The sequence below is a fragment of the Heteronotia binoei genome, chromosome 7 (genome assembly GCF_032191835.1).
Source record: "Heteronotia binoei isolate CCM8104 ecotype False Entrance Well chromosome 7, APGP_CSIRO_Hbin_v1, whole genome shotgun sequence".
NCBI lineage: Eukaryota > Metazoa > Chordata > Lepidosauria > Squamata > Gekkonidae > Heteronotia > Heteronotia binoei.
Genome location: NC_083229.1, coordinates 41,528,024 through 41,600,112, shown reverse-complemented (window position 1 = coordinate 41,600,112; position 72,089 = coordinate 41,528,024). Strand labels below are relative to the sequence as shown.

Below are 72,089 nucleotides of genomic sequence, written 5' to 3'. Positions count from 1 at the left end.
GACAGACAGGGCTGCCCTGCCCTTTGAGTAATAATAATAATAATAAAATTTTATTTATATCCCGCCCTCCCCGCCTAGGCAGGCTCAGGGCGGCTAACAACATTTATAAACATACAGAACAATAAATATAGGGCTTTAAAATTAACATTATTAAAAACCAGTCAATATACAATTAAAATTTAACTTAATCTGGCAGTGGTGATGGTATTTCCGGTGCTAATTTCTGTCAGTTTACATAATAACATAGGTCCTTAAACAGAACCATATTGGCGGCTCCCTTTATAAACAACCATAATTCAGCAGTCCGTGTACGCTAGCTTGAAGAGGGTGGTCTTGCAGGCCTTGCGGAACTGATCGAGGCTCCGCAGGGCCCGCACCTCCTCCGGGAGCTGATTCCATAGGGAAGGGGCCGCGATTGAAAAGGCCCATGAACGAGTGTTCTGAAGTTTAGCTTCTTTCGGCCCAGGGGTAGTCAGTTTATTTTTCCCGGCTGACCTCAGTGCTCTCTGGGGCTCATATGGGGAAAGACGGTCCCTCAAGTAGGCCGGTCCTCGGCCATATAGGGCTTTAAAGGTAATGACTAGCACTTTGTACTGGACCCGGTATGTAATCGGCAGCCAGTGCAGTTCATGTAGCCTCGGCTGTATATGCTCCCACCTCGGGAGTCCTAGCAACAGCCTGGCCGCCGCGTTCTGCACTAGCTGCAGCCTCTGGGTCCGGCACAAAGGCAGCCCCAAGTAGAGGGCATTACAGTAGTCCAATCTTGAGGTGACCGTCGCATGGATCACTGTTGCAAGGTCCCGACGCTCTAGGAAAGGGGCTAACTGCCTCGCCCGCCTCAGATGGAAGAATGCTGACTTGGCAGTGGCTGCTCTCTGGGCCTCCATTGATAATGAAGGCTCCAGTAAAACACCCAAGCTCTTTACCTGGCGCGCTGCTTTCAATGGCGCGCCATCAAAGGCCGGGAGAGATATTTCCTTCCCCAGAGCGCCGCGACCTACACAAAGGACCTCTGTCTTCGTCGGGTTCAGCTTCAGACCACTCAGCCTAAGCCACGTTGCAACAGCCTGCAAAGCCTGATCCAGATTCCCTGGGGCGGAGTCGGGCCGTCCGTCCATTAGTAGATAGAGCTGGGTGTCATCTGCATATTGATGGCAACCCAGCCCAAACCTCTGGGCAAGGGGGCGCATATAGATGTTAAACAACATCGGGGAGAGAACTGCTCCCTGAGGCACCCCACAATCTAGTGTGCGCCTCTGGGACCGCTCGCCCCCAATCGCCACCCTTTGTCCCCGACCCAAGAGGAAGGAGGAAAGCCATTGTAAGGCCAACCCCCAAACCCCTATGTCGGCGAGGTGGCAGGTCAGTGGCTGATGGTCGACTGTATCAAATGCCGCCGACAGGTCTAACAGCATCAGTACCACGGCACCGCCTCGATCCAGTTGCCGCTGGAGGTCATCCACCAAGGCGACCAGCACCGTCTCCGTCCCATGGCCCGGCCGGAAACCAGACTGGCATGGGTCCAGGACGGAAGCGTCATCCAGAAACCTCTGTAGCTGCAACGCCACTGCCCTCTCAATAATTTTACCTAAAAACGGTAAATTAGACACCGGACGGTAATTTGCCAATTCGGCCGGGTCTGCTGTACATTTTTTCAAGAGGGGGCGGACCAAGGCCTCTTTCAGAGGTGTTGGAAAATGCCCCTCTATGAGGGATCTATTTATGATGTTCCGTAAAGGACATCTAAGCTCCCTCTGGCAGGATTTAATCAGCCAAGAGGGGCAAGGGTCCAAATCGCATGTTGTTGGGCGAGCAGCAGAGAGGATTCCGTCACTTCCTCCAGGCTGAGTGGGTCGAAGTGATCCAGCACTAAGCCCGAAGACAGGCACGGAGCCTCAATTTCACTTACTGTATCCAGTGTTGTAGGCAGGTCTTGGCGGAGCGACGAGATTTTATCTGCAAAATGTTTCGCAGATGCCTCACAGCCAATCTCTAATTCTCTAACATTTGGTTTGCCTTGTGGCAGTGTTATAAGGTCTCCAATTATTCTAAACAATTGTGCTGGGCGCGAATTTGCAGATGCAATCTTGGTTGCAAAGTAGTCTTTCTTTGCAGCCTTGACTGCCATCTCATAAGACTTCATAAACGTTCTATAGGATGTTCTCGTTGCTTCGTCCCGAGTATGCCTCCATTGCCTCTCTAGTCGTCTGAGCCCTTGTTTCAGCTGGCGCAGCTCCAAGGTATACCATGGGGCCAGCCTCACACGAGGGCGCCTGAATGGAGGCCGTGTCGTCAGCATGGACGTTGAAGTCACCCAGGACCATAAGCCCTGGGTACTCCAACGCCCAACCCGCCACTGCCTCCAATAGTGATGGTAAGGCGCTAGCTGGTGCATTAGGCGGATGGTACACCAGCCAGACTGCCAACCCCTCTCCAACATCCCACGCCAGACCGGCACATTCGATACCATCAGTCTTTGGGGCCGGGAGAGCCCGAAAGGAGTAACCCTCCCGTATGAACAACGCCACCACTCCCCCCCGCCCGCTAATCCATGATTGGTGAAAGACCGAGTACCCTTTGAGTACTGAGTACCCTTTGAGTAATGTACCAATGTGCTATCAGCAGGCTGTAATGGGCAAGGCTGGAATGTAGAGGAAGGCAGAGGAAACTGGATGCAAACTGTCAATTCCAGCAGGGAGAGAAAAGGTCTGATCACCAGGCCCATAGCGCTCCATAGGCCCAGAGGCCCCAGCCTCCTTGTGGATTTTATGGGCCCCCTCCCCAAGCCTTGGCTTCCCCTCCCCCTTTGTTTGCTGGAGGAAAAGGGAGTTTCAGAGGGCAGGTTCCATGGCATCATGTTCCTGTGGAGCTCCATCACATTCCCGGGCTCCACCCACCCTGGACACTACCCTCCCCCCCTTCAAGCTGAAGCCCTAGTCAAGGTCCAATGCAAGGTTCTGTTTTTGTCTTTTAATGCCTTTCAGGTTTGGGGAGCCATTTACTGAGAGTGAATCTTTTCTGCTATCAGCTCCTACACTGGGGCCGCAGTCACACTCACTATTAAATACATCCCTAACCCGTCGCTATTATACCCCGCAGCTTTTTTACAATGAATTTCCTGATCAGACATCCCTCCATCCTTCAGTTCTAAGCAGCGTTGGTCCCGCCGCTGGTTGATCAGAGGTCTCAACCAGACCTCGTTTTTTGAAATGGCATTCCACACTCGCACAAGCGCAGTACGTGGGATATTGTACTTGGCTTTTTTTTTTTAAAGGTGCCAGAAAAGGTGGGCGATCTGCCCTCCCCCCCCATTTAAACACCCAGAAAGGAAGGGGAAGCCTGGCAGGGAGACAGAAAAGGTGGGTGATCTGCCTCCCCCCCCCCATTTAGGAAAGGTCCCCTGTGCAAGCACCAGCCGTTTTTGACTCTGGGGTGATGCTGCTTTCACGGCAACTCTCTTTGCTGTCTCTCTGCCTGGCGGGGAGACGGCAAAGGTGGGTCATCTTCCTCCCCTGGCAGGGAGACAGCAAAGGTGGGCGATCTGCCTCCCCCCCCCCCCCCGCCAGTTAGGAAAGGTCCCCTGTGCAAGCACCAGTTGTTTTCAACTCTGGGGTGACGCTGCTTTCAAGTTTTCATGGCAGACCTTTTACGGGGTGGTTTGCCATTGCCTTCCCCAGTCATCTATACTTTCCCCCCCAGCAAGCTGGGTACATATTTTACTGACCTCGGAAGGTTGGAAGGCTGAGTCAACAATTGCTGGCGCAATGATATCATTTGGAGTGGGCTCTCGCAGGGAAGCGAATGTGCGCTTGTGGCGAGTCGGCTACAATGGAGCGTTCAAACATAGAAAGTATGCGCAGGAGTCGTCAGAAACATTCTTATTCTGGATTTAATGTACTATCAAAAAAGTCCGCGTTTCAGTCATGGCAGTTCGGGACACGAATGAGCCAACGACCACTGCCAGATGCTGATGTTTGGACAACCGCATAAAATCCGACATGCATCTGGCTTTCATCCATGCCCATCTCGTCAGTTTATGTGCATCTGACCTCGGCCTGGGTCTGTTCAGCAGATTAGACCCTACTTCATATACTCTCACTGTGTGAGATCAGAATATCTACTATGAGAAGCAAGGGTGTTACTGAATTTCCTAGAGCCTCTGGTTTGATTTGAAAGAAAAACATCAGGACAAAACTATGTTCATCCTTTTCTCTGCCCCTAGTAGCAAGATTTGATGGTGACATTGTCATTAAAATGCACACCTTTATGTCAGTTTTGTATACATAGTGTATAATGTGAAAAAATGGGGAGGGACGCTGGCTCAGTGGTAGAGCATCTGCTTGGTAAGCAGAAGGTCCCAGGTTCAATCCCTGGCATCTCCAACTAAAAGGGTCCAGGCAAATAGGTGTGCAAAAACTTAGCTTGAGACCCTGGAGAGCCGCTGCCAGTCTGAGTAGACAATATTGACTTCGATGGACCGAGGATCTGATTCAGTATAAAGCAGCTTCATATGTTCACCTATCATATGTTCATCAATGCCATAAAAAGTACAATTTGCAGAAGAAAATAGATAATAGAAGAATAATCTTCTAGGCCATGTATGAAAATTAAAATAGCAAACACTTCATATAGTCATACATACCTCTTGTGTAATTATTTCCCTCTCAATTTTCCCCATTGATGTTTAGGAAAAGTTGCAAAGACCATTTTATTTTTGTTAACATTTGAGTGATTTAGCTGATGGTGCCTTTTTTGTTCAGTTAAAGGTTGCACATATGTTACTTTTAAAATTAATTTTAATCTATTAGATTGGCTCCTTTGATTTGTCAGTGGAAGGTGCTGATACTGCTGGATTTCCCATATTCTCTTCCCCATCAGTAGTCTCATCCAGCTGTAGGGAAGCTGGCTCTCAGGGTCACAGGATCTGTTGGACTAAACCAGAGAGGTCAGCAAGAGAACCAAATTGCCTAGGAGGTGACATGTTGCCTGCTCACCCACCCCAAATCCCAGGCTCCTGATGTTCAAGGAGCAAAATGTTGTGGACCTGTTTGGGATTGATGCTTGTGATATCCGGATCCACTCGTACAGTGAAGGCGAAAGACCATCTTGCTTGCTCTAGTTAAACTTCATATAGTCTGTGTCGCACATTTGACCATTTGTTTTAAAGAGCAAAGTGTCATCTCTTTAGACTTTTCAAAAGGTATTTCTTTGGGATTTGTGTGTCTGTCTGTGTGTGTGTTAAGTGCTGTCAAATTGCTTCGGACTTACGACAACCTTATGAATGAATAATATCCTCCAAAACACCCTATTGTCAACAGCCTTGCTCAGGTGCTGCAAAACTGAGGCTTCCTTGAGTGGCTTCCCAGTCTCCTGTTTTAATGTTGCAAGATAATCATTAACTTAAACCCAACAGGCAGATCATCAACAATATATCAGTCAGTAATTATTTGCTGCCAGTAGAAATAAAATTAGTGCTGCTAGAAGGGTTTCCTTGCTTTCACCTATTCACTTAGAACTCACAGCGACTCCCAGGTATGGTGTGATTCTCAGGATGCAATCACATCACATCAATAAATTCTTGCAAACAATCGGCAAGAACTCCAATCTGATTTGGGAATGTATTACTTGAGAAGTTCCTATGTTAGTCTTGATTTCTGATGTGAAATTCTAAAGACCAATGAGGGTGAAATAAAAATATCTTAATAAACAGTATGTATTAGCTGGCAAGAAGTTCAAAGAAAAAGCAGGTCATTTTATTAAGCTCCATAGTGACCATGAAAGTACCTGTCACCTTTAGGATAGGTTTAGCAGCTAGCCAATGACATGACTGCTGAAGTCGATGCAAGCACTGCAAATAAATGAAGAACATGTTTTGGGATGATCTGGTATATAACACAGAGAAGAGCTGAAGTACAGTCCTCCACAGAAGACTGGGCAACTAGCTGTTGCAGCTGAAGAATCATATTGAAGTTGAAACTATTATGCACTTGCAGGGGGGTGTTGTAGAAAAAGCCCAGCATGAACTCATTTACATACTAGGCCACACCCGCTGACACCAAGCCAGCTGGAACTGCATTCTTGTGTATTCCTGCTCAAAAACAGCCTGGTGCGCTTGTATTGAATTGTCTCCCAGTGCTGGAAAGTATTATTTGTGTTACATGGCAGATTGCCTGTGAGAAGGTAATAATTTCCATCAGGGCTCGGGACCACCTCCAAGTGTAGAGGGCTGCTTGTCAAGATGTCTCAGCCCCCCTTCCTCCTTGCCTGGGGTGAGTGGGTGGGCAGTGCTATGATGACTTCTGCTACTCGGAGCAGCTGCACTGCTTCTTTGCTCGCTCTTCTCCCTCTGGGAAGTCACCATGGTGCTTTTTATGACCCAGAAGAGGAGAGGAGAAGATCCTGCTAACACAGCCAGCACCTAGCAGCATTGCAGGGTGGTGGCAGGTTAGGGTAGAGTTGCCAACTTCCAGGTAGAGCCTGGATAGATCCTAGAGTTACAGTTAATCTCCAGGCTACAGAATCTCCTGAAGGAAGCGGCCGTGTCACAAGGTGGACTCTGTGGCCTCACATCCCTGTCAAGTCCCCGTTCTCCTCAAACTCCACCCTCCCCAGGCACCACCCTCATATTTTAAGGAATCTCCCAAGCCAAAGTTGGCAACCCTAAGTCAAGGACAGTTGTTGGTTGTCCCAGGATCTCAGTGGCTGCAAAGAATGTGGGCCTTTGCTCACAGCACTGCCAGACTGAGGAAGCAAGCATTAGTCACTCTTATTCTTCTTCAGAGCATTTATATTGTTTTATTCCAGATGAAATATCCTAGGAGAAATGAACACTTTCTCCTTTGTGTTGATGTTTGATAAGAGTGCATTCCATTCTTTCTCAAAATATTTTAAAGTTACTTAGGACATAATGAATGTTTTTCTGTCTCATCATTTTTGCTTCTAAAATGTTTCCCATTCTTTCAAATGTAAGCCTTACAGTGCAGTCCTAAGCATGGTTATACTCTCCCAAGCCTTCTTCTGACAATTTTGAAGGACACAACTTTCCTTAGAGTTTTGCTGTGTGTGTTCCAGAATCTTATACTGCCCTGGGGGGGAAACAAATCAGTACTGGGTACAAAAATAATCATTTAGTTGTATTCCAGGGTTTGTTATCTCCTCTCATTTATGCCAGGAGGGCAATAGTAATGATGAGCATAGTAAGAGCATAGTGATGTTGCTTCCACACCAGATATTTAGTCTGGAATGGACATCATTTGCTCACTCAGGCTTTACAGGGAATTCAAACAAAGATATTGCCACCTGTTGGATTCTAGTGTTCTCAGTGCTCCCCCTCCCCATCCTTTTTTCACATGTAGTATTTTTTTAAAATGAAGGGCAGATGCAGTATTAGCCAAAGAAGTGTGAAAAGGCAAAGTGCTACTGAAGTTTCTTGGGACTACTATCCCTTTATTTTTTGCTCCTTTGTTTTTAGTTACTTCTACTTAACTGGTGGCTGCAGAATTCCTAAATTAATTTTGATTAAGAGAATTGCATCTCTCCTTGTTTTTTAAAAAAGTAAGGGTGATTCTGCACTCACGTTGGTCCGGGGCGGGCTTCCATTTTGGGGCGGAGCAAGCTGGTGATTTCACACCTGTTGCTCCGTGCTGGCATTTTGCGGGGGGCAAACCCACAATTTGCCCCACCGCAGTGTAAACCCAGGATTACCCTGTGGCGGGGCAAATTGCAGGTTTGCCCTGCGCAAAATGCCAGCACGGAGCAACTAGTGCGAAATCGCACTACTTGCTCTGCCCTAAAATGGAAGCCCACCCCAGACCAACCTGAGTGCGGAATCACCCTAAATTTCTAGTCCATTAATCTGTAAATGCTGTCTTGAAGTCCTGTGAGTAGCACATGATGAAATCTCAGATGAAAACGGTCCATCAAGGTCAATATTGTTCACTGGCAGCAGTTCTTCAAGGTCTTTGATGGAAGTCTTTCATTTTACCTACCATCTACCTACCTACCATGCAAAGGAGCCCGCACCGCTGGACCGTCGTTTGGAAAGAGGATCTTCCCCTGCGGCCGAAATAATCAAGGAGGACCTTCCGGAATGTCGGTCTGCAGTGGAGTCCCAGGAGGAGGAGACAGAGCGTACGTCTGATGAAACAACAATGGCTATTCCCTGCGAGACGAAGCAGCTTGCCAGCCTTCCCGCATCCAAAGCTTTGGACCCAACCAGAGAACCGCAGCACGATGTGCCTTATTTCAGAAAATAAATTAAGGGGAGGGACGGTGGCTCAGTGGTAGAGCATCTGCTTGGGAAGCAGAAGGTCCCAGGTTCAATCCCTGGTATCTCCAAAACAGGGTCCAGGCGAATAGGTGTGAAAAACCTCAGCTTGAGACCCTGGAGAGCCGCTGCCAGTCTGAGAAGACAATACTGACTTTGATGGACCCAAGGGTCTGATTCAGTATAAGGCAGCTTCATATGTTCATCTCCTTTCAGCTGGGTGCAGTGGGGACTGGAACGAAAATTTTCTGTGAGCTAAGGAGATGCTCTGTCACTGAGCCACAGCCCCATTCTGGGATTTCAAAGATTAGGAGAATCCATGCCCCCTGTGCATTCATTGTAGTTTTCAAGAACTTTACTTGTATTTGGTTCATTATTGCATGTGTTTGTTTTTATTGCCACACTTGCCTTCATTCCCACTAGATTCAGAGGGAATTTTTAAAAATCCTCTTCTGCCTTTTGAATAATAGAAGCAGAATAAATTATGCAACGTAATATATGCAAATTATATTTGTGCACCATATGCAGTGAACAAAACTTGTTTTGGTCCAGAGTTTGGTTGACTCTTTGTTTTGTTTTAGGGTAGAGTGCATGTAGTTCCATTCAACTTCCTCCATCTCTATGGGGTAAGATGATTATTAATAGGTCATTTTTACGACTAGCATTCCAAATTCTATGAATAGCAGAGATGTACTTTTACTGTCCCAAATATGCACGTTTACTCCATAGTTTGCAGCTATGCCATTTTTATTCTACAAAGCTATACAAAAGCTATTGTGGTCTATGTTTTGTAATTAGAAGTATATTGCGACAGCTTAATTTAGTTATATCAAGAATCTGATACTTGATGTTGGGTTAAACTCATGAGGAATTAACCTTGGCAATGGGGTTCAAGCCTTCAACAGCAACTTTGTTGCTAACAAAGGCATATCAAAAGGAGAAGCCATTTCTGAAAAAGAGCCATGGGACACATTCTTGGCTGATTCCATCAGCGACGTCTGTTATGTTACAATATTGTCTTTGGCAGAAGGTCTGTAGCCAGACTAAAATTAGAAAACAGAGTTTTTAAAAATAATAATAAGAGGCATAAAAAGGAGTTTCAGAGAATATCTAGTCAAGAAGGTTGCAAGCCCAAATCGGATTTTGTGCATAACCAGATAGATCACACAAAACACATGGTATGTTATGTGCATAGTTGTACATACGTGATCTTCTAGCACAGGAAAAGGATTGTTGGCTGAATGAACACACTACTCATATAAATGGCTGCACCAATTTCCACCAATTCCTCCTTCAGGATTTGGGGAGACCTCCAAAAAGGTGCTAGGAACCCTGTGGCGCAGAGTGATAAAGCTGCAGTACTGCAGTCCAAAGCTCTGCTCACGACCTGAGTTTGATCCTGGTGGAAGCTGGGTTCAGGTAGCTGGCTCAAGGTTGACTCAGTCTTCCATCCTTCCGAGGTGGGTAAAATGAGTACCCAGCTTGCTGGGGGGAAAGTGTAGATGACTGGGGAAAGCAATGGCAAACCACCCCATAAAAAGTCTGCCATGAAAATGTCGTGATGTGACATCACTCCAGAGTCAGAAACGACTGATGCTTGCACAGGGGACTACCTTTACCTTTTACCAAAAAGGTACTGGTACTCAGTTCTGGTAATTACCATCACACACACACACACACAAAAAGTCCCAGGCTTATAAATGTTGAAGACCAGTTCTGGTTAATGTTCCAACTTTAATATGTGTGGATGCATGCCCTCAAAAATCTGACCCTCACATATGCTGAAGTTGGAACCATGTGAATTGCCCCCTCTTCACATGCAATGGCAACTTGCATCCTCTTAGCCTTCCCTTATATGCAGTTGGATCACTAAAATAATAATGATTGAGCGGGGCTACTGGTGTGGCCATAACAAACACCACTGCATAATGGATGATGCAGGTTTAGAGAACTGGATAAGCAAATGCAGCAGCTGCTGGACCCTGGATTGCAATTATTCTTTTATTTGATGTACTGAAAAAATATAAATACACAGGGCCAACTTGACAGCTAGTTGGATGTCACATAAAATATTCACAATGCTGTCATTGAAATATTACTTTAATCGCATTCATAAATGACAGAGTGGCAAATCCAAGTGGAGATCCTCACACCGGATGATCTTCCAAGCATTCATTTCATCATTGCATGTTACATACAGACTGGGGAGCATTTTCCATGTGAGAAAGACATAATTTGAAGGGTCAGAAATTTATCAAGCCACTGCAAATTGTAGCCGAGGTTGTGTTGAAAACCCCCTAACCAACTGTGATACATGAAGAAGGGCCAAAAGCATAACCAGAAATGTAACAAGTGTGTGTTAAATTTAACAGCAATGTTGTCAATAAAATAAGTATCTATCCTCCCCACTTCATCACTGTACACAAACTTTAATTTGCTAATTTGCAAAAATTAGCAAATAACTAGGTAATGCAGCCCCCCCTCCCCAAGCACACAACTGCTGTATGGAACTTTTTAAAAGCCCTCCTTATCTAAAGAATTTTTACTTCAAAATCTGGCACAACGTTTGCTAAACAGAGAAAACTTCACTTGCAATCATATAACAACTCTAATTTTCCCCCTACAACTGAAAAAACAACAACCCAAACCATAGAGGAACAGCAGTGAACAGCTGTTTGATCCTTTCTGTTCTACTCCAGCTACTCTTCTGTTCCAAAATATTATTCCAAAATATTATTTATCTTGCTTTTCACCCTGTGAAGGTCCCCATATAATTTCTTCTGCAGCGTTGCAATTTATCTTAAGCAGCTGAAGGAACCAAACAATTGGCCTGCATGAGCTTCTTTGTTATCATGGGCTCTTTGAGCTAGCACCATACAATACACTTTGGTAATTTACAGTGCCATCCTAAACAGACTTACAACTTTCTAAGTACCTTGATTCAAGTGGGCTTAGAATGGTGTATCTTGTTTAGGATGGTACTAAAAGAATGCTGAACCAGACCTTAAGAACTTGGTAAAATTCTGTTTTGAGAACCTGAGTCAGATGGATGGAGCTAAAAGGAAAGGGAAAGAATGGCTATTGGGATGAGTTTGTTCCTTCAGCTTGTGAGGACCCAGCCCCTCTCACTTCTGTGCTTTCAATTGGCCCTTTCAGTGAATCTCAATTAGTCGTTCTCTGCAGGGCTTTTTTTGGTGGGAAAAGCCCAGCAGGAACTCATCTGCATATTAGGCCACACCCCCTGATGTCACCATTGTTTCACATAGGGCTTTTTTGTCGAAAAAGCTCAGCAGGAATCATTTGCATATTAGGCCACACCCACTGCCACCAAGCTAGTCGGAACTGCGTTCCTGTGCGTTCCTGCTAAAAACAAAAACCTTGGTTCTCTGTCATTCCTTTTACCATCATCCTGAGCCACTGAAAAGTAATCTAAATGTGCTCAATAACTTCTCACCTGCTTTTATTTTATAAAAATACCAGTAGGAAAAGGAAATTGATTTTTATCACTACGAACAGAAGAACTTAGTTTCAGCTCCCCAGCCTGCCTACCATAGCTAGTTGCTGGATGACTTTGGGCTAGTCACACATTCTCAGCCTAACCTACCTCACAAGGTTGTGTGAGGATAAAATGAGAAAAGAATCATGTATGCTGCTTTGGGTCCCCACTGGGGATAAAAGCAAGGTAAAAAATGAAGTACAATAAATAAAATCTGTTGTTTTCCTTGCTACCTTAGGCTGGACAATTGACTACTTTCCTATGGACCATATTTTGAGGGGTGGGGTGGGAAAGAATAGGATCCCATGAACACAAAATACACCTGTCCTTCTTCCCTCTGGCATCTCCTGTGTCTCCCAAAACTTGTTCCTGGGGATCACGAGGCCCTTGGGAACAGAGCAGCAGGAGTAAATAAAAGGATGTTGCAGCACTAAGAGGAGAATCAGCAGAAATTATCCATCACCATTTGCATTACTTCTGTTCACACAAGGTACAGATCATTGCTGCTGTTTCCCCCTCAAGCACAGTCCAATATGTTCCCAAGTTGTCCCTTTTGAGAGTGCAGCTGACTGGGAGGAGAAGGAGCCCTTTCATGAACTGCTTCTCTTCCTTCCCTCCTTTCCTAACCCTTATGCAAAGTCCTCCAGGTATGCTTATACTGGCAATTTCCAGTGCATGGGAATAGGGTTTTACAGGGTACTGTTTTACCTGTAAACCCTGTCACCCACATTCATCATTAAAGTGTAGAGTATCTTAATGCTAGACTATCACTATAGCTTTGGTGGGAGTTCTAGTTAAGTGTGTTAACTAATTTGGGTCCATTGTAGAGTTTGTGTTAAACTAAGAAGATCATTCCTAATGGGAATGAAAGGAACTTCAGGAATGCAGAATGCTGAACCCAGAGCTTTTTTTTTAGCAGAAGCACACAGGAACACAGTTCTGGCTGGCTTGGTGTCAGGGGGCATGGTCTAATATTCAAATGAATTCCTACTGGGCTTTTTCCTACAAAAAAAAGCCCTTTGTGAAACAATGGTGATGTCAGGGGGTGTGGCCTAATATGCAAATCAGTTCCTCCTGTGGTTTTTCTACAAAAAAAGTCCTGGTTGTATCTGCTGTAGACTGGTCCTATCATTGTATTGGGTGAGCAAGCCTGAGGGACTATCAAAAGTCAAGACAAGGGTGACTTATTTATCATTCTCTGTTTACAACCATGTGGAGTGTTGTTTAAATTTTATGCCTTTGGCACAGAAATGTTAAGTGCTGTCTGCCCTGTGTCGTCAATTTGGTTTTTGGGCCTAAAGGAGTAGGGGAAACAAAGAGGGGGAAAACATCCACATTAGTTGCCCATATTTCTGCAAGGACAATAATACCAACCAGCTAACAAAAACACATGTTGATTGTTCCTTTGATGAAACAATTACGTCATGGCTTGTAATTCTGATGGGTTCAGGGCAGTTACTGGGTCAGCTTTTTGCTCCTTCTGCTTCTTCCGTTTCAGGTGAATAAATACAACTCCTAAAATGACACCTGGAGGGGGGGAGGATGGAGAAGAAGCTGTTTAAAGCACATTGGAAACAAACACAGCAAATATTTCAGAGGCAAAGCAGTCCCAGACTTTAAGTCGCCCTAGTAATCTAGCTGTGGCACTTTGGGGGCTTAAATTGAGCCATGGCTCAGTATGGCTTAACTCCAGACCCTGGTTTCATTGTTGAAGCCCCAAACATGGAAAGTGTGCTGTTAGCAGCCAGAGCATTTCGTGCCCATGGACACTTGCATCTCACTGGTGATTTTACAAGAGTGAGCTTGTACTGAAAAATACCAGAGCTGCTATGTTTAGTTGATCTAAAGCATCTTGATCCAATAAAAGGTGTCTATCCCTATTTAATCTGGCAGTAGATTTGTAATGTTTTAAAGTATTTTAAATACATGCACTTATAAAAACTGCAGATGGCAAGCAGCTTCTTAGAAGCAGCATTCCCCTCCTGTGTGAGAAAAAAAGGAGATGCCTCTTCTGAAATTATACTTCTTGGAAACCCTGCATGGATCTTTGAAAAGTAAAGAAAAGTGCCCTTGAAGGGTTTTTTTTTTTGGGGGGGGGGGGAGGGATGTGTAGAACTGTAGGACTGGATCCAATGACACTCTGTCAGGTGACAGAAGACTCCCCCCATTGGGGGAAGCTTCCTCTCTTAGTGGATGGCTGTCCTTATATGCTACCAAAGGTTTTGAATTGCTTTGAATTTCTCTCCGTATGACAACTTTTTTGATTTTTTTAAATTTTTATTTATGTTATTTGTGGTCTCACAGGGATGCAAGGCAGATTACACATAGTGAGTCCAGTCAACAAGTGGGACATGCACTAACAGGAACTTTAGGATTTTTGATGCCTGGAATGTCAGAAAGAACTGAAGTGTAGCATAAGTATTAACCCAATGCCTTAAGTGGTATAGAAATTACATAATAGGATCCTACTTAACAATAAGCTATACACAGCATCATAAACTATACACCACATTCTCAATCATTTATCCAAGTTTGGGAACCCTTTTGTACAGTGCAATCCAATTACCTGCACAGAAAAGCTGTCTCAAATAGTTCAGCTTTGTGTCATTTGCAGAAAGCCAGGGGAATGAGAGCTTTCCTGACCTCCTTGGGCAGGCCATTCCAAAAGGCAGGAGGGAGTCACAACAGAGAAAGGATGTCATGTGCGGGCAGTTCTTGATTTTGCTCATTTGCAGGTTGGCACCTGCAGACGTCCCTACTGCTGTGAGTGACGTTGTGATGGCAGGAGCATATTGGATTCTTCTGTTTGGTACATTATCACTATGGAGTTAATGGTTTCTTTATTTCTTTTATTCTTGTTATACCCCTCTGTCAGGTAACCTCATTTCTCGTATTTTGTATTAATCTGCTCTTTTAAAGTATAGGATGTGAAGTTAAGCCCAGGGGAAAACAGTTCTTGTTTTCTCTCAAATGTAAAGTTAATCTAGAAGTTAACCACTATTGTTCATATCCAGTTAATGAGCTAAGACTCCTTTAGGTATGTGACAGTTTTCTAAATGTCATCTTATTTTAAAAGTAGGAAAACTATTATTAATTGAATCAGATCCAAAGTATGGTGCATTTGTTCACTCTCTAGCATAGTCCTCATCTGGCAAACATCTATTAATCAGATAGGTGGATGGCGAATGAGTTCATTAGCCACCTTTCCTGTTTCATGCATTAGTAGAATTAATTATTGATTATGTTCAAGAGGCTTTTCATGTTCAGTTAGTGTCCACCCACAGCTCTCATTTTCTAAGAGAATGATCAAGGAATCAATTCAGATGTGCCCTTTTGGGGAGCACTTGTGCTATTCTCTCCCCTCCACGAGTGAACAGAACTAAATCCTGCTAAACTGACAGGGATCAGGAGATGATACAGCCACGCAACCATTTAACAAAGTAAGACTAGTTACAGCAAGGGATCTGAGGCCCACTACATTTGGATACTACTGTCAACTTAAGCAGCAAATAAGGCTCACACCACAGAGAAGCAGGGGAAGAATCTCATCCTTAGCTGTGCTTGGAAGCAGGGAAAGCAAAACAGTTTCGCTTCCCACTGCTTCAATGCACAGGTAAAAAATGTTTTTGGCTAAACATTAGGAACATGACAGAGAAGTTCCTCAGTGGAACAGGCTTCCTAGGGAGGTGGTGGGCTCTCCTTCTTTGGAGGTTCTCAAACAGAGGCTAGATGGCCATCTGACAGCAATGCTGATTTTATGAAATTTGGTAGATCATGAGAAGGCGGGCAGGAAGGGTTGCATCAGCACTTAGTTCTTGTGGTCCTTTCTTACATGCCCAGGGAAATGTTGATCACCACTTTGAGGTCAGTCAGCAGTTTTCACCAGGCCAGTTTGGCCAGGGATCCTGGAGAGTTTTTGCCATCTTCTGGGCATAGAACAGGGTCACTGTGTGTGTGTGTGTGGGGGGGGGGTACTTGTGAATTTCCTGCATTGTGCAGGGGGTTGGACAAGATCAGGGGTCCCCAATCCTCGGTCCATGGACTGGTACTGGTCCATGGCCTGTTAGCAACTGGGCTGCAGAGTGAGGCAGAACAACCCTGCCAACCCTTTCCCCAAAAGAGGCAGAGCAGCCTCGCCACCCTTTCCACCTGCCTTGAACCTGGGCAGACTAAAGAGGCAGCGTGGCCTAGCTCCAAAGCACCACCTCTTTCATCTGCCTGGGTCCAGGGGGGGTGGAAGGGGTATTGCAGCAGTGGCCTTTACCTACCCCTCATTTAAAGACCCCCATGGGGACAGGGAGGTAGTGGGGGGGCAGCCTGGGGTGGCAAAAACCCCAGCATACCCCCCACTGGTCCGTGCAAAAATTGTCTTCCACAAAACCAGTCCCTGGTGCCAAAAAGGTTGGGAACCACTGGATTAGTTGACCCTGGAGGTCCCTTCCAACTCCATGATTCTATGATTCTATTATTTGGTTCATCTAGTTCAAGACAACCAGTGTGCTACACAACATTAGCTCCAATGTAGTATCCTATCTTGAGAGGTGGCACAGTGGAAAATGAAATGTGTTCCAGGAGCTTGTTGGCTCAAATATCATCTCGGACACAAATCCTGTAGATTGCCTTAGACAAGAGTATACTTTCTTTGGAATAGGGATTTGTACTCTGTAAAGTGCCATTCACACTGAGGCCCAGTTCATACTTTACAAAGTCTTTTACCAATTCCTCACTAGCAGTCGCTCCGCCCCCAGGCTTCTGCTTTCCTTGGCGCAAGTGACTGATTCCCCACTAGTTGCTGTGCAGCTGCATTTTGATTTGCAGCTTCCTCCAATTTCCCCCGTGATGATTTGGTCTTGGTTTTTGGGGATCCGGAAGCTGTGAGGGAAACTGGAGGGAGCCACGAGTCAAACTGTGGCTATGCAGCGACTAGTGGGGAATTGGTTGCTTGCTCCAAGGAAAGCAAGAGCCCAGGGCAGAGAAACTGTGTGTTCCTACACATGTCTGATCAATAGATGTAGCCTGGGAGTTCCAGGCATGGAATTTAATTCTGATGCTTTAAAGGGCCCACTCTGCACCATTTTTTCTGACCTGAAATGACCCCGGGAAGCTATTATTTGCTCATCCAGGAAACTTATGTATAGTTATTTGTACATGTAAGTTTTCTGAGCAGGGCAAATAACAGCTCCCCAGAGCCCTTTCAGGTTAGGAAAATGGCACAGTGGGGAAGCCTTAAGCCCCTCTCTACTCATGCTCCAGTTCCAATGTGAATTTGACCCACAAACCTGGGAATTAATTTCTGAGGACAGAATGCCCAATGTATATCTGATTAATATGACTTAAGGCAGACACAAAGACTTTGTAACGTGAGTTGGCTTTTGTTGCATTGTATACATTTAAAAACCCATTATGACTGTCTTACCATGGTGAGCAGGAGAAATGCAACTATTCCAAGTAGCAAGAGCTAAAGCTAGCAGGCAAGTAGCCAAGTCCTGCCTGAGGATACACAACATGGTTAGCAGCAAAAGTTTTTAACAGGGTAGAGATTTGGGGGAGTTTACAGAGGGCCAGTATGGAGAAGTTAGTCATGAGTTAGGCTTTGACTGAGAAGGTTTCACGGTTTTGGGGCCTGACACTAAGCGGAGGAGAAGGGAAGAATTCCAGAACTCCTTGGAAGAACAGAGGGATAAATAGACTTAATAATTGATTTGCAAGGCTGGGTTAAGACTGCAAAGCTAGAGTGAAGCACACCAAGTAATGGCAGGTATGGGGAACAACCAGCCATGTTCTTGCAGCATCTAAAGGCACACCTTGCTTAGCTATACAATCAATGGTCATATTATAGACTTATCTTATCCTGTGCAACATGGCTGCTTCCTTCTCCATCCAGCTGTTAACTGCTAATCCTCAGAAGGGCAACGAGGTGGCTAGCCCTTAGCTGCCAGTCTGCCCATTATCAACCATCCTGCTGCAACTCACCAATAACAACCAGTACACCAACCAGGATGCCGACGGCCATTACTACAGTTGGACGTTGGTTGTCCCATTGGATGTCTCGGAAGCATGACCCATCATCTACACATTGACACACATTTACTGAGGAAAAGAAGCAAATTTCCTGGAGTTAGAGAACACACAACTGTCACATGCCATGGTTTAAAAGATAATTCAGTGTGACTGCATTTTTACCATACCTTTCAGCATGACACGTCCAGCCATAGGTGGCTTTCCGTTGTCATTAATTTCTATTGGTATATCATAGATCTTTGATTCAAGATTTTTGTTCTTTGGGGCAATGTATGCATGTTTTCCTGTCAATACAAACAATGGGTGAGTAAAAGGGGAAATGGAGAGCTATCAAAATGTGTATTCATGGGATACGAGCCAAACAAATGATTACAAGTCAGTCAGTCCTTGAAAATGTTTAATTTTGTCTGAATTGAAGCCATCTACTGGATCTCAGTGCAGCTGCATTTGATGACAATCTCTACTTTGAAATCAGTTTTTATGTTTTATGCCTCCTAAGGTGTCCAGCTCCTGTCTGTTGCAAAGAATATCTCCTTCCATACAGACCTCTTGTGATTAAGGTCAGCTGGAGGAGCTGTTGGCAAGGTTTCAACTTCCTGGGAGCTCAAGCAGAGCACTCTTGGTGGTGGCCCAAAAGCTGTGGAATGGTGTCATCTGGGAAGTCTCTTTGCCTCCAGCTGTTCAGACATTCCAAAGAGAGGATGGAAAGAACTTTTTCTTGACTTTTTAACATTTTCTGTTTTCCTGTCCGCCCTCATTTTCTGTTGTTGCCTTGTCTAAATAATTTTAATTTTATGGTGGTATAATATTTTAATTTTTACTTGTCTTTTATTGTACCCTGCTTTTTAAAATGTTGGAAAAGCTGTTTGAATTCCATAATACAAACAAACAAATCTCCAGGGTGTATTTCCAAAAGCATTTAATTTAATTTAATTATTCGATTTATACCCCATCCTATCCCACAAGCAGGATACTTACTTTTATTTATCAGGGCCCATTTACTGCACTTTCATTTAGACAGTTAATGAGAAAGCTCTAGGGTTGTTTTTTTTTAATTTCCAGGGGTGAAATAATTATCCTTAGGCCGGTGATGGTGTGATTCTAGTTTAATATGTTAATTTTGTTTGTTTTTTAAAAAACAAAACTGACATGATTTTTTAGAATGCTCCCAAACATGAAATTTAAAAAATGCAAATAAAACTCAGCCATTTTGTTACACTTTAATCCTACCTTGTTGATGTTCAAATGAAGAATATAAAGTGGCTAAAAAAGTTAGGGTATGATCAAGTTCAATTTGTTTAAATGGGATAAATTTAAGCCTCTATTTTAATGCTCAATTTGAAACTATCTGTGAGGAGGGAAAGTGCTTATATATGGACAATTAGCTCCTGAGAGGTCAGCTAAAAGTAGCAGCAGCAACCATGTTTGATATTCACACATTGGCACTATTTGGTCGAGTTCAGACTGCTGACTCAGGGCAGCAGCGTGCCAATCTAGAAGTGAGCTGGCGGAAACTGGAGCACCCCAGAGCATCCACATGCCCACAGAACAGGGATGGGCCATGGGTGCCCCAGGGGCACCCTGTCTGCAGCTCCCTGGGTGCTTTCCAGCCATCCAGATGGCCGGGGAGGTGCCTCGGAGGTACCCCAATGATTAGGTACCACTTTGCAAAGGGTACCTTTTTGAGCCAGCTCCAGGTGAGTCGGGGATGGGGTGGGAGCAGGATGGCAGGCAGATGTGCACATTTGGATGCGCTTTTTTTGTGCACTCACTTGCCATCCCTGGGGTGGCTTAAACTGCCCGTCTGAACCCAGCCTTCATGTACAAAATGCAGGAAGAGCTGAGGTCTTGATTTTATCTTCCCCAGTATGCATGGGTGAAGGATACTGAACCCTCTCCTCTCCTTGCTCCCTTCCCTTTATCACCCCATCACTTCAGACAGACCGATTTCCCACTCATCCCTCACCACTCTGATGTTTCTCTTTTCAGAACGGCATCCTTCCAATTTCCCACTATCTGCCCTGCGGCTTCAGCAAAGATTGGCGTTTTTGCGTGGCAAAGAGAAACTGGTTTTTAGCGGGTTCTCTTTGCTGCGCAAAAACGCCGAAGCAAGCTGAAGCCCCGGGGCAGATAGTAGGAAATCGGAAGGATGCCGCGCTAAAAAGAAGAATGTCAGAGCAGCATAGGGTGAGTGCGAAATTGGTGACAGTTAATTTCCAGTGCTGGAAATGGCCTTGGGGATAAGTACCTGCTGCAATGGGGATGTAAACTGAAAGGTCAACCCTTATTTTTGTTATAACACTTTTCCCTTTATACATGAATGGGGCTGGAGCAAACATGCAAGCAATAAACAAACAGGGATGCCCCATCTACTTTGTCCTGAGGCTCAGGAACAGATTGAGGTATTTGTTTATTTTCTTTACTACATATATATCCCTTCTTTCTGCCCAACACAGACCCAAAGAAGCTTGCATCATTCTAGACCAAATATTCAACAAACATGTAAAAGTTACATTTTCTTCCGGATCTTCCCAGTTCTGTGCAATCCTTGTTCCCTTGCAAATTCCTCACTGAAAACTCAGTTCTCAGGTGTGTGGGGCCCAGTTTGGATCTGGGTTGCAGAGAAAAGAAGGGGGTTCAGCCTCCCCCTCCATGCTCCCAAAATGGCCCTGGGGTGCTGTTGACCTTGTCAGGACATCCATGTGTACTGATGGATATCCAGGGAGCCATTTCAAGTCACAAAGCAGGACTATCAGCTCTGGCATGGTAAACTCCTGGAGATTTGGGGACAGTGCCTGGGGTGAACAGAGTTTGGGGAAGGGAGTTCAGGGGAGATGTGATGCCATAGACTGCACCCTCCAAAGCTGCCATTTCCTCAAGAGGAACACATCGCTGTAGAGTGGACATCATTTATAATTACAGTAGAACTCCAGGCCTGGAGAGGAGACATAAGCACCCTTATGCTTATGTCCTGTCAAAACTGGGCCTGCACGCATCTGGGAACTGAGTTCCCAGCAAAGAACTCAATGCACATGTCTGGTTGTGTTAGGGCTGCCAAGCCCCTGGGCCAGGCAGGGGTTCTCCCACCCTGGAGGTTCTCATTGGGACGGTGGGGGGAACCTCCCCCAATGTTCCAGTGCGACAACATCACTCACTGGTCGCTCCATGGTTTTCCCAGATGCTGTAGTGGTTTGGGAGGGAAAACTCTATGGCAGCAGGGGACTTGGGAACCCTAGGTTATGTGGATCCAGAGAGAACTTGGGGAGAACATACGGTTTAGTTAGGCTCTGAATTGAAAGTGCATTATTTAGTGTTTGTGAAAGCCCCTTTAATTCAGGGTAACCGTAGAAGGATTTGGTGCTGCATGTGGATTACTTTTGGCATAGGCTTACCTTCCACTTTTGAAAGATTCCAGTCCATTGCACTTCTATCCAGGAGAACATAAGTGAACCTTTGATAATGTGAATGTTCATCAGGGTCAACAACTTGAATCATCTTTCCATCCTCATTTCCTTGGAGTGGGTGGCAGAAGAACAAAGAAAAGTCTTCCGGTAGCGCTGGTGGGTTATCATTCACATCTCTGAGGTGTATGATTACTTGCGCTGTGGAGCTCCGAGACTCTTTAGCTATGGATTTGAATAAAGCATAGAATTATATTCCATTTATGTGTGGGTCATAATAATAATGAGCATAATAGCAGGGCAATGAAGTTGCTTCCATACTAGCTATTCAGTCTGGAATGGACTTCATTTGTTTGCTTGGTTTTTACAGGGAATTCAGGCAATGATGTTGCCACCTGATGCTGTCCACTGTTTTTTGTGCTTCTTCCACATCTTTTTCATGTGATTTTTAGTAATATCTTCTCCCTCTTGGGAATTATCATCCTTCACCACCAAAATGTAAATGTAGGTAAAGGGGGGGAGTTACTTACTTTCCTCAGTTGCAACTATTTGTACCATGTAAGTACGTTCCATTTCTCGATCCATTGAAGCAGCTATATATACAGTGCCATCTGCAGGGTCGATCCTCAGCCATTTCCTATGGTCATTTTTCAGTGTGTACCTTCATAAGAAGAGCAGAAGACTAGCTAATTTGAGTGTGTTTTATGATACTATGGACCTGTTGGTATTTGTGTACCCACAATACTCTTTCTGTTGAATAACAGATCCAAGAGGGCAGCCGTGTTGGTCTGAAGCAGCTGAACAAAGCCGGAGTCAAGTTGCACCTTTAAGACCAACCAAGTTTTATTGAGAACATACGCTTTCATGTGCTCTCTAAGATGAAGTGTGCTTAGAGAGCACACAAAAGTTTACGTTCTCAATAAAACTTGGTTGGTCTTAAAGTGCACCTTGACTCCTGCTTTGTAGGATAACAGGGTAACGGACTCTAGCATGCTTGGGTTTTGTGCTGCTGTCAGAGTGGCTTTATGCTTTACCTAGCAAATGTTTCTGTCATGAATACCACTGAAAGGAAAATGAGTGAGTGCATATCTCCCCTTCAAACATTTGTGTTTCTTTCAAAGTATTCACTGAAAGCCCAAGAAACTAATCTGCCAAGCAGATCACCCCACCAAGTTCATAGTGTTGCAATGAACTACGAAAGGCCCAAAACTAGCATCCAAAACAAACCAAAGAGACATAACAACAAAAGGACCAGTAATTCAAATACAGTCACAGTTATCAGTAACACCAATAAACTACTGATGGTGAGTATAACGCTAATGTATGCTGAGACTCCAGATACCAATTTCAAAAATCATCATTAGAATTTAAAGTAAAAAAATTGGGATCTGGAGATAAAGTGAGGGGGGGACCTTCAATAGTCCCTCAAATCCATCTGATGTGGGTGGGGGGAGAAGATGGGTTGTTGGTAGCAACTGCATGGCACACAACCCAAAATGGATGACAAAGAAAAGAAGGGAGAACTATATAATAGAACCCTCTGACTGAACGAAGAGCTTATATGTGCCGACAGATGGTGAATTTGTGAAATTGCAGGTGGAGGGGTAAAGGGGATAAAAGGTTCCAAACTGAGTTAATGCTTCTACACTAATCTGCCCCAGGATCAAAACGGAATGTGCAAGAAAACCCTTGGACAAACAACATTGTGATAACACAGGACAACAGTGGGGTGATCTCAATTGAATGTAGAAACAAAAAATAACCTGAGATAAAACCAGGGGTGAGTTCAGTGTAGAATGTCCATTTGGGAACAGGGTTGAACCACAATTAAAGGTCTAGTGGGGAATCACCCAAAGACAAGGAGGTGATGCATCTAATTTGTGAACACACAGAGCAGCCTTATACTGAGCCAGACCACTGGTCCATCAAATCCAGTATTGTCTTTTCTGACTGGTGGCAGCACTCCAGGGTCTCAGGCAGAGGTCTTTCACATCATGTACAACATGATCCTTTTAACTCAAGATGCCTGGGACTGAACCTGGAGCCTTCTTCATGTCAGCTGAATGCTCTAACACCCCCCCATCCATTACCTCAGTCAAATTATTTAAAAAACACTGCATCCTCTGTACAGCTTATCTTTCCATATGGTTTCTTGCCCTTTTGTCTACTTTTACCAAAGCCCCTCTTCCTCACCATGATCCTGATGGACTTCTGTGTTACTAACAGAAGACTCCAGTGTCCCAGCAACTGGCCAAGTCTGAAATTATGAGAGGATATTTTCTTTACCTTATCCGGTCTCCTTCAGGATCAAAGGCTGATGGGATCACCACTTTGGCACCTACAGGAGCACTTTCAAGGATATCAACTATGTAGGGGGCACTGAGGAAAACTGGTGCTTCATTCACATCTAGTACATAAACTCTCCAGTAAGCAATGGAACTTGAATTATACTGTATCCCTGCCACCAAAGGTTCAGGGTTTGTGGCGCTGATTGTAAGGTTATACATGGGTGAAGTTTCAAAATCAAGAACCTATGAAAGTAGGAAGAGAAACAGATGATGTCATCAATAGAGTTCTTGATGGATCTCCAGCTTAAGTACAAGGAATGAATCATTTTAACTTCTCAATACAGGTATATGGAAACAGTCTTCCTTGAAAAGTATTTCTGATTGCCTCTCTTTGAATGAACAAACATAGTCTCGTATCCTTCCAGTGCTTAACTTCTTAACAAACTAGTGCAGGGAGTCACACCACTGCTTGAAAGTTTCCCTCCAGTCACTGATATGGAAAGTGTTTTGTCATCACTCAGTATGGCGGAAATTTTATCCTGTGCTGCTTCAGAGGCATTGGAATTACTTTATAAACTTCAAAGCGAGGTGCCAGAAACAGCAGTGGGGAACTGATACAGCCAGTATGTAGTAGTCATTCACATAGTGGATCAAAATGAGAGAGACCCAAATTCAAATGTCCACTCAGCCATGAAGTTTGCTCTCTCACCCTAATATGTTTCACAGGGTTGTTGTGAAGATTGGATATATACTGCTTTGAGCTTCTTAGGAGCGAGGATAGAATATAAATGCAATAACTGAATGCTGGCATGTCTTAAGTCCTATTTCATTGGTTTGGTACTCTCTTCTTTGTCAACGTGTGTCAGCTATTTCTCCCATCCTGAGCGTCAGAGCAGATACTTGGCCTGTCTTACAATGTGTAGGTTCTGCCCTTGGGGCACATTCCTTAGGAACTTGCCTTCTTTGCTATGGGGCAAATATTAATCATTTTTACTAATAACCTTCCTTTTTTACCCAAATCATTCACCTTCTTAATTTTAACATATCCTCTGTTTGTTTTTGGATCAGTCTCTATTGAAAAAGTATTGTTTGGATCTCCGTTTGTAAATGTGTACATGATTAGAGAGCTTCCAGTGAGCGGCTCATCAGCATCTGTAGCTTGAACTTCCAACAATACAGTTCCAACCGGTTTGTCTTCTCGCAAAACTAGAGAGCCATACTAAAGAGAGAAAGAAAAAATGAAACACAAAACATCAGGTGTGGTGTAGTTGAAATCACAGTGCCTTTGAGTAACAGGTCTATCCAGTGAACAGAGAACTTTGTACATATTGATTTGTTATCACTAATTGCTACTGCAGGTCAGAGAAGGAGTGCTTTTATTGCTTATAGTAGTAAATTCCTTCTGGACCTTGAACAGTATGCATTTCGGTTTGAAGACTCACTTCAAAAACCAGTTTTACATGATCATGAAAAAGGTTCTGATTTTACCATGATGATGCCACTTAATACATATTCCCTGACATGTCACAGATGGAAATAAGGACCCTCATACATATAACACCTCTTCCTTATATCACATCATATCCTGTTTCCAATAGTACACATTTTTGAAGGTTCTACTCGCTGTATTGAGGCCAATTCCCATGACAAAAAGTCATTGTGTCTGCCACAAGGGCTTGGTATCACAAGTGTGCCTCTCATGCTTCTGGTTGCCATTTTCCAATCAAGAGTGCAGTTCACGTATGAAAGGAGCTTCAGCCACCACCCCATGCATTTTTGCAAATTGAAATAGCCCCAGGGAGCTGCTGTTTGCTCTTTTGGAAATATACATGTAGTCTTCGTGACAAGCAAGCTTCCCAATGGAGCAAGCCACAGCTCCTCAAGGTTGTTTCAGTTTGTAAAAGTATGTGGGTTGATGCTTCTTATCCATGTACACCATAGTCACCCCTGGAATTTGCCCCTGCATACCTGGGAGACACAGAAAGTTTGACACCTCTGATCTAAGAGGATGCTGCTGCACAATCCTAGGAGTTTCGGCATGGAAGAGAAGACCTTTCCAAAGCAACTCCATTTCTGACAGCACCTGACACCCTATGTGTAATCCACCCTGTAGTTCTACATTATCAGGAGAACTGCACATGTGGCTCTTTTCTGCATTAACGATTCCTTATCAACTAGACCAGGAATTCCTGATCAACTAGCTCAGCATTAACAATTATTGATCAACTAGGGCAAAATTTGAGTCCAGTAGACACCTTCAAGGACAACAAAATTTTTCAGAGTATAAGCTTTCATGAGTCAAAGCTCACTTTGTCCAATACACAGCTACCCACCTAAAACTATGATCTAGCTGAGAATGTGTGTGCAGAAAGATGCTACATGCACACCACCTTGACAAGACTGGGAAAACTCCACAGAGATCAATATCTCTGGTCAAGTGTGTGATATTTCCAGGTACTGGAAAAGCAAAGAGAATAAACTGAATACTTACATCTGATTTTTCAAACAGGGGGATCTGATCATTGATATCAATGACATGTATTTCCACATTGCACAGTGTTTTGAATGCTGCAGAAAATACAACAGTGTCAGATACCAGCTGTTCTAGATAGGTCATAAACATCTAGATCCATCATTTGAAGTATATACAATCAAAACACAATAATAAGGATAGGAGTTTTGATGTAATGTGACCTAATGTCAAAGATCTTTTACACCACACCTCACTGAAGGAAAGAGATTTTAACAGATTTTCTACTCCCACCCCAAACTCCCAACCCTCCATGCTATTCCTGAGTGTCTTGTCCTCCAGATTGTGTGAAAGAAGTTCCATTCTACTAGCAAGAACACCTTACACTGGTGAAATGCAACTTTTGGGTCCAACCCAATGATTTCCGGTACTTTCTAGGCTCCTGTAATTTTTCTTGCTGCAGTAGGAACTGGATGGTGTTTAGGGACAAAGCTCTGTAGTGGTGAAGTACCATTGTGTTTGGAAGGCCTGTTGGATAGGGTTATCAATTGCCTGCTATTGCAATCCATACCTACTAGCAATGGTAAAGTCAGTGGTGGGCAAAAAGGGAGAAGAAAGTCAACACCACATGTACCATGACATCATTTCCAACCAAAACTTGGTAATGACATCACTGCATTGCAGGGCTTTTTTGGTAGAAAAAGCCCAACAGGAACTCATTTGCACATTAGGCCATACCCCCTGATGTCACAATTGTTTAGCAGAAACAATTTGCATATTAGGCCATACCCCCTGGTGCTAGGCCAGCCAGAACTGTGTTCCTGTGCATTCCTGCTCAAAAAAAGCCCTACTGCATTGCAATGGCATTCTAGGACTCCCCCCAGTTGATGTTGGGATTCCTAGAGCGTTGCACAAAATTTCCAGTTTCCTGCCTTCCCTCAAATCCCCTCCAACACTCCAGTAAGCATCTTGCCACTTATGTCACTGTATAACCAGGAGTAAGCACCACTGGAACCCCTACCACTGGATCCCTGCATAACTGGGAGTAAGCACAGCTGAGTAGACCTGGGTATGAGTGCTCCCAAATGGCATAACACTGCTAAAAACAATTAAAATCCAGACAATTAAATCACCTGTGGATTCCTTAATCAGCTGACTATTCTAAAAGTAGCCTGCTCTGCAACCTTGGTCATAGTGATTATGTAGGTGTACAAAAGATTCCTTTCCATGAGAGTTGATCCATGATGCTCTCTCTAAGAAACAGAGTGGGGCAGGGAGCAGAGGTTTGGCCTTGGAAAAGTGAGATACAGGCTGCAGTCCTTGCTCAGTTGTGAAGCTTAGACCAAAAGTAGATGTGATGTTGGAAGATTTCTGTACAGCTTTCTAGCGTTGGACATTTTTTTAGTTTACCCTGGAGAAGTCCCTGATGCTGGGAAAGGCAGAAGGCAAAAGAAGAAGGGGATGGCAAAAGATGAGATGGCTGGACAGCATTACTGATGCAACTAACGAATTTTGACCAGACTTCGGAGGATGGTAGAAGACAGGACCTGGTGTGACTTTGTCCATGGATTCACAAAGAGCTGGACTCGACTGTGTGACTGAACAATGACAAAAATGGGTATCTGTATCATTCCCCCAGCAGTGGAAGTGGCTGAGATCAGAAATATGGCATGAGGGATGGATTGTTCAACTTCCTCCCTGTTTTGGGGCTCCATTGTGAATTGTATAAAAGAGTTTCATGGGTCTTGTTTGGTCCTTGCCTTGTGCCAGCTGCTTGCTGCAAGGTCTAATGTACATTGTTCTTGAGAGGATGAAGCAGAAACTGCCATTTGCTTGATTGCAGGATGTGGAGGGAACAAATATAATAAAGTACCAATTGGAAATAATAGCTTATCCCCGTGAGTCTTTGAAACATATCAAAGATATGATAACACTAAGGAGATAAAAGAAACAGGCCAGCTGTACACAGACTAGTCTTCCACATCAGGAATTCATCAGGGTTTGTACAGTCTGTATACTAGCCCTCCCCTCCCCTCGCCCAATGATACGTTGGGGGAAGAATAAATTAACATGTTATATACTTACCTGTATTTCGATCTAGAGGAGTGTCTACCACTTCCACCTTCACAGAGTAATTAGAAGCTACCCATCTGTTTAATTCAGAACGAAATAACTGGAATTTCCCACTGTCCGATTCAATGCGGAACATGCTCCCTGAAGGGATTTGAGGGCTCTGCTCTACAATGCGGTACTGCACGCGAGAGTTAAGCGAGCCTTCCTCATCTTGGTCTGAAGCCGTCAGAATTCCTATGTCATTCCCTGGTGAGGGGCAAGGAAATTTGAAATATCAAGTTAGCCCCTACACAAAATTGAACATAGTTTTTCAAAGCTGCAAAACAAAAATAAAAAATCCCAGATGTAAATCTCAGGAAACAAATGGTAGAAAAAAAACTAAATTAAAATAAAGGATCTGGAAGAGCATTGTTTCTTAAAGCAGGGACCTCCAGGCTAACTCCAGGGGTCCACAAGTCCTTTGAGAGTATATAGGGCAGAACCCTGGTACAACCATGCAGCCAGTGTAAAAACTGAGATCATCATAGTGACTTTAGATATACAATTGAATCTATTTTCACTTTATTTTCTAATTAGGGAGACTTGGTCTCCTGCTTCAGCAGGAGACCTCTCAGCATCCCTCTTAATTGTCTGTTTCCATGAGGTGGGGGGGGGGGGGTGGAATGCCAGAAAACTGGGATGCCCAGAACCAGAATACTGATTTTACCATAGAGTATTGTCTAGATCCTAGAGCATCTCCATCTGTTGGATGCCACTGCTGGATATTTGTCAGAAATGACATCACATCAACAGCACTACATCCTTTCTCTCCTCCCAGCCCCCTTCCTCTCCCTCTGGTTGCCAGCTAGCAACCCTATTTCCAATACACACGATTTCACCAGGGAAGGATCGGTATACCTTGCCTCGGATGATAATATATCAGCCCTGATTTCAAACCTTAAATTTCAGAGGTTTACAATTTGTGTGAGGCTGGTCTTTTTCTATGAGCAGTTCTGAAACTTTTTCCAGTCCTTTCCCCACTTCTTTTTAGGTGATCTCTAACTAGAATATCGTAACCTATATGAAATTTTCTTGCTATCTCCAATGCAATCAAAGAGTAAGATAGATTAGAACTTGTACGTTTATTTAGAAAATTTGTATGTAATCTTTCCAGGGAACCTGGCCTGAGGTAACTTACAAAATATAAAATATTAAAAGTTGTTAAAATCCAATATTTAAAAAGCAGCCCAACTTAAGTCAGTGCCTCATAGAATCCTCTAGATTCTTAGACCTGGCCTTGTAAGCTACAGACAGTACAAACGTTTTACCTTAAGTTGCTTTTCAGGTGTAGCTGATGTGATTCTCACAGTCTTGTTTTAAGAATGGAAACCTTCATGGGGTATGTATGGCTTTCTGTGCACAGTGCATGGTGGGCACCAGTGAGGGAGGAGGGGAGGGCTTGAAGGAACTCCATGAAATTTTTTATTCAAAATGAGTTGATAAAGATAGAGAGCCACTCTGAGTTTGTAATCATAATGATCTCCCCTGGCCATATTTGAAGTAATGTGCAGAGCTTTGGAGGTAGCTGTCATCAACATGTAGATGACACTCATTTCTAGACTTCATTCAGTCAAACAAGTCAGGAGTTGTCTTGTTTATGAACCATTGTTTGGAGGTCTTCATGGCCAGTTCTACAATGAGGCAAAATGAGGCAGTGGCTAAGGTGGAAGATTATGAAGATAGCAGCATCCATCATGCCAACCCCCTCTCCTCAGAGCAGCTAACACTCATTCCCCATTGGGTCCTTGGATACAAATATTTGGGATACCTCATTAGGCGAGGACAACTTGCCCTGCTGTTTTTAAGAATGCCCAGGGAACCAGGAAGGAGTATTATCTACTCTGGGGAGCAATGAGAGGCTATGGGGTGGTTTCAGTGGTGAGGAACAGGAATGACAAAAACATTGATTTGCCGAGCTGCCACTGAGGCTATGGACAAATGGGTGAGCTGGAAGAGGCTGACACTGAAAGCATTTCTGACTTGTCTGATGTTAGTGGGGAGGCTGGATGTCCTGAGTGAAATATATGAGAGATAGATTAAGCTCTACTGAATCTGACATAAAACATGGATCAGTCCAGGTCCTGCACTGCTCCTGAACTGGATTTGGTGGAAAGAGATGCTTTGTGTCACCTGTATCTGATATGGGGTCTGCAATCTTTTCTATAAAGGAGAGAATACACTATTCTCATCCATGCCTTTGTAGATCTATTATTCAATGCATTTTAATGTAAATGAAGATGACTGAGGAGCATTAGCTAATGCAGAAGGTGGTTGCCCACCAACTGGCATACAGTAAGAAGCTGATTCTCAGAGGCAAACCCAAGTAGAATGGGTCACACACACAATAGTCTAACACTAAATACCAAGTGATCATGCTTTCATATATTGGACAAGGATACTATGAATAATAGTAGGCTTCGTTTCAGCTGTTTGAATTCCAAATGATTGGAACATCACATGTCTGATATAAAGCTTTCTTACCTACACGTTCATTCTCCTGAACCTCAAAAATAGTCAGAGCTTTGTCACACACAGGGGGATTATCATTAATGTCTTGCACTATGACATTAACAGTCACTGGGTAGGCCAGCCAATCTCCATCTTTATCCTTTGGCGATACAAAGAATGAATACTGCAATAGAAATGTTACAGTTAGGGATAATAGCAACATTCCATTCCATGTAATAGTGAGGAAAGTTACATACTCCACCTACCAGCCCAGTTTAGAAATTAGAAAATGGGCTACAATTGTAATACTAGTAATAACAGCAGCTGTTGTAATAGTCTCCAGACATTGAGGGAATGCTTTTACTTCAGAGTGCCTGCACTGAGCTCTTCTGTACACTTACAAAGGCTTTTTTTTCTCTGTCCAGGGGTTCAGTTACATAAATGTTCCCATGTTGGTCCACTGTAAATGGGAGTTCAATAGCAGGTTTCTCCCTTTGTGAGATTTCATACTTGGCACCTGGCTCATTCCACTGCACCTGAATAAAGCACAGTAAAGTACAGGTTTAAAGCTCTGGTTTTGATGTACTGAGATATAATATTAACCCTTTTTATTAATGCTGGGTTATTGACATAAAAGACATTGATATATAAGATATAAAAGTACAATACTGGTACTTTGTCCTTTCTTAGGCGAACCGCTCAAGGATCAATGTGGAGGATACACAAAGCAAATCAGTTGAAAGAATTCAGTGTAGTAACAAATGGGGAATTGGAATTTTGAACTTAGGGCTGATTTCATCAACCCAGGCAAAGCAAACTCACTTCCTTCCTGGATCCAGCCAGCAGTAACAAAAGCCCAGGTGGGTCTGCTAGTTGCTTCCCATGCTGCTGATGTCCCAGAGCTAGCTCAGCGCCTGCAGACGCCTCAGCAGCCTCCTCATTGAGCCATCCCAAGCAGTTGCTTGGGTGACTTGGTTGCAGAACCAGTCCTGTTTTGCTATTCACCTCATTGGCTATGGCAAGAACCTACCTGAGCGATGATCATGGGGTGAGGTTCAGTAGAATTCTCTGTGATCTTTACAGGTGGAGGTGCCTTCCACAGATTTTCCATGACAGTGACATTAACATCGACGTTAGACTTGAAAGAATTCACAGACTGTCCTGCCATATCCTGCACTAAAATGTCGAGGATAAATTGATCCATATCCTGGGGATTTAATTTAGTAGCCCCTAGAAAATAAAGAAAACACATATGGCACAATGACCTTATTAAACTGGTACAAAGTTCACAGGAAGAAAGATGTCAGTTACTGGAAAATTGAGTACCATTAATCTTCTCTAGATTTTTCTCCTTCTTCCTTTATTTGCTTGTTAGACAGGGCTTTTTTTTAAAGCCGGAATGCACAGGAATGCAGTTCCATCTGGCTTCGTGTCAAAGAATGTGGCCTAATATGCAAATTAGTTCCTGCTGGGCTTTTTTAATTAAAAAAGCCCTGGGTGTAGGTACAATGTTGATACCCTGAAAAACCACAGTTAGTAATTCAGAACACACATTCCGCCCCTATTCCTTCTTTCTAGAACAGGTTTCTACTTCCCATTCTTCTTGATGTACCGTGGCTGAGGTCTACATGATTGCCAGTACTAGTCACAGCTAAAGCTAATCAGGGCCCCTAGTATTCGCATAATCTGCAAATATGGGTGCTCACAAAAGGGCAACAGGGCTCCCTTTATGGAATCCAGGATCTACTGATTTTTAATATACCCTTACATACTTCATATGAACAGGAAAAATTATAGAGTGTCTCTGAGTGTCCTTGCCCCCATTGAATGCCTTGATCTGCATACCCACTTCAAACCACAGTTTCTTTCTGTAGTTTTTGAGGGAACCATAGTTAGAATTAACATGCTTCTACATGGGGGGGGGGGGGTGCTTTTGTTCTGGTTTAAAGGGATGTCTGCAAGTACAGCCTTCATCTGGAAGCTCTGCCAGCAGGCCACAGTCAAATCTAGGACGGGACTGAGCTAAGCTCCACATTTCTCCTCCTTTTTAAGCCCTTTAATGCCCCTCCCATCCCAACTGAGAGACACTGGTCAGCTGTGAAGAGGAAAGTGGTGGTTGCCAGTGTGTGTGTGGTTTTCTCAGTGCTTCTGCACCAATGCAATGGATCACAACAAGTAGGGGGGGCAGGGATAACAACCAAGTGTTCCCACCTGCCTCCACCTTCCTCTCTGATGCTTCTAAAGCAGGGGTGCCTTTCTCAACCCCTGTGTGGAAGCAACTACTGCTCAAATCACATTAAATCACCCCCAAGCTATTTTTTAAAAATCCTGCTGGGGTAAAATATACAACTACCTACCAGTTTCTCAGAGCAGGGATAAAAGCAACTTGGTGGGGGTAAATTTTAGTGGGTTTCATTAGCCCTTCTCTTCCCACTCTGACCTTCCCTTCAAACACCATCCTCAGCAGACTACATAATTAAAAAAACCCAACCTGGTAGAGAACCATAGAACCACATGGAACAGAGCTCCACGCTTAGTAGTCTGAGTTTGTTGCTATCAAGAGTAGATTTATTTACCAGTGGGGGTTGTAGAAATTGCTCCTGTAACATTGTCAATCTGAAAAAGCATCTCTGGATAGGGGTTGGGGAAATGATGATGAATACTGTAGATCAGCTGTGCATGTGGGGTGCTGGGGTCATCACGATCATGGGCAGTGACATACATGAAGGGCTTTCCTGTTTGGATTGAAACACATCATGAGAGGATGGAACAGAAAGATTTCATCATTCACTAAGAGGCCTGTGGGAGTGATATGTGGTTTCCTGATTTAAGCTTAGCCATCACTCTTTCCAGAATGATAGAGACACCACAAAGGGCCAATCCAGATGAAGAATCAAGAAATATGTGGACAGATTAAGGTTAAAAGGGAGTAGGAATAAATGAACAGTTCTCATGATCAAGGAGATTTGTTTGTTTCTATCATCATCATCTATTACAATTGAAAGATCAGTCAACAGAAACATAATGGGAAACATCAATGAAACTTTAGGCTCCTTAACTCATCCACATTTTTATGGTCTCTCACAGCACTGGAAAGCATTACAGCTTAATGCAGTGATGGAAAGCACTATCAAGTTGTAGCTGACAAGTGGTTTTCAATGTAGGAGATGTTCAGAGGTGTTTTGCCATTGCCTGCTTCTCTGTAGCGACTCTGGGCTTCATTGGGGGTCTCCCATTCAAGTATTAACCAGGGTCAGCCCTACTTAGCTTATGAGGTCTGATTAGATCAGTTTAGCCTGTGCTATCAAAGTGGGGGAACTTTGCTCTGTATGGTGAACTTTCCACCGGCCATCGAAATAGAGGGGCACCAAAGAAGAGGTACAAGGACTCCTTGAAGAAATCCCTTGGCACCTGTCGCATCAACCATCACCAGTGGTCTGACCTAGCCTCAGATCGCAAAGCATGGAGGCACACCATCCACCAGGCTGTCTCTTCCTTTGAGAACGCACGCATAGCTGGTCTTGAGGACAAAAGGAGATTGAGGAAGAATCACACTGCTACAGCACCAACCCCAAATCAGACTTTTCCCTGCAGCCACTGTGGCCGGATCTGCCTGTCCCGCATTGGTCTTGTCAGCCACCAGCGAGCCTGCAGCTGACGTGGACTACTGCACCCTTCTTAAATCTTTGTTCGTGAAGTCAAGCCGAGAGAGATCAAAGTGGGGGCCACAGTTTAATAATCCTATTTTAATATAGCGTTGTTGTCTGCCCTGGAACTCTAAACAGTACAAGGTAATCCTGAACGCTAAAGTACATATGGAAATAAATACCTGGGCGAGAGTTTTGCCTCACTATGCCATAGTATACTTTCTGATCAAATTGGGGTGGATTGTCATTGATGTCTTCAACGTTTATAGTGATGGAATATGGGCCTTTCACTCTCATACCATTTGCATCTAGCCCTTCCACCTAAGTTGGGGAAGAGAAAGAAATGATTCAAGCAAAGTCAATTCATTGTGTCCTTCATGCATGCTTTAAGGTAAAACTACACCTTACAGGAGATGGAAATGTGATTGTGCAGTTTTTCAGCCTTGTTACATCTCACGGGCTGCAGCTAGTATCAGCAAGGACATGCACGAAGTGCATCACAATAATCCATATCTATATTCCTATAGCAGGGATGTCAAATATGCAGCCCGGGGGCTGAATCAGACCTCCTGAGGGCTCCTATCAGGCCCACAAGCAACTCACTGTTGTCTGCTTCCTTCTCCCTCTCTTTCCTTCTGCATCACAACTTGATTTTCCAGGCCAGATCAATTGCACAGGATCTACAGAGAAAAGCCTCTATTTTCTCTATTGGCTAAGGTTCCTCCCTTGGGGAGGAAGGGGTGCACCTTGCTTTGCCAGGGTCTCTCAATCACACAGCAGAGCTACTGAGCCAAGCCTCTCTTCCTTCTATTGACTGAGGCTCCTCCTCCTCCTCCTACTCCCCTGGGGAAGGAAGGAAAGAGTCAGAGCTTTCTTTGCCCAGTTCCCTGGATCCTATGGGAGAAATACAAAGCACCTTTAAGGCAAATAAAGTTTTGTTCACGATATGAGCTTTCAGCCTTGCTAGAGAGAGAGAGAGAGAGAGTTTTGTTGGCTTATTATCCCAGGGCTCTCTGGTTTGCCTCCCCTTCATGCTGTATTCATGCTTTCATGATCCAGTCTCTCAGTAGGAAAGCAATGTGAACTATTTAGATAAGGAATAGCAGCAAAACAGTGAGGTGGATTAGGCTGAGTGTGTGTGTCAGTCTGTGTCCTTTATAAAGTTTATATCTCCCCTGCCTGGCATTACATTTTATGACACACATGGCCTGACCTAGGGGTGTGCATTCAGTAAAGGTAAAATGTTAAAAAAAAAAAGTGAAAAATGTCCTTTTTGGTAATTTTAGGCTTTCATAAAGTCAAGTCAGATTATCTGATCTGACCTGGTAGCTGAATTAAGCATACCAGAGAAAAAGCAAAAAAAAAAAAATTGGCTTGTTTTTTCAGGAATCAGGAGAATGGCAGAGGGAAGGAGAGAAGAATACTCCTCTTCCTTGCATACTTCAGAAGAATCTTTAATCTTCTTTTGTCTCTACAATTAGAATCCATTAAGAGGTCTGAAAATTTTCAATGTGTTCCTCAATCTCTCAGCCATCGAGTTAACAACTGTTTTATCAGTTTGAACTCAATCAGGGGAATGGAGGGAGGGGAGGAATTTGTTGCAACAAGTTTAGTATTTTACTGCAAATAAGAATAAATGCTCTAGAATGGTTAATATTTATAATTTCACACATACTTAGGAATGGATTAGCAGAATAGACTTCTGAAATAAACCAATAGCTAAAAACAAGGCTAGTATGTAATTTATCATGCTTTTGTGTTTCCTTTAATTACACAGTATAGTTAAATTGCTTTCCTTTGTAAGGCCTAGCAGCCAGCAGGAAGGGGGGTGGGGAGGGAGAGATGGACAATTAGGGCCAAAGAAGTGCATGTCAGTCACAGGGGATTTTTCACATTTTGAAAATCTTCTGTGCATGGCCAGAGAGCATTACCCTGCTACTGAATTCCTTGAACATTTCTGGAAGAATATCCTGTTCCTGACTCCTGTGGAAGTCATCTCCTGGTTTGCCAGGCAATGCTTAAAAATATTCTCCTGTTAGGTCTTTTTAAATTTGCCTAGTGGGTTAAAGGGAGGGCTGTTAAGGGGGGACTACTTTGGGTGGTGGGGAGGCTGCCCTTGCCTAGGTATTTTTTAAAAAGTTTAATGGCTTTGATGGGGATCATAGTTTTGACTTCCAGAAGACTGTTTTTCAGGGGCAAGCCAGTTGGTCTGAGAGTTGTTCAGTGGGTGCTTCTGAGTTTTTGCAACTTAGTTAGGGCTATTAGTAGGCTTTTAAAAATAATTAGGGTTTGAGACAGGAAATTCTTTGAGTAACATTGCTGGCATAGAGCTTTAGCACTTCCCCTGTAAGTAGGCCAGATAAGATCTTAAAAGCAGGAAATCTCCAGCCCCACCAGGAGGCTGGCAACCCTAATTTAGGCAGCTGTTTTCTCCAGGGGAGCTGATTCTGCCACCTGGAGAGCACTCCAGTCCTCACCTGGAGATCGGCAACAATGGTTCACAGGAAAGCCCTCCTACCCAATTTGATCTTTGTCCTGTTGGGATTTTTTTTTGGCAATGCCATAGTAGCATTGCCTCTGCTGGGCACATGCACTGGTTCTGCTGCTGACTGAAAAAAACAGTTTTTAAGGCCAGAGATTTTCTTATTTGACCTTAGTCATTTTTTCCCCCAGTTGAAACCAATGGAGTTTTTGCAGACATTGATTTCAATTGGGATAGGGGCACCCTCTTTGGGTGCCCATAGGATTGGACTCCCTGGTCCAATCTTTCTGAAACTTGGGGGTTCTTTTGGAGAGAGGCTCCAGCAGATACCCAGCAAATTTGGTGCTTCTCGCTCAAACCCCCTCCCCCCCAGCCCATGGAATGTACTCTGAGGGATTTTGCCATTGACTAAAATAGTCCATAGAGTATAACGGAGCCGAAAAAAATTGGGAATACCATTTTTTTCCAGGTTTTTTTTCCTTTACCTAATATGAGATTTGGCTTTCCTAGGGAATAATGATTTTTCTTTTGTTTGATCAACCCAAAACCATTTTTTAATTAATTTTTTTTCCATGCACATCCCTAGCCCCGGCCTGACAAGGTCACATTTATGTCAAATCTGGCCCTCATAACAAATGAGTTTGACACATTCGTCCTACATGGTACAACGCAGAGAACTCAACAGAGACAACGTAGTGTAGTGTTTAGAACACTGGTGGGAATTGAGAGGCACCCAAATTCAAACACCCCCAGCTATGAAATTTATGTGTGCACCACAGCATCTGGTAGTTTTGATGCATAGCCTATACTCTGGACATGAAGCCACTGTTAGGACAGAATACAGAGAAACAAAATGATTTCCAGTTGACAAAGGTTTACACAAGGATGAATTTATCTTCCTATCTCTTCAACCTGTATACAGAACATATCATAAGGACAGCTGGATTAGACTTAGATGGAGGTGAAATGAAAATTGGTGGAAGGAACTTTAACAATTGTAGATGATACCACATTACTAAGATTTGCAGATTTCCTGGTGCCCACTGTCCCTACTCATGCATTCAGTCAATACATGGTACATACTCACGCTACTCATGCATTCAGTTAATACATGTCCCTACTCATGCATTCAGTCAACCCTGTGTAGAGGGTTTTTCTTGTCCATAAAACTTTGTGTTGTAATTTAATCTGGGGCTGTTTCCAGGTTTTGCAGGGCCCTGAGAAGATAGTGCCCAGAGGCCCTCACTTGCCCACCACCAGCCCCCCCATAACTTTTCACACACCTATTTGCTCCCCCCCATCTTTCTCCACTTGTAAGCCCTTCCACTGCCCATACTCAATTGCCTGCACCACCTGCACACCCTTTCCCCAAAAGCAATGGCTGGTGCATGCAGCTAGGAATGCTGCTGCCATGGCTACCACCAGCATTGCCTCTGTGCACCAAGTGCCATTCCCCAAAGATGCTGGATAACTGGCAGCATGGGTGGCAGAGCACTTCAAACAAACAGATGGGGAAGGGCTTGCAGACAGATGGCAGAAGGTGTGGGTAGGTCCCACCAGAGATTCCAGGCCCTGGCAGCTGCACCACCTTGACTCAATCAATGCTGATGCTAGCCCTGAAGTGAACAGTGCTGATGAATGGAAGGAAACAGAACAACACACGCAGTAGGGTTTTTTGTTAAGCAAAATAACCTGATTCATATATTTGCTTTACCTGCAACTTGTAAACAGTCTTTGTTTCCCAGTCTAGAGACCCATTCACATACAGAACTCCTTCCTTTGGGGAAATGTCTATGATGCCTTCTTTTTCACCTGTCAGTCTTAAACTGACAACAGGATGCTCAAATGTAAACTAGTAAATCAGGAAAAAAAGAGAAATCAGAATCTCAGAGCTGTTAAAAAACTTCTTTTGGTTTTTTTTTCCCACTTTGGTCAATATTTAATTTTAGAAACAGTTTTCAGATATCTCCAATCATTTCCACATTTGTTTCAAATAAAAGTGAAAGTTTGCTACATGAAATTACCTGATATAAATATTGTACTCGTCTATTTTCTTCTTGAACAAAAAAAATAGTGTCCTGTAAAGGGCCACTTAGATCTTGGCAAACAATCTGTGGAAAAGAGTAGAAGGGAAATAGATTATTAGTATTTTCCGTATTAATTAGCAGGAATTAAACACTGACCTGTCAGTGCAGATGGTGGCTCAGTGGTAAAGCATCTGCTTGGTAAGCAGAAGGTCCCAGTTCAATCCCCGGTATCTCCAGCTAAAAAGTGTCCAGGCAAATAGGCATGAAAAACCTCAGCTTGAGACCCTGGAGAGCCGCTGCCAGTCTGAGTAGACAATACTGACTTTGATGGACCCAGGGTCTGATTCAGTATAAGGCAGCTTCATATGTTCATATATGATTCTGGCAAGAATAGTTGTAACTCATTGCGGGCGTAGCAGCAGCAGATGCACATTCTTAGTTGGGGACTGGAACAAGAGAAAGAAATGTATTTCCATAAGATTCTTCTTTGTGGATTTCTGTTCTGAATGTTCCCCAGATGACTGAGAGCCAGTTTGGAATAGTGGTTAAGTGTGCGGACTCTTATCTGGGAGAACCGGGTTTGATTCCCCACTCCTCTACTTGCACCTGCTAGCATGGCCTTGGGTCAGCCATAGCTCTGGCAGAGGTTGTCCTTGAAAGGGCAGCTGCTGAGAGTGTCCTCTCAGCCCCACCCACCTCACAGGGTGTCTGTTGTGGGGGAGGAAGATAAAGGAGATTGTGAGCCGCTCTGAGACTCTTCGGAGTGGAGGGCGGGATATAAACCCAATATCATCATCTTTGTTCAAATATTATTTGGATATTTATTTATTTAAAACATTGATTTGCTTTCTTTCTTTCTTGTGGAGCTCAAGGTGGTTTACAAACTTAGATAAAACACATCAAATAAAATGTAGTAAAATACAAAACCAAAATTTTAATTATTTTTTTTTAAATTAAAAACCACTACTTAGGACAGTTACTGAACTTGACCAAATATAGTCCTAAACCAGATAATCTTCAACTGCCTTCTGAAGATCAAGATCAAAAGTGAGGGGGTCACGCACACCTTTCTGGGTAGGATGCTCCATAATTGTGGGGCTGCCACTTCTTTGATTGATGGGACAGCCAAGAGAGTCTCTCCCTCTTATCTTAATTTTTGGGCAGGAACACATGAAAGAATACAGTTGTTTAGATATGGTATGCCCTGGAACATACCCAACATTCCCTGACAATCTATCCAGCTATTTTGCATGTTTATTTTGGCTTACTTTTAACCAATGTTTTTTTTGTAGAAAAAGCCCAGGAGGAGCTCATTTGCATATTAGGCCACATCACCTGGCCTGGGACCATATGACTGCCACATGGTGGGTCAGGCCAACTGGAGCCCGGAGCCCTGGCCAACCCAGGCAGAGCTCCACTCCTGTGGGCTCCAGCAGAAAAAAAGTCCTGCTTTTAATCTTGTTTATTTAAATACATGTGCTGCAATTAGGATTAAAGACATTAGCGATCACATACAAAGCCCTTCATGGCCTTGGACCTTCATAGCTGCAAGACTGCCTCTTCCCATGTGCTCTGCCATGGCAACTTCAAGCATCAAAGCAGGGTCTTTTGCAGGTGCCAATCTGCAAAATCAACAACTGCCTGAACATGTGCCTTCCCTATTGTGATCCCCGCCTTGTGGAATGGCCAGCCCGATAAAGTCAGGAAGGCCCCCCACTCACAGCTTTCCAAAAACTATGTAAAACTGAATTATTCACGAGGGCTTTCCTACGCAGGCAATAGGATAGCATTGTTAAGGAAAGAAGAAGATGTTGGATTTATATCCCACCCTTTACTCTCAATCTCAATCTCCTTTACCTTCCTTCCCCAATCTCCTTTACCTTCCTTCCTCACAAGAGACACCCTGTGAGGTAGGTGGGGCTGAGAGAGCTCTCACAAGAAGCTGCCCTTTCAAGGACAGCTCTGGGAGAGCTATGGCTGACCCAAGGCCATTCCAGCAGGTGCAAGTGGAGAAGTGGGGAATCAATCCCTGTTCTCCCACATAAGAGTCCACACACTTAACCACTACACCAAACTGACTCTCAATCTGTGGGTGTAGAAGCAGCAGGCTTCATGAAGTTATCTAGAAAAATTATTAGGGACTGTGGTCTGTAATTATGTGTATAACTTGCTGAAACTTGGATCCTACAATGTAATGTTTGTATCATTGAATGTGTCATGAATACTTATGTTTTGCTTCAATTCTGTTCTTAGACTTTGATTCTACAACCCTAATCCTACTGCATGTTTACTGAAGTCTAATCTGTCAATTGTATTTACTCACTGTGTTATAATCTGCCTTGAGTCCAAGAGAGAAAGACAGGCGATGATAGGATAGATAGATAGATAGATAGATAGATAGATAGATAGATAGATAGATAGATAGATAGATAGATAGATAGATAGATAGATAGATAGATAGATATGTCTCCCTTCAGCCTTTAGGGAGCCCGGGCTGGGTCCCCCCCCCCCCCCCCCCAGTTTTCCCCTTGCTTGCAGTCCTCCCAGTCTGCACATGCAGCCAGCAATTAAGTTGCTCTTTGGCCGACTTGCCTGGTGTGGCTGCTGTTGGCATCGTCACCAAGTTGGCCTCTCACTGCCTCTTTCCTGCAAGGTGGACACTCTGAGATAATTTGTGAGAGGGCCCCTGAGATTTTGACTGCCTAGGGGCCTCTGCAGGGTTTAATCTAGCACTGATTGTATGCAATTATTATATGTAGCTTTATCCCCCTGCCCTGGTTTAGTAATCAATGAAACATATTCCTTTTAAATGTGAGGTGACAGAAGAGTTATGATGTGATGACTCAAGTTCTGTAAGCCATTAACATGTTGCATGTACATATGGTGTGCAAAGGCTGATTTCTATGCTAGGTATCTTATAAAGAGAGATCATAAGAGCAAGCCTGTTTTACATCCATTCCTAACACACGTGCTCTACTGCCCTAGAAAACTAGTTTTTTAAACCTTCATTTGAATGACAACATAGAATTATAGCATACATAATGTGAAGCTGAAGGTTTGTGTCAGGCACAAACTCTCTTCATCTACCAGCATTTTCTTATGACTTTTTAAAAACTATGTACTGCTAGTAAATGGAATTCATATGTAATACTTTGTTCTGTCCCAGGTTTTATTATTTATTTACTTTATGTTTATATCCCACCCTCTCTGCAAGTGGACTCAGGGTGGCTAACAGTCAAATATCTTTTAAAACAATATAATCCTAAATCTATTAAAATCATTTCAAATATAATCACAATAGCACTACATAAATTAATGGCGAATTTCCATAGGTTCCTCGGAAGGCTATGCAATTTCATAATTAGTTCTTTTAAATTAGATCTTTACAGCTTCGTTATCACTGTTGGTGGTTCTTATAGGCTTCCCAACACCCCCCCCCGCCCTGCCGGGGGACCCCTGAATTAGCAGCCTAATCCCCCGCTCTCTAAAAATCTGATAGCGGGGGTGGGGGGGTGGAACGGCGCAGTGTCTCTTTCCCTGCCTGGCTTCAGGCTTCTCCCTTCCTCCGGGTCACAAAGACCCGCCCACTGCCGGCCTGCTATTCGCTCCAGTCCGGTCTCCCTTCGCGAGGTGCATGCTGGGACTTGTAGTCCTTGCATCCTCTCCGGCTGCCGGGTGGCATCTCCTCGGGGAGTCTGGACCATGTGCGTTTCTACCTCCGGAGGCTTCAGTTGCTGATTGAAAGGCTTCCTCTTGGGATGGTGTGTCTGTGTTACTTTGAAGAAGTTGGCAGCAACTCGTGAGTAGAGAGGCCAATCCCCCTTCAGTGTTGCCAGAAATGGGAGGGGACACATCTGCTGAGCATTATTCTCTATGTGGAGATTGATTCTCATAGGGTATAATGGGGAATTGATCTGGAGGTTTCGGGGGCTCTGGGGGAGCTGTTTTTTGAGGTAGAGGGACCAAATTTTCAGTATAGTATCTAGTGACTCTCCCCAAAGTGTCTCCCAAGTTTCAAAACGATTGGACCAGGGGGTCCCATTCTATGAGCCCCAAAAGAAGGTGCCCCTATCCTTCATTTCCTATGGAAGGAAGACATTTAAAAAGATGTGCGGTTCCTTTAAATGTGATGGCCAGAACTCCCTTGGAGTTCAATTATGCTTGTCACACCCTTGTTCCTGGCTCCACCCCGATGTCTCCTGGCTCCAACCAAAAGTCTCCTGGCTCCACCCCCAAAGTCCCCAGATATTTCTTGAATTGGACTTGGCAACCCTAGGTTCTTAAGATGCTGGACAATTAACAATAGATGGAATTGCTCAGTTCTTGTAGGATGTGGCAGCTGTCTCCCATCTCAGGTGTTGTAGGCCAATAGAAACAATTCTGTTTTACAGGCCCTGCAGAATTGAGAAAGGTCCCCCAGGGCCCTTATGGCCTCCAGGAGGGTATTCCATAGTGCTGGTGCTGCCACTGAGAAGACCCTGTCCCTGGTAGAACTTAGCCTGGCCTCCCTTAGGCTGTAGATAGAAAGTAGATTTTGACTTCCCAAATGCTGTGCTCTCAGGGGAATGTGGGGGGAGAGGTGGTCCCATAGATAGGGCCATATAGGGCTTTAAAGGTCAGTACCAGCACCTTTAAAGGTCAGTACCAGCACCTTTTACCAGGGCTTTTCCTGAGCAGGAACGCACAGGAATGCAGTTCCAGCTGGCTTGGCATCAGGGGGAGTGGCCTAATATGCAAATGAGTTGCTGCTGGGCTTTTTCTACCAAAAAAGCCCTGTGTGAAACAATGGTGACATCAGGGGGTGTGGCATAACATGCAAATGAGTTTCTGCTCGGCGTTTTCTACAAAAAAGCCGTGCCTTTTATTAATTAAAGTATTAACTTGAATTCTTATTTATTTATTAAGAATATTTATAAGCTACCTTTCCACACAAGCACTTTGGGCCAACTCAGAGACTCCTCTGAAGTCGGCCCAAAAAATCTGTTCAGACAGCAACATCTACCGGCTGTTCTCCTCCCATCCTCACTCTGTCCTCCAGGCACCCAAGACCAGATCAAAAAGCTACCACTTCCAAAGTGGTAGCATATTTTTGAGCTGGCCGTCAGTCACCTCCCCGCCGTCTGGATGGGGAAGGACACAAGTGAGGCGACTTGGCTGTGTGGAACTGCCAAGCCACCCCAAGCAGTTCCCGGGTTGTTGTTTTTTTAAGAAACCATTCAGAGTGCTGGAGCATTCGTGCGCATCAGCACTTGCCCCCCCTCCGAGGGGGGGAAAAAAAGGAATCCGGCTTCTGGGTCACCTTCCCATGCGGAGGCGCCCAGCCGCCTGATGGATGGGATGTAGGCGGCATGCGGGTGAACGTGTGGAGGCTCCGGGATGGCTTTTTGAGACACCTCCAAGCCACCCCAGAACACCCATCCGTTCTCAGACGTGGGTAGCAAGTGGATTAATACATAATTTAATAAGAAATTGATTCTCAGCAAATCAACTGAAAACAGCTGCCATGATCTTAGACCTAGTGTGGCCTAGAGGGCAGGGAGAAGCCTGCCTAGGAGTTACTAGTAAGCCTACATATCCCAGGATCCCTTCTGTTCCTCTGACTGGGTAAACAGAACTTTTGGAAGGAAAACTTGCCCAATGGGGTGGGACCTGGGAGAAACAAATAAATAGGCCTGGCTGGAAAGGGAAGTTGTTCTCTCTGGAAAAGGCTGCAGGAGAGAAGGCAGCAGGGAGGAATCTGATCCAAGGCTAAGGTTGCCAAGTCCCCCGCAGCCTCTATTGTACCATAGAATTTCCCCTCCCAAATTGCATGGCACCCTGGGCAGACTCGTAGCCCACCCGTCCCCTTCGCAGCGCCACACCCTGTCACCCCAATCAGCCCCACCTCCTCGACCGCCCATTCCTGGGCATTGAAATAGACCTGGCGGGGAAGGGAGGGAAGAGGAGACTGGGGAGCAGGCAAACTAGGTGTTTGCCGGGGGGGGGGGGAGCTGAATTCGGCAACCCCACCCTACCAGTGGCCTAGGCAACTGCCTAGTTTGCCTAGTAGGCGAGCCGGCCCTGGTTGCATTAGGACTGTTGCTTTCTTTATGCCAATCTTTACTGTTTTTCTATATTCACTCTGCACTAAATGTTTTACTACCTGCTTGTTGTTCTAGAGCACTTATAATAGACTTCTTGTCATACTGCCTGGGTCCTCAGGTCTCTTCTGTCACGGATAGGTACTTGCAAGAAGGAAGTTGGGTGGATGCTCTGAGCCCTCCCAGTAGGGTTGCCAAGTCCAATTCAAGAAATATCTGGGGACTTTGGGGGCGGAGCCAGGAGACTTTGGGGGTGGAGCCAGGAACAAGGGTGTGACAAGCATAATTGAACGCCAAGGGAGTTCTGGCCATCACATTTAAAGGGACAGCACACCTTTTTAAATGCCTTTCTTCCATAGGAAATAATGAAGGATAGAGGCACCATCTTTTGGGGCTCATAGAATTAGACCCCCTTGGTCCAATTGTTTTGAAACTTGGGAGGTATTTTGGGGAGAGGCACTAGATGCTATACTAAAAGTTTGGTGCCTCTACCTCAAAAACATAGCCCCCCAGAGCCCCCAATACCCGCGGATCAATTCCCTGTTATTCCCTATGGGAATCATTCTCCATAGGGAATAATAGAGTGCCCAGTAGACATTTCCCTCCCCCCCCCCACGCTTTCTAAAGCGGGGGGAGGGCCTCCAAACCAGGGAATCCCCTGTCCCCTCCCTCTCTCACACACACAAATACTTACTGGGTCTTGTTCCTGCAGAACTTTACTTGCTCTGAAAATGAAAGCAAAACAAAGGGAGGGGCCCTTCTCCGAAGCCCTTCCTGTTTCCTGCTTCCTGCTCAGCCTTAAAGGCACATATTTTAAAAACGGACCTGCAGGAGCTCTACAACTACATGGTGATTGTGGGGGGCGGGGCTTCTCCCGCCAACCAGCTGGCTGGGGGCAGGGAGAAGCCTGTAAAAACAGGGGATCCCCGCTGGGACCTGGGGATTGGGAAGCCTACCTCCCAGGCAGACCCTTACGAGAGTGGTGGCAGCCAGTGTTCCCTCTAAGCTTTGTTAGTGTGAGCTCACTCACAGTTTTTTAGCCTCTGGCTCACATATTTTTGTCTTAGCTCAGGAAGGATGCCCTGAGAGCAAACTAACTTATGCAGTAACCAAATCACTCACTCACACAACTTCAATACTAGTAGCTCATGAAGTAAAATTTTTGCTGACAAGACTCCACAGCTTAGAGGGAGCATCACAGAAGGCTCTTCCAGGCCCCCTACTTGTGTTAAAATAGCAAACACTCAACAATGTAAAATAAAATTAAGTGTCATCCCACTTTCACTCCAGTTCAAAAGCTTTCCAGAAAACAAGTCTTCAGTCCAGTCTGGAAGATACCAGTCTCATCTCCTGGGAAATTGTGAAATCTGGGGGCAATGAACGAAAAAGCTTTCCCATGGGTTCCAGCTAAATGAACTTCAACTAGGCCTGATTCCTACAGGAAAGCACCATGTCTGGCTCTCACACCTTCAAAGATATATGTCTCATGCCTTTTCATTCCATCTTAGGGTTTTTTAGTTTTAAATCCAGTAATGCTCCTGTCTGTTCACCAGTTCTCACTGTTAAAACACCTTTTCTATTTTGATTTCTCTTCTTCTGATTCGACACATACCTGCCTGTTTCACAACTCCTTTTTGAAGGTATTTTTCAACACTTCCCCACACTCTTAACATTTTGTCTACCACTACAAATCTGGAAGAACATAAAAAGTAAGCTGTATATTTCACTGCCCAATATAAGAACAAAAACATTAAGGTCAAATGGCAAAGAACAACACCATTATGAGGGAAGCACCTTCTGACACTCGTTCTCCACTTCCACAGAGGGTTGTCAGATTGGGGGTGGGTGGGTAGGGTTGCCAGATCGAGGTTGGGAAACTCCTGGGGATTTTCAGATGGAGCCTAGGGAGGACAGGGACCTCAGTGGGGTACAATGCCACACAGTTCACCCTTCTAAGCATCTGTTTTCTTCAGGGTAGCTGATCTTCGTAGTTTAGATATGAGCTGTAATTCCAGGGGATCCCCATATCTCACCTGGAGGCTGGCATCCCTACCTACCACCCTCCATAACCTCTCTCTCTCTCTCTGGTTCAGGGTAACAAGTAGGTCACACCTTCTTGTCTATTTTAAAATCTCTAGGGAGCTGTGACCATTTCACGTCTCAGGTTCTCTCTCTTTCTTACAGAGACATCAGCAGATGGGCTAGCCCAGACCCCACTTTAGTCAACAGGCCCTCAAACACTTCACAAAGGTATTGGAGTGGGGGCACAAACTCTGTTCCACTCACATGCTGCCACCATTTATTCATATCCTATACTATAGAGAGGCCAAGATACTAACTTGTGTGTGTGTGTTTCATATTGGGTTAAATGTAAAAAAAAAAAGTCTTGAAAATATAATATCCTTAGTTTCCATTTTTACCAGTTAAGAAGAAAATGTTGTTCAAACAAATTACAAAGATGATCTGACTCCAATGCTAACAAGGAATTAAACTTATAAAAAATTTAAGCACATTGTACATGACTTATTTATGTAGATACATTTAACTTCAAACAGGTTACTTGCTACACCTCCAAGCCCAGGTAAGAGAGAAGAAGAGAGGTTCTATAAAAGATGAAACAGAAGGCAAGCAACAGCCAAAGAGGCCCAGCTTCTAAATGGTAAAAGGGTGGGGCTAACTGCCAAGCGTACCTGAATGAGAGAAGTCTCTTAACCCTTTTCCTTCCAGAGTTTCTTGCATTCTGAGTTACAATATCCGACACTCTTTCTTAACCTCACATGCAACAGTTCTCACTTTTCAGCTTATCTCATACTTTTTCAAATGGCTTTTGACAGAGCCTTGGTCAGGGTGTCAGCCACCATTTCTTCTGTTTAATAGTACTCCATCTCTAGTATGCCCTTCTCAGTGTCAGCCACCATTTCTTCTGTTTAATAGTACTCCATCTCTAGTATGCCCTTCTCAGTGAAACTTCACACCAATGAGCAACCATTTTTTCTGACTGAGAAATCTTAATGCAGCTCTGTTTTTCTTCTTTAAGTTGAATTGACTTTTTCTCATCAACTCCAAAATTCTTTAGTAAATGGTCTAACCACAACAGTTCTCTGCATGCTTCAGCTGATGCTATATATGCCCTTCCCTCCTCAACCCCATCATCGTTAGGCACCACCTCCAGATCTCCAGGAACTTCCCAGCCTGGAGTTGAAAGGAACTTCTACCCCTGCACTTGTACACGCATAGGCTTTGCATAGATGAAGGCACAGGGGTCAGGAGCAACAACAAGAAGCATGATCACCATCCCAACTGCTCACTCCCAATTGTTTCCTTTTTTAAAAAAAGTATCTCCTAGTTTAAGAACTTTGATTGAGCTTCTTTTGCATCACAAGGCCTAAAGGATGTTAGTAGGGGGTGAAAGAGACAAATAGAGCTTTGTACGTCTAAGCAACATTTTTATGGGATTTCATCTTTGAAGGGATTTGTCATATTTTATAGGGAAACATGCCATGTTTGGAAAGATCAAAGTCTAATCCTTCAGCTTCCAGGGTGCAAAGTTCAGTTCTTATATCAGCATATAGGCCCTTCCTTGTCAATTCAAAACATTTTATATGAGCTGTAAAATGTCTAAACGCCTCATGAATCATTATTTAATGAAGCAGAGAGGAGGGGCACTTCTTTCTGTGTCTTTGTCCCATATACTGTTTGGCAGCTGCTCGAGTCCTACAGGAAATAGCTGCAACAAAGTTGGGTTTCAACAGTCTACTGGCAAAATCCTGGGCAATAAACATTTGAAGTGCAACATGGGACATGATTCCCAGGCTCCTTTTTGTTTGATCCAAAATTGATGGAGCCATATTTCTGAAGATAATTTCAATTTTTAAATGAAAAAATCCAAATTTTAATACATATATTTGCTTTTATGGGTGCAGAGGTTGCAAGCACAAGGCTGGTAACTGGCAGGATACACATCTGGAAGAGGGAGGTCCTCACCAGCTTTTGTAATGATGCTGTCAGTGATGCACAGATTTCACTTCCAGTGTGACTGGAAGTGACAACATCCTGTGCAACAGGAAATGGCATCATTACTTCACTGGCAATGCATCAGAATTCAGCTTAAATGCTTTATATCAGGGGTGGCCAATGGTAGCTGTCCAGATGTTTTTTGCCTACAACTCCCATCTGCCCTAGCCATTGGCCATGCTGGCTGGGGCTGATGGGAGTTATAGGCAAAAAACATCTGGACAGCTACTGTTGGCCACCCCTGCTCTATATAGTTTAACTGGAATTTGGGGTGAATGCTAGAGTATAGCCCAACATGATGACATCACTTCTGGGTTGCTCCAGAAGAGATGTGATGGCATCAGGACAATATCAATCACCTCCCATTCTTCCTACTGCCCAGCTGAGAAGTGGCAGAAATTACCACTGGAAATGGGAGACATCCTGCTGAAAAAGGAGACTGGCAAACCTGGTTGGTGCCAAAGTTTTATCTTCCATGGAAGGCAACAGGAAGATCTTGCCTTGCCAATCACCTATTGCAGGGGTGTCAAACTCATTTGTTATGAATGCTGGAACTGACATAAATGAGACCTTGCAAGGCCATGTCAGGCTGGGTCATGTGTGTTCCTATTTAAGATTAGATAGCAGAGATATAAACTTTATAAAGGACACAGACAAACACAATTAAAGATTTAAAAAAAAACTTTAAGCACATTTAAAACTTTAGCACTTGTTGGTCTTAAAGGTGCTTTCTTTGTATCTCTCCCATGGGATCCAGGGAGCTGGGCAAAGGAAGCTCTGTCTCTTTCCTTTCTTTCCTAGGGGATTAGGAGGTGCTAGATCAAGGTACATGTGCCTGATGAAAACAGTGGACTGGGTGCAGATTAGGTTTAGTCCATTTGCACCAACCATCAATGACAGGGTTGCCAGTACTGCCTCAGCAAATGCCTGGAGATTTTGAGGGCAGTACTTGGGAAGGGTGGGGTTTTTTTTTGGGGGGGGGGATGATGGCACTTCTGAGTGATGCTCTAGGAACTTCCCCTAATCTTATGGTTAAAGACCATAAAGACATGAGGAAATTCCTAGAGTGTCACTGTGGAGGCTGCCTGTCTTTTTTCTCCTGTTCCTCAATGGCAGAGGATGCGGAAAGAGGGTGGGTATTTACCCACTACAGGTGTGAAAATGGCAGACATAATCAATGAAGGCAGACACAGAGGTGTTTCTGGTGACTAATTCCATGAACTAAAATTCAACTTATTTTAGAAGTCCCCCGAAACACAAGTCTGGCATTGCCTTTCCATAGCAATCCTGCTCTCAGATGGGATGCAATCCATAGTAATAGCTGCATACTTTTGGCATTCCCAAGGCCTCCTCAGCTATCACTGCTCACATAACTTCTCAAAAGCTAGCAGTTGGAGGTCTTATTGCACAAAGAGGCTGAACATCCTACATGCTCATGTAACTTTTAGCTTAATATTCTGCAGAATCTTTTCCATGCCAGTAGTGTGTGTGCATGCTAGGGTTGCTAATCCCCAGGTGGGGGCAGGGGATCCCCCAGTTTGGAGCCCCTCCCCCCACTTCAGGGTCGTCGGAAAGCAGGGGGAGGGGAGGGAAATGTCTGCTGGGAACTCTGTTATTCCCTATGGAGATTTATTCCCATAGAAAATCATGGAGAATTGATCTGCGGGTATCTGGGGCTCTGGGGGGGCTGCTTTTTGGGATAGAGGCACCAAATTTTCAGTATAGCATCTAGTGCCTCTCCCCAAAATACCCTCCAAGTTTCAAAAAGATTGGACCAGGGGGTCCAATTCTATGAGCCCCCAAAAAAGGTGTCCCTATCCATGATTTCCTATGGAAGGAAGGAATTGAAAAGGTGTGCCGTCCCTTTAAATATGATGGCCAGAACTCCCTTGGAGTTCAATTATGCTTGACACAGCCTTGATCTTGGCTCCACCCCTAATGTCTCCTGGCTCCACCCCCAAAGTCCCCTGGCTCCACCCCCAAAGTCCCCAGATATTTCTTGAATTGGACTTGGCAACCCTAGTGCATGCTTATTTGTCTGTGTTTGGGAAGAGATTGCCTTACTACTGTTCCCCTCTCCCACATGTTAAGTAAATCCAATGGAATGTGCACTCACCAGCACAGGAAAGGTGGACATTTATCAACTCCAAACAGTGGTTTTTAAAAAAATGTCAAACCAAAAGTCTCTCAAAATGGCTGCACATTTCCTTAAGGTGCTAGCTTTAGTGCTGTGCTATTGCTATATGTGTAGGGATGGATACAGGACTAAACCATGAAGCAAAATTCATCAGGAATTTTGCCCTGTTCACGAACAGAAATTAATGACAGGTCTACCATCACAAACTTCCATGAACTTTTTAATATGAGCATTCTTGCACTTGTCTTGTACAACTGAAGAGAGAACAGCCTCTGAACAATTTCAAATATATGGAAAATAAAAAGGTCCCCCCCCCTCCAAAAAGTTAATCAAATAGTACATGTATTATATAGCTCTTCCTCGTGCCCAGAGCTGTTTTTTTCTGGAAAGAGAGGTACCAGAACTTTCAAGAGGGAAATGAAGGAGAAACACAGGGGTGTCCACCCTGTACTTTTAAACAATTTATTGTGAAATTTGTTTCCACAAAAGTTCTGGAATTCCGTTCCACCACATTCCACCAGGAAAAAAGGCCCTGTTCATGCCACAACCACCCCCTCCCTCCCAAAAAAAACAAAATCCACAAGAGATGCCACTTACTCTCTTGCAGTCACAACAATTCTAACGCAATATATTTCTGGGCAGTTTTACATTTTTCTGGGACAATATTTTGTATATTGGAAAATGCAATTCCTTCTGCAGAAGAAACACCACTTTGAAGGAGGGCATTCAAGTAGCGTTCAGTAGATACAGCACAATTCACGACAAACACAATATTTAATGCACACCAAGAAATCATGCAGAAATGCCTGCAAAAATCTCCTCTGCATTCAAAAACACAGCTGAGAGGCAGTTTTCCCAACATATCTATTGTAAGGAGAAGATTATTCCTATCATGATCCTAAGGACTGGGACAGATCACAAATAGTATAATTACAAACACAATCAGTCAAATATACTTCCTGTCTTAATATCTGTAATTGCCACAGTGTACAACAGTAGAAAGTAGTTATTTTCTCACATGTACCAAATTCACTGAAGGAAAAGAAGAGCTTTTTCAACTTACCTTGTGAAGGAAAAGGAGACACAAAAAGTGAAGTCCATATGGCTTAAACATCTTGATAGGGCCCAATATACTGACTCCTTAAAAAAAGAAAATGCTATAAGATATTGCAATCCCAATATTTTTTGGAAATCCTTGTTCTGTTTTTTATGTCTCGTTTGTGCAATTCATACCTGTGAGCCTTTGCATCTAATTCATATTTCTTAATTGTCATTTAATGGAAGGGAGGGAACCTAGGTTTGAGGCCGGAAGAAAAGAGATAGAAGAGTTTTTCCCTCATACTAGAAACTAGTGGTGAAAAGATTGCAGACAAAACCTTAAAAGGATAAAATAAACAGGGAACAGAACTATTAAATGGTGAAGGAATTGTAAATGAGAGATAGTGGAGAGAGACTAGTAGTGCATCTTGCACAGTGCTATGATTGTACATCTCCGAGACCCACCTGGGAGGGCTGGATCTAATGGAGCCCAAGGTTCAGGGCTTCAGGTGTCTATGTACCAATGCCTAAAACTTGGGCAATGAGAAGGAACACCTTGAGCTTCTAATGCAGACAGAGGGATATGATTTAGTAATCATTACAGAAACTTGATGTGATTATTTCCATGACTGGAATGTAGTAGTCGATGGATATAAGTTGTTCAAGAAAAAAACAAAAGGGTTGAAGAGGAGGTAGAGTGGTGTTGTATGTGAGGAGAGGGTTTGTTTGTCAGGAAATACTAGAGGAGAAGCATAACAACTCAGTGGAAAATATCTGGGTGAGGATAAGGAGGGGGGGGAGAACAAGCACTTATTGTGGTTGGAGTCTGCTACAGACCTTCTGACCAGGATGAGGGGGTTGATGCTGCCCTCTTTGAACAGCTTGACAGGGTATTCAGACAATATGACTTGGCAGTTATGGGTGATTTCAACTTCCCTGATATATACTGGGAGACAAACTCTGCAAAGCGTCTTCAGTCACACACACTCCTGACTTGTCTAGCTGACAACTTCATTCATCACATGGTGGAGGACACTACAAGGGGCTCAGACATACTCAATATTGACAACAAGCAAGAGATGGTAGATAGGGTGAAGGTGGTGGGGACCTTAGGGGGAAGTGACCATGTCATGCTAGAATTCCTTTTGTTGCGGGGGACGAAGGAAGTTCATAGCCACATGTGTATGTTAGATCTCAGTAGGGCAGATTCTAATAAACTCAGAGGCATCTCTCTACAAAATTATCAAGGTGGCTTTCAGTGTGTAAAAAATTTCAATAGCCAATTAAAATCCTTTTAAAATGGATTGTCACCTTGGTTTTGTGTGTTTGCAACTTGTCGCTTTGTTAGTGACTTTGAGCCAGTTATCTCCACAGATGAAAGGTGAGATATAAATATTATAAATAAATTAGTGCAAGACTAGCCACTAGAAATACACCAAGCCTACTCTACCACCTCAATATTCATCAGAAATATACCACAATATATCATCTTGCTGGGCTATCCTGTTGTACTTTTACTAAAGACTGTAATTGGTTTCTATTGTGATGTTACTCTGATTTTATTGTGAGTTCGTTTTTACTATGATGTACTCCGCTCTAAGCCCCCATGGGGGAATGGGCGGAATATAAATAAACTACTACTAGTACTAGTACTAATAATAATAATAGAATAAAGAACTGCATAACAGGAAAAGACAGCTAACCATAAAACAAGCTACAGTGGCTTTCAGTTGGAGACATTTCTATTTTCCACACATTGCTGATGCAAATGAGATGTATTCCCAATAGCAATGAAATAGCCACATGAGAGGGATACTCTTTTCTTTCCTTCATTTCCCATTATGCCATCCCCGCCCCCCAAGAAGCCTACAGGGGCATAAACTTACAGGCCAAGCATGTAAGTTATTTATTTATTGTATGGCAGAATTACACACAGGAAGCATATAATAATATTAAAAACTGTAGCAAGGTCTAGGATGATTTAGTGAATGATAATATCTTTGCCTCATGCTTGAAAGAATTGAATCTGGGTGCCGAATTGAATCTGGGTGCCAGGTAAAACTCTGTGGAGAGGGTGTACCAGAGTACCACCACTGAGATTTGTACATCCCTAGAGATTCACATTTACCTGAGAGCTGATTCAAAGGTTCTGGCAAGCACATTATCTAGTCCTGTGAGAGGAATATACTGTCTTCAGCTGCGACCTCAGGATTGCTCCAAATCAAGGACTTTCCAGACAGGAAGCCCTTTCTCAGAGGGACATGGTTGTCATTTGCTGATATGCTTCACTAGTGCTTACTGTGCTTCACTAGTGCAAATGGTATCCTCATATTGGCACATAATGGAAGTGAATGGGGCTAGTCTTGGGGCCAGAAAAAAAATACTGCCATAGATGTGGCAAACTAGATTGTCAGACAAAATATTAAGAGAAAAATAATAAACAGAGAAAGCACTTTAAATCACAAGGGGATTCAAAATGGCAGACAATGGAAGGAATCCGACAGACATCTTATGCTCTGTTGTACGAGTGAGTCTCACTGCTGCTTTCATTAAAAGGCAAGGTATTCATTGTAGGTTTCTTCTTCCAATATCTGTCACTGTTTTAGAAGACTGCATTCAGAAAATACATTTGATAAGCTGACAACAAAGGAACTTGGTTTTAGATTTTGAAAGAAAAAATAAAAACACCTCACAGAACCTGGACTGCAGCACTCCCAAAGCAAACAAAAAGAAATCAGTTTGCTACATTGATTAAAATAAACCATGTCGGGATTTAAAATCTTTAAAAGAAATTATGTGAAGAAGATAATCTCTTACCTGGTGTGTGAAAACCTTGTATTTTGCGAAAAAGATATATTTATACACCTGCCCAGCTTGGTGGTAACTACCTTTGTCCATAAAAGCACTTGGCAGTTTCACAGAAACTTGGTAGACGTGCAATCAAACATTAACTTTGTACATTGACAAGTCATGTTCTTTAAGGGCAAGGTGTGTCTTGAAATGACAACCATCGCAATAAACATAAGGAACCATTTTCAAACAGACATGATTTCTATCCCATATATGTCTTTCCAACGAATTTTTGCATTACTTTCCAAGTTTTTGTAGATAACATGCCAGAAGCTAGGGAAAACAAGACTGAGAAGGAGGCTGCTTGAACAGACTGGATCTTTTAGCAAAAATTATAAAAACATAAAGAAGATATCATCCTTCAATAGTTATAATCCTTTGATCACAATTTCATTTTCAGTTTTGCTATTCTAATAGTCCTGACCTGTATGGCCCAAGCTAGCTGGATCTCATCAGCTAAGCAGAGTCAGCCCTGATTAGTACTTGAATGGGAGATCGCAAAGGAAGTCCAGGGTTGCTTCGCAGAGGCAGGCAATAGCAAACCACCTTTGTTCACCTCTATAGGGTCACCATAAATCAGCTGAGACTCGATGCTCCCTCTAAGCTGTGGTGTCTTGTGAGCAAAAATTCTACTTTGTGAGCTACTGGCATTAAAGTTGTGAGCTATTGCATAAATTAGTTTGCTCTGGGGCCATTTATCCTGAGCTAAGATGAAAATGTGTGAAGCAGAGGCTAAAAAACTGAGCTAGCTCACACTAACTCAGTTCAGAGGGAACACTAAACTTTATGGCACTTTCTAGTTTTAAAAACTTTTATTAGTTTCAGAAAAAGTAGAGATAGGGAATAGAGAGCACAATACATTTCAACCTTATTCTGCATAAAGATACTTTCAAAGAATACAAGCCTACATCTGCAATACTTTCTTTACATAAATTGTCCCATATTATTATCTCTAAGCTAAGCATCATCAACATTTTAATATTTTATATTATAAATCTTCTAGTTAAGATATCTATTGGTTTTGACAATTTCAGTAAAGGCAATTTTGTAATATAAAATACAGGAAAAAAGGAAAAATAAGTTCACACCAGAGAATCTTAAGAGTCTTGAGTGTCTAACCAGGCATAGAATTTCATCCAGTATTTTCTTGCTTCTTCTTTCATTTCAAACATTTTTTTATTAGTAACATATGGCAATATATTCAATTTTTTATATCATTAATAACTACTTTTTTAAAATCCCATATATTACTTTCTACCTACCCCTCCCCCCTTTACTTGACCCTCGCCGGTGTACTAAATTCAAAACATCATTTCAAAAGGTACCCCTAATTAATAAGAACCAAAGTTAATATCTTCCCCCCACTTATACTTAATCATTATCAAAAATTGTCCAATGTCCTTTTATTTTCCATTCTTTTTCTACATATCTTCTGAACTTCTTCCACTCCATCTTAAATACTTCTAAATCATAGTCTCTTAAAAGTTCTTGTTAACTTATCCATTTCACTCCATGTCATAACTTTAACAATCAAATCCCATTTCTCTGGTATTTTTTCTTGCTTCCATAACTGCACATACAATGTCCTAGCAGCTGAGAGCAAGTACCAGATTAAAGTTCTGTCTTCTTTTGGAAATTTTTCCATTTGTAATCCTAACAGAAAAGTCACTGCAACTTTGTTAAATTCATATCCCAAGATCTTAGAAATCTCTTGCTGAATCATCTGCCAAAACATTTTAGCTCTTTCACAACTCCACCACATATGGTAGAAAGAACCTTCATGCTTTTTACATTTCCAACATCTGTCTGGCATCTTGTTATTCATCTTTGCCAATTTTTTAGCATTTATATACCATCTGTACTTCATCTTAAAACAATTTTCTTTGATATTCTGGCATGTTGAGAGTTTCATAGAGTTCTTCCACAAATATAAAGAACATAAGAGAAGCCATGTTGGATCAGGCCAATGGCCCATCCAGTCCAACACTCTGTGTCACACAGTGGCAAAATTTATATATATATATATATATATATATATATATATATATATATATATATATATATACATACATACACACACACACACACACACACACACGCACACTGTGGCTAATAGCCACTGATGGACCTCTGCTCCATATTTTTATCTAAACCCCTCTTGAAGGTGGCCATGCTTGTGGCTGCCACTACCTCCTGTGGCAGTGAATTCCACATGTTAATCACCCTTTGGGTGAAGAAGTACTTCCTTTTATCCTTTTCAAGCTCTTCTCTGGTTTTCAACTGATTATCTTTTCCCCAACAAATCATCATATCTATAATTCTGATTTAGTTTTAGAAGATTTGGATGAGTAAATGCTTCTACTGAAGAGACCCATCTTGGAATTTTTTGATAAATTCTGATTTTTAACCATGACCACATGTGGTACAAGGATTTTCGAAACCATTGATTCTTAAAATAGGAATGGCCTTCAAGTCTGATACCATAGATATGCATGCCACCCCATAGTGAGATCATGTCCCTCTAACAACAGTTGTCTCTTATCATTCAATAGTATCCAGTCTCTTACTCACAAAAGCACAGAAGCTTTGTAATACAATTGCCAGTCTGGAAGGCCCATACCTGCTCTTAATTTGGAATCTTGCAATGTCTTTAGTTTGATTCTAGGTTTTTTGCCTTGCCAAACATATTTGGAGACCATCTTGTTCAGTTCTTGAAAAAATCCACTATTTAAAAATACTGGAATAGTTTGAAACAAGAATAATAGCCTTGGAAGGATATTCATCTTTATTAAGGTTATTCTTCCCATTAAGGATAGATTCAAGTCATGCCATTTTTCCAAGTCTTCTTTAATTTCTTTAAGTAGTTTATCATAATTGTCTGTTTTTAAATTGCTACATTTATTTGAAATTAGGACCCCTAGATATTTGATTCTTTTCTCATACAAAAACCCTGATTTTTGCTGAAAAGATTCTAGTATAGTACAATGCCATAGAGTCCACCCTTCAAAGCAGCCATTTTCTCAGGGGAGCTGATCTCTGCCTGCTGGAAATTAGTTGTAAAAACAGGACATCTCCAGGCCCCACCTGGAGGCTGTCAACATAAAAATTGAAACAAAGTAATCCACATTTAAAATTCATGGGCTTCTCTTTTAAAATGGATTATGAATTGAGTTGGATTTTTCAGATAGGAAACTAAAACATGCATAGAAACCATCAATCAGCAAGATCCACTAACTGGCAGATGCAGAAAATCAGACTTTGTTGGCACTGCAACAAAGGTAATCAAAATTTCATAAAACTGTTCCTAGGGATCCATGCTCCAGACGAAGACCACTGCACAACCTTCAAGGCTGAATTTAACTCAGCAACTGACGCAACATAGCTCTTCTGTTTTAATACAGCCATTGTTTTATTAGAAATACTTGGACAAATTTTGCTTATTTTGAAATCCCGGTGGTAAACCAAGAACAGAAAAGAAGGCTTAGTGTGTTTTCTGGTTTGTACCTGTGTGCAGTGGTTCTTCCCTGTATCTGCTGGACCCCAAAACGTCTGTAGCAATTGATCTCTGCTGTATGCAGAATTACTGGGGATAATGCCTTGAAAGGTGCCCTGTGTCAACTGAGGTCTGATTAAGGAGAATGTATGTGAAGATGCTTGATTAGCTGTACTGCTACAATCCCTCCCCACCCCCAACAAATCTCTTGAGATACGTGGCAAGGGTTACTCTTATTTGCAAATATTTACAGACTTCTTTGGGTTCTTCTGCCTTTCTTTAAACAAAGCATTTTTCTGCTGCTGTTAAAACAGGACACAAAAGACCATGCTGATGGTAGTGTTGGAGTTGAAAAGTAGTTCAAAAACTGTGGATTGCTGTAGGGCCCCTGGCCTCTCCTCAGCTGAGACATCCCAATTTAATCCCCTATCTACTCTTAGTTGCTTTGAAGGGCACCACCTTGAAAGCCTAAGTGCAAATGGGATCAGTAGAATAAGTTTTCAGAGAGCGCATCTGGTCTGCCATGTCCAGAGCACATTCCAGCATGGACACAGACTGTATAAAACATTTACATATCCACCACCACCACCCACCCCAGATCCAGGGCACAAGTAACAGAAGCATATCCCTTGCTTCAGTGGGTACTCCATCAAAGCAACATGAAACATTTACAGTTAATGGGCAACCCTTTAGTATCTCCTCCCATCAAAGCAGCCAAACATCCAATCAACTCAGAATGGGCCATCAAGATAAGACAGCTTTACCATCATTTCATTTCACACCTGGATCTTTGTAGATATGTTAAAACTTCCCCATCTTGGAACTGCCACCAGATTTGGACAACAGTTACCTTCAAACTGCCCCATCAAATTCAATGAAAAATTCAGTGAAAAATGTGCCAAGTTCTCACACTACCTGGATACCCCTGCAACAGCTTTACAACTACTTGTGTGTATTTATGATGTTAAATGTTTGCCATTTTAGTCTGCCTCTAGCTGTGTGTCAGTTTGAGTGCTAGTAACTAAATGGCAGGGCCGGATCGGGGGGGGGGGGCAGAGGGGGGTGCTTGCTCTGGGCGCTGACGCGGGGGGGCGCCAAATTGAGTATGGAGTCCATTGTACTCTATGGGCTATAAGATAGAATGGGTCCATAAGGGGCATCATTTTTTAATCCCCTCCCCTCAAAAAACATGTAGATCCGGCCCTACTAAATGGTCTGTTTAGTTTGAATACTGCAGAGGAATAAGACTTCCATATAAACTAACAAAAGATTCTTGGTTTATCTTGCTGGAAACCCTGTAATAAGCAAATTTCCCCCCTCTCTGGATCCAGTTTGTGTAATACTGTGACCCAAAAGTGGGTTGTGATGCGCTCACAGATAAATCAGGAGTAGGCTTCCCAACCTCCCACTGGGAGTGGGGGTTCCCCCAGTTTTGGGGGCCCCAAAGCATGGAGCTGGCTCATGAAGGGATCCCCACCCCAAAGAGCTCCATCACACCTGATGTCACTCAGAAGTGACATAATTGTGCCAGGCAAGTCTTATGGAAGGTGCTCTAGCAATTTAGATGAAAACTCTATGGGAGTAAGACCTGACAACCCTAGTCAGGAGGTTCCAACTCTTGAGCAGGAAGAGGAGACTTTGCCTGTCTCCGCCCCCCTAGGAATAGGCTGCCACCCTTCTTCCAAAGAGCTGTGGGTAGTAATGGTTTCCATGGTTATTATTCGAAAGGAGTAGTCACATTAGTCTCTGGCAGCAAAAACAAAATAGGAGCCTTTTTGAAAGAGGAATAAATATTTATTCTACTGTGAGTTTTTGTGGATTGCCAAAGTGAGTTCTAGCTAATCCATGAGTTAGTCTTTACAGTCTTTAAAGTGCCACAAGAATCCTGTTTATATTTTTGGGGTTGTCTATAAGGACTTTGTCTTCTCTGAAAACCTTGTTTAAAAGATATTCACCCTGTCCCATTGATTTGTTATAGAGGCAAGTGTTTCACTGAGCATGGGGTGTGCCTTCCACCTGTCTCACTTCAATAGAGTAAGCAGATCTGTGTGCACATTGCTTCACGCACATGAATCTGTTCTTGCAACTGAAATGGATAATTCTCCCTGTACATACAGTATTTCCATTTGTGTGCCAAGGCTCTGGACAAGCAAAATGTCAATAATTTCAATATCTCCTCTTCCGAAGTATAAAGAAGAAAAAGCACAAGATGTTACAATGTTATAAAACCCAGAGACTGCACAAGTAGCTCTGGCAGGGAATAAGTCTTCAATGCCACCAGGGTCTATCTCCAGCTGCTTCTTTAGAGTGTGAGTGATGAAAAGACGGCAGCAGTAAGGTGCTTACTGCATGAGTCAGTTTTTCCATATACAGTTTTCCCCTGTCTCTGCTGTGCACCATTCTTCCACCTACCCATTTCTCAACTTTTGACGCTCCTCTTCCTTGTTCTTTGGCCTCGTTTGACGTTCCATTTACTGTTAATTTTACTCATTTCCCCAGTTAAGCTGTTTGTGATTACATCACAACCGTGCAACTGTTTCATGCAGAGCTCCAAAGAGCCCACAAATGCCCACTTTATGTTTGCTTTATGCCACACAACCTTTTGAAAATAATGCCTCAAATAGCCCTTTGCATCTCCAATCTCTTTTCTTGTACACTCTTTTTTCTGGTCCAAAGTCTCCTTATGGTTCCACAGTAGAGCTGTAGCCTAGATTGTGAGGGATGTGATCAATGGGGCTGCACTGGAAAAGGGATGGCTGTAAATAGGGGGAGGGATCAAATAATCTTTTGGTCTCTTGCAAATAATCTTTTGGTCTCCTGGGGGAGGGATCAAATAATCTTTTGGTCTCCTATGAATCTAAGTTATTGTCTGTATTGGGTTGTTCCTGCATAGCTGTAACTTAAGATTTTGCTTTTCCTCCACAAGATTTTGTTCTTCTCTGTCTTTCTGCCAGGGGAAGCAAAATGACTCAGGGGCACCCAGTGAAAGTCTTGGGCAATAGATTCAGGACAGATAGGAGAAAGTACTTCCTCACACGGCATATAATTAATTTGTGGAAAGTTTCAGAGGGCAGCCTGGTCTGCAGTAGAAGAACTAGATTCAAGTCCAGTAGCACCTTAAAGACCAACAAGATTTTGGGGGTATGAACTTTCAAGAGCCAAAGCCACTTTTGTGATGAAGGTGGGGTAGCCAGGTCCCCTTGTCATGCTGGTAGGGAATTTAGGGGGGGGGGGCTTCTGGGATGCCCCTAATATGATGACATCACTTGGAAGTGATGTCATCATGTTGAGGATAGCATATGGTGACACTGGATTTTGGGCAAAACTCTATGGAAAAACCAACTTCAAACCCTATAATTTTGTCCAGGGCTTTTTTTTGTAGCAGGAACTCCTTTGCATATTAGGTCACATTCCCCTGATATAGCCAATCCTCCAAGAGCTTACAGTAGGCCCTGTAAAAAGAGCAAAGGAGTTCCTGCTACAAAAAAAGCCCTGATTTTGTCCTCAAACCACCGTGTACCATGTGATGTCCCCAATATGATGATGTCACTTCTGAGTGACATCATTGCATCAGGGTTGTTACACAGTGGCATTGCTGCTTGTGGGCAGGGAGAAGCCCTGAAAACTGGAGGAACCTCCACTGAGACTTGGGGACTGACAAGGAAACGTTGACTCTCAAAACCTCATAACCCCCCCACCCCAAACTCTGCAGACCTCCAATGTACTACTGGACTCAAATCTAACTTGTGGAAGTTAATTACCCCTTGCTATATGTTGACTTTAAAAGGGAGATTAGACAGATTCTTGGAGGATAAGTCTTGATGGCTGTCAGCCATGGTGGCTGAATGGGACCTCTGTGTTTGGAGCTAATATAGCAATGCCAATTATGTCAAGGACTTAAGAACAAGTCTGGCAAGAACAAAACACAAAATGCTGGGGAGTGAATCCTTACTGCCAGGTGAACAGGATACCACCAGTACCTCTAACTAACCATCCAGGTAAGAGACTGAGGAACCAAGTCTCTAGCTCTACCTGGTGTTAATCAAGAAGTCAACCTTACAAAGTGGGACACTTGGAAATTGAATTCCAAAAATAATTGTTTTGGTAGCTGTAGCCAAAATAGGCCAAATACTGGATTTAGATTGATTGATGTTGTGACTGGCTGGAAGGAAACAAAGTCCAAAACTCAAATAATACCATATAAAATTAATAACTTTTATTTTTAAAAATGTGCCAAAAGTTTACAATATAAGAGCAAGGTACAGGAAGGAAGAAAATGATAAAATCTAAATAGCTAACCTAAAACCTGCACCCTTTTGGAAAGGGCACGATAGAAATGTGAAATAATAAATAAATAATATCCTTATAAAAGATTTGGTTCTCTGTTCCAGATGTTAGCAGTCCAAACAAAGACACAAACTCCAGACAAATTTTAAATTTAAGCTTGCAGTCTAAAAGGCAGGTATTCCAGCCATGAAAGCCCCAACCTGGTCCAGAGGTATCAAAGGCAGGATCAAGACAAACAATACCAAGTAGAATGAGTGATCTTTCTTTATGCCAAACTGCCAGCAGTTGACATAACCCTTGTTGACCAATCAGGTTTGTTTGCTAGGACATGTGACCACATACTCTGCAGCTGCATGTGCCCACAATTAAGCAAGTCACCTTCCCCCACCCAGGGTTCCTTGCATTAATGAGATTAAATGTGGAGGCAAAATTCTCTCCTGGTCCTTGGCCTTGAAACTCTTGAAACTGATCAGTTAGCTCAGTTGATCCTATGTCTAACATCCTTATTTCTCTCTGAACTGAACTCATAAGTCAGCATGATATCAGCTTTTCAGAGAGAGGGCTTCTGTAACTTTTATTAAGCCTAAAGTCTGAACCAAAGTCTTCAACAACCAATAAATTGCTGACCAAAGCCAGTTTCTTGAGAGTATATCAATGCCTGGTGATTTGAGGGGGCAGCAGGAGGGAGAGACCTTTGTGACCTGCTTTGGGGTTTCTGTGACATATAGTTGGCCAGGGTGAGGCAAAGGGTGGCTGGGCTAGAAGGATCATTGGTCTGATTCAGTGGGGCTTTATAAGGAGCAGCTGTGACAGGATGGAATGAAACCAAGTTCTCCTGGACTAAATTGTTCATATTCTCAGTACTGCATTTTTAGTATTCTACACTGCACTCATATAATAGGATATTAATAGCAGACAGTATTACATTCATGTTGCACAGAACAGCATGCACTATACATTAGGTAAATTCCTTTAAAATATTCAAGTAGTTTTCTAGGGTTTGAAGCTTTGTGTGTGGAAGCTGGCTTCCTTACCTATATGCAGGGCTTTTTTGTAGCAGGAACTTCTTTGCATATTAGGCCACACACCCCTGATATAGCCAATTCTCCAAGAGTTTACAGGGCTCTTAGTACAGGGCTTACTGTAAGCTCCAGGAGGATTGTTTACATCAGGGGTGTGGCCTAATATGTAAAGAAGTCCCTTCTACAAAAACAGCCCTGCCTGTATGTGTGAAAACTGGCTTTCTTATCCATGGCATGTACAATGTGTCCCACTGTCCCTTTTCCTCTGTGAATTGTTGCACACAAATCTCTAGGGTTGCCAGGTCCAACTCAAATATCTGGGGACTTTGGGAGTGGAGCCAGGAGACGCTGAAGGTGGAGCTAGGAGCAAGGGTGTGGCAAGCATGATTAAACTCCAGAGGGAGTTCTGGCCATCACATTTAAAGGGACTGGAAGCCTTTTAAATGCCTTCCCTCTATTTGGAAATAATGGTGGATAGGGGCACCTTCTTTGGGGGCTCATAGAATTGGACCTCCTGGTCCAATTTTTTTTGAAACTTGGTGGGTGTTTTGAGGAGAGGCACCAGATGCTATGCTGAAAATCTGGTGCCTCTACCTCAAAAAACAGCCCCAGAGCCCCAGGTACCCATGGATGGATTCTCCATTATACTCCATGGGAACTGGTCTCCATAGGGTATAATGGAGTGCCCAGCAGACATTTCCTCCCCCCCTCCCGTTTTCTGCTAACCCTGCAGTGGAGGGAGGGCCTCCAAACTTGGGGGGGGGGTCCCTGTTCCCAACTGGGGATTGGCAACCCTACAGATCTCCTCAATCAGACCAACAGCAGTACTGCCTATCATAAGTCTGGGACTGCCTGGGAGAAAGAGGGCTGTGTTCTGTCCCCACTCCTCCATTTCTAATGCTCTAAAGCAGGGGTGTCAAACTCATTTGTTATGAGGGCCAGATCTGACATAAATGAGACTTTGTTTGGCTGGGTCATGCATGTCATAAAATGTAATGCCAGATATAGGGTTACCAATCCCCAGTTTGGAGGCCCTCCCCCTGCTTCAGGGAAATCAGAAAGGGGGGAGAGGGAAATGTCTGCAGTTGTTGTTGTTGTTCAGTCGCACAGTCGAGTCCGACTCTTTTATTCCCTATGGAGATTGATTCCCATAGGGTATAATGGAGAATTGATCTGGGGCTCTGGGAGGCTGTGTTTTGAGGTAGAGGCACCAAATTTTCAGCATAGCACCTAGTGCCTCTCCCCAAAATACCTTCCAAGTTTCAAAAGGATTAGACTAGGGGGTCCAATTCTATGAGCCTCAAAAGAAGGTGCTCCTATCCATTATGTCCAATGAAGGGAAGACATTTAAAAGGTATGGAGTCCCTTTAAATGTGATGGCCAGAACCCCCTTTGGAGTTCAACTGTACTTGTCACACCCTTGCTCCTAGCTCCACCCCCAAAAGTCTGCTGGCTCCACCCCCAAAGTCCCCAGATATTTCTTGAATTGGACTTGGCAACCCTAGCCAGGTAGCAGAGATATAAACTTTATAAAGGACACAGGCAAACACAAAGGTTTTTTTTAAAGATTAGCACTCTTGCAGTATTTTGTTTATTTAACAATTTTGGATAACTCACACCTCGTCCTCTGAATTATTGCATCAAAATCTGGAAACAATGTCTGTGCTGTAGAAATCTTGATTATGCTGTTCAGGTGTGTGTCTGTAAGTCGCAAATGTACTTTTGATTTATTGACATTCATTACAGAAATCTCATAATCAATGCTTTGAGGCTAAGACCCAGGGGAAAACATGAAATGGCTGAGCATTGCAAACTTTTGTACATAAGTTGCTTCATATGCAGGCTATGCTCTGTAGCTCCTGTGTGATTGAGAAAGCCTAGCAAAGCAAGCTGTGATGCAAAAGGAAGCAAGAGAAGGAAGCAGTTGACAGTGAGTTGCTTGTGGGTCTGATAGGAGCCCTCGTGGGCCTGATCTGGCCCTCAGGCCGCATGTTTTGATACCCCTGCTCTAAAGCATGTAGAGTGGAACAAAGTTTGGGTCCAGTGGCACCTTTAAGACAAACGAGATTTAATTCTGGGTATAAGCTTTCATCTGCATGCACATCATTCCTGTGCTATTAGGAGATTAGGAGAAAGACCAGATTTCTACTTGGAAACACACACACGTACACTGTTGGCAGAATGAGCTGCTGAGACATGAGGTGAATAGACTTTCAAATAAATCTTCCTGTGATGTTTGCAGATTAGAAAGCTGGAGAACATGACATTTGCAATATTTGTTTCTGCTTATTATTGATTTGTTTGTTTATTATTTTAGATTTATAACCCGCCCTTCCCACAAACGGGCTCAGGGCAGGTAACAACAATTAACAAACATAATGCATAGTTAAAAACAGGTAATATAATTAAAATTTTACACATAAAAGTCTTAAATACTACAGGTGGTGGGATGATGGTGGGATCAAATTCCATTTACTCCTGAGAATTCTCCTGAATATCCCCCCATCTGGCATAAGACAGATGACAGTAACCTTTGAGAGCCAGTTTGGTGTAGTGGTTAAGTGTGCGGACTCTTATCTGGGAGAACCGGGTTTGATTCCCCACTCCTCCACTTGCACCTGCTAGCATGGCCTTGGGTCTGCCATAGCTCTGGCAGAGGTTGTCCTTGAAAGGGCAGCTGCTGTGAGAGCCCTCTCCAGCCCCGCCCACCTCACAGGGTGTCTGTTGTGGGGGAGGAAGGTAAAGGAGATTGTGAGCCGCTCTGAGACTCTTCGGAGTGGAGGGCGGGATATAAATCCAATATCTTCTTCTTCTTCTTTGAGTAGCAGGTCATTTCAGCAGAGAGGCCACATGTTGATGAAATGCCCACTGCCTCAACCAAAGGCCTACTGCAGAGCCAGTTTGGTGTAGTGATTAATAGTGTGGACTCTTATCTGGGAGAACCAGGTCTGATTTCCCACTCCTCCACTTGCAGCTGTTGGAATGGCCTTAGGTAAGCCACAGCTCTCGCAGAGCTGTCCTTGAAAGGCTATCTGTCTGGGGCAAGTGATGCTCTGTATTCTTGTTGCTTGGGAGGGGCAACGGGGTGAGGGCTTCTGGTGTCCTGTTCCCACTGATGGACCTCCTGGGTTTGTTGTTGTTTTTGTTGTTGTTTTGCCACTGTGTGACACAGAGTGTTGGACTGGATGGGCCATTGGCCTGATCCAACATGGTCTCTCTTAAGTTCTTATAAAGCAGGTGCCATTTTGATTCTTTATGTGTATTGCGCAGTGAAAGAATGTCCCAGGCAAATAATCAAAATTGCACATGCTTAGTCTGTGGCTAGTTCTTATGCTTTGCTGCTTATATGCCAAGAGATGTGTCACTGTGTTTTGAAATTCCATTGTATGATACCAGTTTGCAAGATGAACAATAAGATGCCAGATAGATGTTGGAAATATAAAAAAACATGAAGGTTCTTTCTACCATATGTGGTGGAGTTGTGAAAGAGCAAAAAAGTATTGGCAGATGATTCAACAAGAAATTTCCAGGATCTTGGGATATGAATTTAAGAAAGTTGCAGAGACATTTCTGTTGGGATTACAAATGGAAACATTTCCAAAAGAAGATAGAACTTTGATTTGGTACTTGCTTTCAGCGGCTAGGACACTGTATGCGCAGTTATGGAAGCAAGAAAAAATACCAGAAAAATGGGATTGGATTACAAAAGTTATAGCATGGAGTGAGATGGATAAACTAACAAGAATCTTAAGAGACTATGATTTGGAAGTTTATAGAAAGGAGTGGAAAAAGTTTAGAGGTTATGTAGAAAAACAATGGAAATTAAAAGGTAATTGGACAATTTTTGAATAAAGATTTAGTATTAGAAAAAAGAAGAAATATGAACCTAGGTTTATATGTTTTATATGGTTTAAGCGTACCTTTAAGTGTTAGCATTTTAAGTTTATAACATTGGCGGGAGTCAAGTAATGGGGGGAGGGGGATTTAGAAAATAGCATATGGGAAAGATAAAAAAAGTTATTAATGGATATTGTTACCATATGTTATTAATAAAATTCTTTAAAAATGATACCAGTTTGCCCATCCTAAGGTAAACATTGGTTCCAGTGAAAGAGGCATTCATTCACTACAGTTTCCTGTTCTGTTCAAATCCATTTAATGATCAACCCACACATTGTGTATAAAAGCCCATTCCACTTGTTTGAGTAGTTAATGAATCAGTGAATCTACAGTCGTGAAGAGTGTTCGGGGAAAAGGCTTTAGATTTCATCCATCCAGTCTCTCCTCAGCCTAATACATGCTGTCATCAGTGAAACTATCATCTTCCTTCCCTTTTCTAGAGATGTACTACCTACTGGATTTTTTGCCGCTAACAACCGCTAACCACTCCTAATGTCTGTGCTGTGGTAGAGGATAGAGAATGGCAGATCTCTTTGAAAGTAAGTGCTTCTCCCTGTAAAGAAATCCTCCCTCTGTGGTGCCTTCTTCTGAAGACCCAGAGGATTTGGGAAACATTTAGGCAATCTGCCTCATGACAGGAGAAAGGAACTAGCTTGATAAGGAACCTGTGATGGAAGTGTGTCTGTGTGGGAACAGGTCTAATTAAGGCCTCCACTGGGCCAAGACTTCCACTGAATTCATGGCAAAGTGAAAACAAAATGTATAGCCTAGGGACCCAAGTTAATTGTGACTAAATCTCAGTGAAGCAGTGGAGCAAGTTAATTGCTCTCAGAAGGGCTTAATTAGGGCTAGCTTCAGATGGATTTGGCCTACTTGTACCATCTGGCTGTGATTATAATTTTCTGGCATTTTTCTGCTTGATAGTTAGTATTCTGCTTACTTTTGTAACTATTGGCAGTTACTGAGATGCTATTTTTAATGTGTCTCTAATTCATATTTCCACTCTAATCGGGCACCTTGAAAAGGTTATTGCAGGGTTTCATCATTCCACACGATCCCAGTTGTATGCTGCTCTGTTGGCTTCACTGTACAAAGACACTTGGGATTTCAGCATCGTTGCCGTCATTCTTTCAGGGCTATGACTCATGAATTCCACAACGATTGCCAGATCTCTATAGATGACATGGCCATTATCTTATTACCTTCTATTACTGAAACTCTTGTGTTTAGAAACTTTTTTTCAGCACAGATGCTGAATCACCAGTTCAGCTGACCAGCATCCGGCTCTGCCACTTTTCTTTTCAAGTGCATTTGGTTGCTTGATGCTTCTCTGATTTATTTGGAGAAATTACTCTCTGAAGGCTGAACTAGATATGGTCATGGTAGAGAAACTGCCAAGCAGTTTTATAGGCAACAAGGATTTCATGCAGAGAAGCAGTGGGCGGGTGGATTCTTCTGCCTGTCATGTTTCACCCTGCAACATCTTTCCCCAAACCATTTTTCTCTTTGCTAGATTTATTTCTGGTTAGAGTTCAGCTAGGATAATAGTGAGCCAGTATGGAGTTTCAGACTAGGGATGGGCACAAACCAGGAAAATTGAGTTAAGTTCATGGTTAATCATGTCCCCAGTTAGCAAACAAGGTACCATCATGAACTTTTCATGGCTACATGCTCTCCTAGTTACATGCAGGAGGTCCAAGTTATGGTTTCCCAAAGAAGGTGCCCTCAGGAAAGTACTTTGGGAGAAAATGTCTGGTGCAGGTTCAAAAGTTTGTAGAAAGGACCCCTTGCAAGCTACACACACCAAATGGGTCTGGATCCATCCCCTGCTCATTTAGCAGAACCATTTTGTAGCCCAGTGACAGGACCTTGGCCGAGAGGTTGCAGGTGGACAGCACCACCAGGTTGCATCCTCTCTGCAATAAATGGGAGAACCTCGTGCTGCTGCCTGCTCCTCTACAATCTCTCCAGTCAGGGGCAGGTTACATTTCTGGGGTCCCAATTACAGAACCCAAAAAAAGGTCTCTCCTGTGCTCTCTCTGGAAAAGACAGCTGTAGTTACAGGTGTCTATGGAACGGCTCAGGAATTGGGAGTACAAGCTGGCCTGTATCTGTGACTCCCCACCCCACCCCCGATAAAAGCAGCATTGCTTTCCTGAATGCAGAGCTCTTGCAATGGAGGTGTGAGATCTGCAAAGAAGTGTGTGGTGTGGCCAGAGGGAACAGTAGGCTGAAGAGGGTGGGGAGGAGGAGGAGCTGCAGCTCAGCACCTCTGCCTCAAAGAACCCAACCAGGGAGAAGCCCCACTTCTGGTTCTCAGTAGTGAACTGGGAGGTCAGGTGTACATTGGTGGAGGATGCCAGGTGTGCATTGGTGGAGGATTCAGCAGAGGTGATGTTGAGGGAGTACCTTGCTAATTCCCCAGAGATCCCTGGAGCACTGGTCATGCAAGGCTGTCATCTGACCTCACCACCCTTGCTTGACCATGAGCCCTGAGTCTACCTAAGACTCAAACCCCAGCAGGGGAAAGGAATTCACATCAGGAGGATGTAAAATGTGGGTCCTCAGCTGAGGAGCTTGGCATGAGCAGAGAAACAGGATGGCTCGGAGCCCTAAGTCCACCTAACACCCAAACTGCAGCAAGGAAGAGGTGCTCACAATCAGAAAAAAAGATGAATGTGCTCTACTTTTAACAAGTTCTCTAACTGCCAACAGACAACAGAGGAGAGGGTGTGGAGCTGAGCTGATATATAGCGTTTTGATCTCATAGAGCAGAATGGAAACTGTTCTTGGCAGCCAGAAGTGCCTGTTAAGCTTTGGAGGGCCCTTATTGGTGTTTCCAAGGCTGGAGAATTCCGGCCCCAATGTTGCTTTGAAGTTATGTTAACAGTTTAATTGAGAACAGACAGTCTGCCTGGAAATATATCCATTCACAAACCACCACAAAGATCATCAAAGTTTGTGGAATGCTTGTGCCAGTGGTCCTTCCACGAATATTGCTTTGCAAACCACAAACCAGCCAACATTCATGACAAACTTTAGTCTTCAAGTCAGTTTGTGCCGGTTCAGACTATGATCTGGGATGGTGGTGAAAAAAGCCATCAAGTCAAAGCTGACTTGCAGAGACCTGGTATGTTTTCCAAGGCAAGATATCTTATGGAATATTGATTCTCTGAGACAGGATCTTGGCTCATTAATGCAGCTTATTAGAAAGCAAATGGGTTTTCTTATGCTGAAAGCTAGTGAAATTGCAAATCTACAGGAGCTGAGTGCTAAAGAGATTCTGCTGACATCCGTGGAATTGGAATGGGAAAGTGATATGCTCCGAAACGAACAAAAGAAAACCAAAATGGATCCCTATGTCGCAGCAGTAAAACAAGACCAGAAATTAAGATTCAGTGAAGTCATGCTGAGAGGGAAAAATGGCGTTGAATTCTTCCTCTCATTGTCAAGGGGGCAGGCCACATTGAGAAAAGGTACATCCTGACCAGCAAATTAAGATGTGGAAAGCTTTCAGGAAGAAGGATCTTGAACTTTTCTCATTTTTGTGGATGGCTGGATATGGAACCCTCATTAGGAAGTGACATGTGATTTTAAAAGGCAAAGTGTGATGTTTGGGTCACATTAAGTGGGTTCTCTCTGGTGTAATATGGATATAGAAGTTAAAGGAATCCAAAAGTTTTTAAATTTTGGGAAGGATTCCTAAACTTTGATTTTTCTTTTTTTTTGTCAGTAACAAATATGCAGTTATTAATAAGGAATAGATATGTGATTTTAAAAGAACAAGGGAGATCCTAAAGAAGGGAGTTGTTAAAACTTTAATTAAATATATAGTTAATTTGGATTAATGCTAAAGAGTGCAGATAACACATTTTTTTATATAGCAGATTTATTCATAGTATGTTTATTTGGTGAAAATGCTCATATTGATGTAAGAATTGGATTAATTGTTGAAAAGGCAGATAGCACAATTGTTTTGTAATCTGGTAGATTTGTTTCTTACATGCCCCTTTGGATAAACAGTTTAGACTGAGATAGACAAATTATTAAATCGTATCTTTTGTAATTTGTTAAAGATAAATATATGATTTGTATGTGTTTATTTTAATAAGGATTTTGTTAAACCAACAATTTAATTTGTGCTTAAAATAGGGTTAAGCTAAATCAGACAAAATTGGTGTTGAGATGGTTTTGAAATTTTTTTTAACTTTATATACTTATTTGTGTTCAAGAAGAATTGTTTAGATTCATATTGCTAGTATTAGTTTACTAAAAAATTCTGTAATTAAAGGATGGTAAAATATATTGAGATCTTTATACTTGCAGGTAGAATGATCTGGGTATTTTATCTGGAGGTAGAATTATAATTGATATATTTGTTCTTTTTTCTGTTTCTGCTTTTTCCATTCTTTCTTCTGCCCCTTTCCTGCTTCTGTGTATCTTTTGCACTGCTTTTTCTTTTTTGTAGTTAAAATCAATAAAAATGATAAAATCTCAAGAATAGCAGACTCTAATCTGAAGACCCAGGTATGATGCCCTACTCCTCTTCCATATATAGCTAGTTGGGTGACCTTAGGTCAGTCACAGTTCTCTCAGAGTTCTCTAAGCCC

At 43.1% G+C, this 72,089-nt stretch overlaps 1 protein-coding gene across 1 annotated transcript; it reads right to left on the bottom strand.

The window, feature by feature from the left end:
* Positions 1 to 12,942: 12,942 nt before the first annotated feature.
* CDH17 (cadherin 17) lies at positions 12,943 to 52,030 on the bottom strand. The gene is made up of 17 exons (XM_060242945.1): positions 51,953 to 52,030; positions 38,656 to 38,742; positions 38,346 to 38,483; positions 34,332 to 34,470; positions 33,079 to 33,237; positions 31,533 to 31,732; positions 30,904 to 31,038; positions 30,536 to 30,686; positions 28,028 to 28,261; positions 25,964 to 26,040; positions 24,500 to 24,691; positions 23,471 to 23,715; positions 21,715 to 21,845; positions 21,176 to 21,409; positions 17,951 to 18,067; positions 17,736 to 17,852; positions 12,943 to 13,289 (listed from the first exon to the last, which is right to left on the bottom strand). Exons 1-17 carry the CDS (start codon positions 52,001 to 52,003, stop codon positions 13,180 to 13,182), a joined length of 2,517 nt encoding a protein of 838 aa, XP_060098928.1. The 5' UTR covers positions 52,004 to 52,030; the 3' UTR covers positions 12,943 to 13,179.
* Positions 52,031 to 72,089: the final 20,059 nt, after the last annotated feature.

What these genes read in the sequence shown, in the direction of transcription:
- CDH17 (XM_060242945.1), bottom strand. Translation starts at nt 52,003, where the DNA reads ATGTTTAAGCCATATGGACTTCACTTTTTGTGTCTCCTTTTCCTTCAC. An exon ending in GTCTCCTTTTCCTTCACAAG is followed by an intron (nt 38,743 to 51,952) that starts GTAAGTTGAAAA and finishes TCTTTTCCACAG; the next exon opens with ATTGTTTGCCAAGATCTAAG. An exon ending in ACAGAGAAAAAAAAGCCTTT is followed by an intron (nt 30,687 to 30,903) that starts GTAAGTGTACAG and finishes TTTCTATTGCAG; the next exon opens with TATTCATTCTTTGTATCGCC.